General features: G+C 39.8%; 2 protein-coding genes, 1 long non-coding RNA gene and 1 pseudogene across 15 annotated transcripts; 2 read left to right on the forward strand and 2 right to left on the reverse strand.

The window, feature by feature from the left end:
* Positions 1-20821: 20821 nt before the first annotated feature.
* Positions 20822-21586, reverse strand: LOC148879747 (protein S40-4-like; annotated as a pseudogene).
* Positions 21587-23962: 2376 nt separating this feature from the next.
* On the forward strand, positions 23963-38136 carry LOC148879748 (uncharacterized). 13 transcript variants are annotated; one of them, XM_088961418.1, is made up of 18 exons: positions 23963-24264; positions 24755-25205; positions 25399-25620; positions 28547-28668; positions 28761-28849; positions 29084-29119; positions 29384-29474; positions 32499-32541; positions 32651-32754; positions 33554-33618; positions 33779-34275; positions 34358-34445; positions 34535-34678; positions 34938-35506; positions 35942-36080; positions 36163-36231; positions 36323-36451; positions 37648-38136. In XM_088961418.1, exons 3-18 carry the CDS (start codon positions 25601-25603, stop codon positions 37759-37761), a joined length of 2319 nt encoding a protein of 772 aa, XP_088817544.1. In that variant the 5' UTR covers positions 23963-24264; positions 24755-25205; positions 25399-25600; the 3' UTR covers positions 37762-38136. The 13 variants fall into 13 exon arrangements, with proteins under 13 accessions (XP_088817544.1, XP_088817533.1, XP_088817538.1 ...); XM_088961416.1 differs by having other exon boundaries at positions 24027-24455; XM_088961417.1 differs by having other exon boundaries at positions 24161-24300.
* A 2960-nt stretch (positions 38137-41096) lies between these two features.
* LOC148879749 (Plastid-lipid associated protein PAP / fibrillin family protein) lies at positions 41097-57714 on the reverse strand. The gene is made up of 5 exons (XM_088961420.1): positions 57425-57714; positions 52942-53353; positions 52053-52176; positions 42389-42568; positions 41097-41558 (listed from the first exon to the last, which is right to left on the reverse strand). The coding sequence occupies exons 2-5, from the start codon at positions 53155-53157 to the stop codon at positions 41368-41370; spliced, it is 711 nt and encodes a 236-aa protein (XP_088817546.1). The 5' UTR covers positions 53158-53353; positions 57425-57714; the 3' UTR covers positions 41097-41367.
* LOC148879750 (uncharacterized) lies at positions 56829-57977 on the forward strand. Its single transcript, XR_016104321.1, has 2 exons — positions 56829-57077; positions 57370-57977. It is a non-coding gene; the product is annotated as an uncharacterized LOC148879750 (long non-coding RNA).
* The last annotated feature ends 11277 nt before the right edge of the window (positions 57978-69254 follow it).

Raw genomic sequence — 69254 nt, forward strand, 5'->3', positions numbered from 1 at the left:
CCTCAGGAGGTGGCTGCCAGGAGGGAGGGCTAATTGTAGTGGGGGTGGGACAGGGGCCTACTGAAAGCTCCAACAGGGCAGAAGAAAGTTTGCAGATAATTGAGATCATAGACTCGGTCAAGTTCTTAAAAATAAGTAATTGTCTTCACCATAGAGGGAGGTTGAAGAAGTCTAGGAGGTGTCTAGTCTTTGAGATCAGAGGTGCAGAATTGGTCTAGTCTAGTTGGGAATAAGCCAATCATCCACACAGCTCTAGCAAAGGGACAAAGGACAAGGAGGTGATTTAAGTCCTCCGGGATCCCTAAGCACCAAGGATAGTGACCATCCAGAACGACACCTCTACGGGAGAGTTGGGTACCAGCAAGAAGACCGTTATTACAACATCTCCAAAGAAAAAACTTAACCTTTGGGGGAAGTTTCAGTTTCCAGATTGAGATCTAGACACTTGGTTGGGGAGAAGAAATGGGGAACTCCTCTTTATAAGCCAGAGCATATCCAGATTTGTTGGAATAGAGACTATCATCATTGTAACGCCAGATAAGGCAATCTTCCTCATCGTCATAGTAGAGGGGAATCCGTAAGATGCCACCGGTTCCAGCGATGATGAGAGCTTAACATGAGATTAGCCACCCTAGCAACACCTACATTTGGACGGGAAGGGGAAAAAGGTCGGCCTGCCGGGAGACCTAGAAACCAATTGTCTTCCTAGATTCTTATGGAGACTCCATTGCCCACTCTCTAAACCAGCCCCTTCTCAAGGAGATATTTGCCTACAATAATGCTATGCCAAGCCCACAATGCACAATGACCCATGGTCGCATTTTTAAAAGGCACATTGGGAAGTAGATACCTTCTTAAGAGCTTGGCCCAGGGGGAATCTAGATTGGAGAGAAGGCGCCAAGCCTTCTTCAGCAGGAGAGCCAAGTTGAAGAGGTGCATCAGTTTGAAGCCTAGACCTCCCAAGCCCTTATTTTCACACATCTTGATCCGAACTGACCCACTGAATTTTCCTATTTCTTTTGTCTCCTCCCCAAATGAATATAGCACAATGCTTGTCAATTTGATTACTCATCGAGACAGGGAGGAGGAAGTGACTCATTGCATAGGTGGGGCTCGCCGCAACCACTAACTTGACCAGAACCTCTTGAGCTGAGTAGCTAAGAAGCTTCCTTTTCCAACTTTCTTTTTGGGCATTGATATGGGAAGGGGGACCCAAATATTTGGAAGAAGCTTCAGCAACGGGGATTCACAAGAGACGGGAAATGATTCACTTGATTCGTCTTGGGGTGTTGGCCCTAAAATGGAGCTCAAATTTGTGGTGGTTTATGTCAAGGCCAAACAATTATCATTCCCTTATAAAGCAACATAAATTGTGTATTGTTAGTACTTAGAGCTGTTGCGTTATCTAGTTAGAGGAAACAATGGGACAAATGCCTGGCAAGATTTCTAGCAAGAGAAATTCCATTCTTATGAAAACTGAAAAATTAAGAAGGGTGAAAAAGAGAAATTTTAATGATTATATTAAATATAATTCTCAAAGGGGAGGTCTTAATCCATTTTGAAAATAGAGGTGAGATTTCAGTATTTATGAGAAACCTGAAGGGAGGTTTGTCTTTTACCTTAAGGCCCCATTTGCTTTTGAGTAAGTTACTTATTTAGGTAAATGCAATTAGCTGGGCAAGTTTTTCTTGAGAAACACTTACTTGGGTAATGAGTAAGTGCATTTGCCCATGTTCTTTTATTTTTTAGGTAAATAAGGTAATGACTATTTTAATCATAAAAATCCATTATTAAAAGGGGCATTTTTGTCTCTTTCAAGTGTTAGCAACTTCCCCCTAGGTGGGAAAGTTATTTACCCACCTAGGATACCCAGGAAAATAAACTTTCCCTGATCCCCACATAAATCTGAAAAATGAACATGAGATTCTTGGTCAATGGGAACCAAAATCCCATTAACCAACTTTCTCCCCTCTCAAAATCTAAAAAAAAAAACACCCCCTAAGAGCTAAGATAATCTCTTCTTAAAAAGGAAGGAAATAATGATAATTACTTATCAATAGATATGCTAGGAATAAAAGGTACTATAACGTTATCCATGCAATCCAAGGGTTGAATAAAAATTCAATTAGGTTGGGATTGATAATTTTGGATTTTGATATCAGTTTGGGACTAGCCGCCTAGGTAGACTCCATGTCTATTATTAGTTTTGGGTTGGCTTGGCCCTTAGCTTGACCCAACCCATTTAATGCATACACCTATTTCATTAAGAGATCAAAATATATCGAGAGAGGTTTAAGATAAATGAAGGGATTTAATGGGAATCTATCACAATCTATTACTTTCAAATTCTAAATTCTACTGTTCATTAAGACCATCAACAGGCACTCAAAGAGTCTCCGCCTTTCTCTCTCCCTATTTCTGAGAGGTTCCCTTTTTCTCTTCTCAGAGAGAGTTTTCGTTTCTGGGTTTCCATAGGTTCCTTCTCTCTCTCTCTCTCTCACTTTTCTTTGAGAGAGTCTTCATCTCGGGGTGTCATCGGGTTCTTTTCTTCTTTCCATTTAAGTTGTTTCTTTTCTTCCCATTCTTTCCCTTTTCTCTCTGTTTTCTTCTTCCCTTCTCCCTTTCCCTCACTCCTCTCTCTTCATCTTGATTAACTCGGTCAATTCTCTACTCTCTTTCATTTCTTCTCCTTTTTTTTCTTTTTCCTTGTTTTTTCTTTTGTTCTTTGAGAGAGTCTTCATCTCGGGGTGTCATCGGGTTCTTTTCTTCTTTCCATTTAAGTTGTTTCTTTTCTTCCCATTCTTTCCCTTTTCTCTCTGTTTTCTTCTTCCCTTCTCCCTTTCCCTCACTCCTCTCTCTTCATCTTGATTAACTCGGTCAATTCTCTACTCTCTTTCGTTTCTTCTCCTTTTTTTTTTCTTTTTCCTTGTTTTTTCTTTTGTTCTTTTTTTTGCAAGGATTTTAGTGCATGAAGCGGAGTGTTTGGCGGTGGCCTTAATCTCTACTTTGATTCACTGTTGGTGATTTTTTCCTTATTTTACTCCACCAGCACTTACAATTCCGGGTGGATCTAGTTCCAATGATAACAAATCCAATGATTACAATTCTGGGTGGTTAACGTTCTAGTTGGTTCTTATTTTGGAGACAACAATTCTGGTAGTTTCAGTTCTGGGTGGTTAAAGTTCCAATTGATTCCACTCCCGACGATAACAGTTCCGACAGTCTCAATTTCGGGTGATTACAATTCTAGCTGGTTCCACTTTCGGTGATAATAGTTCCGGTGGTTACTTTTATTGAGTGGTTAAACTTCCAGTTGGTTCCAGTTTCAACGTTAACAGTTCCAACAGTTATGGTTCTAGATTTTTAGAGTTATAGTTAATTCCAATTTGTTAAAGTTCCGACAATTATGATTCAAGATGGTTAAAGTTATGATGAATCACTACTGTATTTATCTCTCTCTTTCAATGGTTGGAGATGTATTCATTTATTTCTTTTGTTGGTGATTCTGCCTCACCTTTTGTCTATTACAAAAGTTTTATCATTTTCTCCTTTATCCACTGTGAATATTTTGTTTTTTCTAGAGACTTGTATTCTTGCTTGGTATTGTTACCACTTTTACGTTTTCATACAATGTTTATGTACTTTCTTGCTTGGTACTGTAACCATTACTTTGTATTTATACAAATTTCATAGTTGAATGAAATATGATGTTTTGTCTTAAAAAAAGGGGGATTTAATGGAAGAGGGGGTGTCACAAACATTAATTAAGAGAATGAAGGGGCTTAAAAAACCACTAACAAAATGATGGGTTTTATTTGAAAACTAACAGAGCTCCATGTGATGCACAAGAATACCTAACATCCAATATGTAAAAATTAAGACCTGTTTATTATGACTTCTTATAATTTTAATAATTTAATTCACAATTATATAACTACAATCTACAAGTAAAAGCAGGTCCCCGTAGTGAGCTTTTGTGGTGAGTGGACCCTTTGCTTTCCCTTTCCTCTTTCTAGTATAGATATAAATGCTGATAGTTTCGTGTAAAATCTATTCCATTCATTTTTCTTCTCTCCCCCACTCTAGGGTTCGAAATGCACCTTGATACGCTGGATGGGTGTATCAATACTTTAAACGTTTCGCTTTTATTTTTTATTTTATTTTTCAAAATTTCATAAGAAGGTGATATTTTATATACTTTATTTATTAAAAAAAAAACAGAACTCATCAAAACTCCCTTAAAATATATGTATCATTAGTCAGAAGAAACAATATAATGCACATCATATCGAAATTTCGAACTTTGCCACACTCGATTAATTCTTACCTTTGCATGTGCTACTAAATCAATCTATATAGCAGAAATTCAATAAACTAATTATGTGATAAGGGCTTAGAATGTAAAGGAGAGATGTTGGACCATAATTTAAGCTTATTTGCTAAGTGACGAGCTTTCATGGGCCAATCATGAAAATTACTATCGTTTGATCCTGATGTAGTAAGTGTTTCATGGTCTTCATGAGATCCCTCTTTGTCGCCCATTATCCACAGTTGAGAGCTTTTTTTGCTTTCGTTTTTAATTATGTGCCTTGAAATATTATAGGCACTTAGGCAGTATACTTAAGCTTCAATGGTCCCGATGTCAAGATTAGACCTGTTTACAGGCCGGATTTCAGCCCAGCCCATAAATACTTTACACTATTCTGGGCTCAGGCTTGGCTCAGGCTTCGGGTCAGGTCTATTCAAATTTTGGTAAAAATTAAGCTCGAGCCTAAGCCCCTAAACAGGTCTAGTCAAAAGATATTGAATTAATAAAATTAAGGGTAAAATGTAAAAACCTCCCCTGGATTATCTGATAATCATAAAATCCTCTCATGTGTTTTAATTAAATAAAAATCTCCCCTGTATTTTTGAATAAATTAACAGTTACCTCCCTTCCTTCACCTTATCAAACAGAAAATGCTGATGCTTCATACTTATTTTTTAAATGTCACTTTTACCCCTTACAACTATCCAGTAACTCAGTAAGATGTGGGTTTACCAAAAATCCCTCGAAATAACTTTAACTTGGCTCCACTTCCCACTCTTGAAGCTTCATCAAACTCTAGAAACCAAACAATATTCGTCCATAGTAGATCACATCAAGAACTTGGCCATCGAAAAGTTAAAAGAACACACAGATGACTGGAAACGTGAACACACTGTCCTTTTTAAAAGTCGAACAGTTCAACGGTGAGTGAACCGAACAATTTTGATTTGAAGCAATTAGTGTTGCATTTGTGAACCCATCCCCTCAAGCCAAACTATTGTTCTGATTGGAAACAAGTAGCGGTGAGTGAACCCATCCCTGAAACTTTAAGGCATGCTATATATTTATATATAATGCATTATAATGATATTAAATTTCATAATATATAATATTATATATATTAATTAAATTTGGCTTTTAACCAAAATTTTCCTTTTGGTTATTTTGGTTATATTGTAATTTGGTTTTCATTTTTTATTTCTGTTTTATAATTTTTTATTTATTCGGTTTGGTTTTTAACCGAATAACTCACCCATAGATGCAACTAATGAATTTTGTGTGTTTATTACTCAACTAGTTATCTTTTAGTTAATAAATTATTTATGATTAGTGAATGTTTTGAAAAATATAGGAAAATCCACAATTTCAAAGTATTATTGAAATAATGAAAAATAAATTTAAAAAATATTGGGAGAAAATTTATCTCCGTTATTGGTTAGTTACAATATATTATCCTAGGATTATGAAAGATGGTTTAGAAGTTTTATTTGAATCATATTGTTAAAATATGAATATTGAAATTGGATATTAAAAAAAAAATTAATAGTTTATTATTTGAAATGTATAGTTTATATGAATCTCAAGTGGTAGGGCATAGAAAATCTTGTACAGGTTGAAGTTCCACTTTTCAAAACATCTATTTCCAGTAGTTGAAAAAACAAAATTCGGTCTCCAATAAATAAGAGGCAGAAATCTACTAACATTTCATCGATAAGTTTATTTACTAAATTTAATTTTTATTTACAAGCAAGCTTTTCTATACTTTAATTGATTCCTACAACTCAGAGGAATGAAATAGTTTTGATAATTTAGCCTGGTGGAGAGGATATGAAAAAAAAAAAGTGAAAAACTATCCAGTCTTTGCTGTTATGGCACGTGATTTACTAACCCCTCCGGTGTCTATAATTCCATTGGAGTCTTGTTTTAGGGCAGGTACTAGGGTACTGGATAAAAAGAGAAGATACATGAATGATGAAAGTCTAGAAATGTGCATCTACCTTAAAGATTGGTTGGATGCTGAGGATAGCTTACAAGACAAAAGAGGACATGACATTACACATAATGTTTCACCTAAAGCAGATGATGAAAATCAAGGAGATGATTGGATGAAGATGCAGTTATAGGTGGAACCTAAAGAAAAATGATGAAGCAAATTTTTTTTGTATACTCAATATTTCAATTATTGTAATTTTTTTTTTCAGTTTTTAAGACTATTATAATTTTTTCAATTTATTTAAATTAGTTGCTATTTGTTCAACAATGTAATTTTTTTTATTTTCAATTTATAATTGTATTATATTCCATTCATCCTTTTATCATTGTATTGTTCAAATTCAAGAAATAAAATTCCTATTTTTTTTCAATTTATTGTCCATTTTATATTTTGTTAAGTATTAAAGTTTTTTTTCTCATTTCTTTGCTAGATTTTTTGTTTCTCCAATTTGTTCTCAAAGTTCAAAAGAGTTAAAGAAAGTAAAGCATTTTAGTTTTAATATTTACTTAATAAAAAAATAAAATATAAAAAAAAACTCAATTCCATTATCATCATTTGCAGCAATATTGATGGTTGAGACTTGAGACCACTCGACCAGCATGCATGTATGTAAGAAAGGCGGTTGATGGTGTTGCTCCCACGTTCATACGTCCCAATGACATACGTGTATTTAGCTGATTTAGCATTTTTGTTTTCGTGGGAATGAATTTCACGTAGAATTGACACATGTCCCCATCACTAAAAAGCAAAAGCAAAAAGTTTCAACAAAGCAGTTGCCCAGTTGGAGGGGACAAAGATAACTAGCTTGATTTAGGTAGAACAAATATTCATTAATTTACAGTCGTTCAAATAATTAATTAATTGTAACTTTATGAGAACCTTTTTTTTGTTTTTGTTTTTGTTTTTTTTTTTTTTTTTGGGGGGGGGGGGGGGATTTCTTGTATGCACAAAGCATTACGAGATTTAAGGAGCCTACCGGGACCAATAATGTACTCAAATGGTCCAAACATTCTCCGACTCTGCCATGAAATTATAAATGACAATTAGAAAGGCCATTAGTTATAGTAATCGCCAAAATGATAAATTTGTTAATTCCACACACATGAAGGAGCGAGAGATGAGATATATATTCTACCTCAAAAAGAAGCGTCCATGTGCATTCAGTCTTGGCGATATATTTCTTTAGAAATTTCTCAAAAGTTTCAATTGTGACTGGTTATACCTTACATTAGTGTTTCTTTTGACCAACTACCCTGTTGGCGCGGAACAAAACAAAGTCGCTTGGCACTTGGCATACGACAACTATATATATATAACAGAGTTTAGGATGGACTAGGCCCCATTGCGAGATATTGCGACTTATAATTGAAGGCGTCTTCTATAATTAACTTGAGGCCCATTTCTTCTTAACGTGCGATCCAAGAAAGAGGACAAAATTTTCTCCTTTTGAAAAGGAAATAGTTAGTGGACTCTGTAATAGCACAGCAGACTAGCGCATAATTAATTTGGTGGTCACTACAGACGTGGCTGAGAAATTGTTTATTAATGGTGCGACTACGACACAGAATAGGGTGGCAATTGGAGGCTGAGGTAAGCGGTAGGTAGATACCAAGTATTTTTTGTATATTGGGTATCTGTAAATAGCCCAGCCCAGGTGGGTTCATTGCGTCATCGGTGGAGTGGATTATCTGCTGCTTTCTGTCTACATAGATCTCGCTTTCTGAAATTCTAATGTACGTATCTGTATTTGTAAATTAAGTTGGCAAAGCAAACCAATTCATGCAGGAGAAAAGCAGGATGGAGTGACTAGTGACTAGTGAGCGATCGTAATTCGAGTATCTCACAAAGTGGAACTGCGTGTAACGTAACTCACATATCTTGTCGTTGAGCGACACTCACGCTGGGCTCCGGTCAACATTAGGCCAGGACCAGGGGCGGAGCTAGGTTTTCTTTGATTGTTGTAAGGGGCCGGAGCTAGTAAACATCGACAAATGGAACCAAAACCTAGTAGATATGGGACCATGGCTCCTCTCCGCCCCGCCCCTGGCTAGAACTTCTGACAATCACATCATGGATTGGGACCAGTCTCATAGGATGGACCCGTTAAAAAATAACCTACTTAATTAACATGCTTGTGTACCAATTTCAATTTTTGGTGGTGATAGGCTTACCCCATCCCAAGACAAAGACAAAGAGAAAAAAAAAAAAAGGAAATTCAAGAATAATGTAAGTAATGAAGAAATAACGCAGTTGAATCTGATCGACATCTGAATTAATAATGTATATATATATATATATATAGGTGGCGTTTGGTTATATACAAAAAGGCTTCCATTTTGCAAATTATAATACACGGTCTAGGTTCAGAGTTCTGGAGCTTTTTAGAACCTTTACTCTGTCTTCCAGTTGATGGGATAAAATCTCACCTGAAAAATCACTTGATGATCACGTGCTGCTTCTGGGTGTAATTAACAAACTCTTAATTAAAAATAGAGTGGCTTATATATTGACAAACTTTGGTGTCTCTATTTCACGTTGTATTGCGTGGGTCTCGTTCCCTGATTTTGTTATACCAGCTCTCTTAATTAAAAATGAGATTCTCTTTTTGTCCATTCCGAAAGGAAGTAGTGTGTGCTTTAAACAAATAAAAGACATTTCTAACAAGGACATGGTAATTGTAAGGCGTTTGCGTTCTAATCGATACGTCTGATATGCAACAACAGACATATCGGTTTTAGGCTTTCCTACCCCCTGAAATGGCCCAAACTCCAAAACACCCCTTATTTGAGATTCGTACGATATGTTGAAAGAGCCAGTGAGAGAAGAATCTACGAGCGGAGCCAAAGACGGTGAGCAATAATGGAATCAACCCCTAGAGAGGTAATATTAAATACACATTTAAACTGTATGAAAGTTATTTGGGGGAAGAACATCAACTGCTACTTTTACTGACGAAGCAGAATCATACGCTATTATTATGCAGGTGATGGTGGAACCATGGTTTTTAAAACCGACCCCGAGACCGAATCGGTCAGGGGTCTGGTTATCGTTCTAATTGAATGGTCAGTTCGTTATTAAAAAAAAAACAGTCAAAACCATTCAAATGATTAATCGTCTGGATCAACAGTTTATTAATCAAAATCAACAGTTTTTTGAGAAATTTTGGTTTTGAGAAAAAATGGAATCGATCATCTGATTCGTTCCTGGTTTTTTCAGTCCAATCTAATTTTGAAAACCATAGATAGAACTACAACATTAGAGACAAAAAGAAGTATATATTTGATCGGATGCAAAGCAGATAGTCCAAGTCTTACAAAATATGTCTACTCTTTCTTGGTTCTGCCATGGCTTTTAATACGAACCAAGAACTTAATTTCTACTCTAGACCTTAATATTACTTTTCGTTTTGTAAATAGGATGTTTAATGTTTCAGCTTATAAGGTCTCCTAGCAGCTACAACAACGGAGAGGGCTTTAATATTATATCTTGAAAACTAATCAAATCATAAATCATTGAAATAAAAATGAGTAATTTGGAGATTAAAAAATAAACAGCTGAATGATATCTGTTTTCGGAACTCTAATGGAGGTGGTATTTGTCATAAAGTGAAAATTTAAGGGGTCTTTGTTGCAAATGAAAGTTAGAGGGTAATTGTCATTAACCCCATAATACAGGGTCTTTATAATTTACCTTTATTAATTTTCCTTTTTTCCACGATGAGGGCTAAAATAAGTAAAAAGAAAAGGAAATTGAGAGAGAAAAGGAAAGGCAGAGTGAGTCGGTGTGTAATAGTGAGTCACATAATTGGTTCGGCTTGGCCACGATGGTTCATCCAATTCCTACTCACAAATCAATAATTGTGAGTCAGTGTGTAATGTCCTCTGTTAGAGTTTTAGGCCATGTTTGGTTTGAAGGCAAAAGGTAGGGAAAGGAAAGAAGAGATAGGAAAATCTATACAAGGTTTGTAAATGTTTCCTTCCCTTTCCTTTCTTTTCCCTACTTTTTCCTTCAAACCAAACATAGCCTTAAGGTAAAGCTACGATAGAGAAGTGGAGAAGGAAATCAACCGAGTAGTGGGTACAAATAGGGGTGGATTCAAATTGAATCGAGCCAAGTATTTGGCTATTCAAGATTGACTCACTAGAAAACCATAAGGCTCAAGTTTGAGTTCAGCTTGACTATGAGACAAACTTCCTATAAAATTAAAAAATTATACATATTATTTTTTTAAAATATTTTACATACAAAAAATTATTATTATACATATAAAAACTAAAAATATTAGGCTTGTGAGCCTTACAAGCCAAGTTATATTAAGCTTGAGCTTGACTCGATTAACAAACGAACCTATATATTGGGCTCAACTTCCGCTCGAAACTCAATTTAAACCAAGCCAAATCGAGCTTTTCAAAAGCTGAGCTAAAATAACTCATAAAAGCTACATTCTTTTCCACCCTTAACAACAAGTTCCTTTTCTTCTAGGTTTATCTTGTTTAAATCTTTTATTTATTTATTTTGGACATTGTCGTGTAATTGTGTGTCTTTTGTTATTGCTCATGAGGAATGTGTTTTAAGTAACTTGCTTTGTGGTTTTTTTGGAAGGAAATTTGCTTTGTGGTTGGAGAAAATAATAAACACAAACAGAAATATTTGTTAGCCTATTCAAGATAGTTCACATTTAAAAACTTCCCCTCTTTCATTAATTTTAACCACAATTAGACCTGTTCATGGGCCGGGTAGTTCGATGGCCCGGCCCACACCCCGGTCCGGCTTGGTCATGTAATTAGGCCCGCGGGCCTGACCTCGGGCCTGACCTCGGGCCTAACACAGTAAGCCCGACTGTGTCAAAGCCCGGCCTGGCCCGACAATATTATATATTTTATAAAATACATGATATGTATTTTATATATTATAAAAAATATATAAATAATATAATATCTAACCATAATAGATATGATTCATTTGATTTTAAACATTTGATAAATCTGATAAAAGATTTGAACAATTATAATGTAATACAACATAGACAATACATTAAGGCCCCATTTGGTTCATGGGAATAGGGTCTAGAATCAAAATTGGAATGGGCTATTCCAATTCCCACTGTTTGGTTGGGCGGAATTGAAATCCCATTCCTATTCCTGCTGGAATGGCATTCCCCCTTTTGAGGGAATGGCCATTCCATGCCCCTCTCTTAGGAATGAAATCCCATTCCTGCTAATTCTGATTCCCATTCCTATTCTTGTTTGAACCAAACAAACAATGGGAATAGACCATCCGGTTCAAATTTCAAAGGATTTCAATTTTGATTCCAATTTGAACTGCAAACGAAACGGATCCTAAACGCTAAAACCAAAACTGCTTGCAAAACTACTAGTTTTTGGAATATTTTGATGATTCCTAGTGGGTAATCTTTTCTTCTATACTTGAATTTATTATCCATGCTATATACCTAGAGCCTCTTGATCTTCTTTATTTCTTTGGTGCTGGTGTTTGTGTGTGCATTTGGACCTAAAATTGAACATCAAGTAAGGGGGTGTTCAACAATATAATTGTTTTTTTTTTTTCAAAAACTGTTGCATCAGCTGAAGGGGATTTAGTTAAAGCCCACCTCTAAATGCTTATCCCTTTTACAAATCTTTATTAGTTGAAATCTCATTAATTCTCACTCACCTCCTCTCTCATTTATATCTACTAGTAAGTGTGTAAGTGCAAATGGCAATATGATGATGATGATGATGATGATATAAAATAATACTTTTCAAAAAATATTCAATGAATATTATTGGGAATTAATACCTTAAATAAATAACTTAATGAGAGGGATTTCAATGAGGATAAAAGTGATTGTTCAAATTACATTTTTGTCTCTGCAATTAGTAGGGAGCAAATTCAAAAAAATGGGATACTTTAAGTCATACAAAATTTCCAACTATTATCATTCACACTTTTAATAGTAATATAAATTTAATCAACTAGATTCCATTTATATGAATATGATGACATATGTATTTATCTTTCTCTCGAATCTTAATTAGGGTATCATTTTGATTTTTGTTTTAATCATATGTTATTTTTTCCCATCATTTCTTCCTTTTGGACTTGTAAACTTTGATATTATTTATGATTTTTTTATTACGATTGGGACCTATTATTCTTTTATCTAAAAGCTTACGATTACATAACCTTTTTTTTTTTTTCTTCTATTGACTTATTCTGAGAAAAGGAATGCCACACCGATACTATCAAATCCTCACTAATTTTGGATTCTAATAAATTGTCATATTAATTTTCAAATGATCTAATTGTCAGATTTGAACAATTGTGTCGAATTCAAATCTACATCCGAATCTTGCTAACTCTTTCACAACCTCCCCTATCTTGGATTTAGGAGGCAAAGAATAAGATACAAGATAAATAATCCTTCTTTTGCCTACGGAATAAAGATAGTAATAGAGGCTCAATTTGGGAAGATTGTGAATACAAATATGTACATTGCAAAGCATACTAAATAATATATCCTTATGTTTTAATTAATTGACTAATTTATCCTTAGTGTTTACATACTGTCTTAAAATGCCCTTATTGTTCCTTATAATTGTCTAAAATCTCTATTGCTGTTCACACTCTATTTACATATGACATTATATGACTGATAATTTTTTAAAATTCCTAAAATGCCATTCCTGTGAACTGTTCATTGTCCTTAACCTTGAGACAAAATGCAGAGCGACGTGACAATAACCTCTTCTCCTTCCAATCCGAATTTGTTGCTTCAACTTTGAATCAGGATTCGGGAGGGAAGACAAACAAAAAAAATCAATAAATATATTTTACAACTTTTTTCAAAGAAAAAGAGAATTCGAGGTTGCAAGGGAAACGAGGGAGATGGGAATATGGGTAGTTCCTGATGAGGGCAGATTTGGCCCTCCAGTGGAATTGTGACACGTGGCTCCTCATGCCAACAAAGTTTGGCCTCTTGGCAGCTCGCCATAAGCGGCTTGCCACAGGCAACTCGCCATAAGCGGCTTGCCACAGGCAGCTCGCCATAAGCAGCTAGCCATACACAGCTCGCCACAGGCAGCGCGCCACAGGTAGCTTGCCATAGGCAGCTCGCCACAGGCAGCTGCCACAGGCAGCTTGCCTTAAGCAGTTTGCCACAGACAGCTCGCCACAGGCAGCTTGCCACAGGCAGCTCGCCATAGGTAGCTCGCCATAAGCAGCTAGCCACAGGCAGCTCGCCATAGGCAGCTCACCACAGCTCGCCATAAGCAGCTTGCCACAGGCAGCTCGCCATAGGCAGCTCGCCACAGGCAGCTCGCCACAGGCAGCTCGCCACAAGCAGCTTGCCACAGCTCACCATAAGCAGCTTGCCACAGGCAGCTCGTCACTTGTAGAGAAGCTCAGTACAGTAGTATCACATGAAGATCTCTTGCCTGACGACCTGGCCTAGACATCGACCCGCCGACTATCACGGGCACTGACTTGATGACCTGGCCTAGACACTAACCCACCGACTAACACAGACACCAACCTGACAACCTGGCCCAGACACTGACCCGCCGACACAGGTGCCGACCTAACAACCTAGCCCAGACACCGACTCGCCAACTGACGTAGGTGCCGCCCTAACAACCTGGCCCAGGCGCCGACCTGGCCGCCTGACACAAGCACCAGCCTGACGACCTCGAGGAGTTCACCACCGTACACCAGTTCTGACGGGATGTGACGAGTCTTACCGTTTGGAGGCTTTTCACCCACCTAACCCGCAAGGACTCCAGTATATAAAGACCTCACCCCCCCAAAGGAGAGGGGGTGGGAAAAATGGAGTAATCCCTGCCCTCTAGCTCTCTCGTTTCTCTAATATTATCTTCAAAGCTCTCTACAATCAGAGTGCTAACTTAAGCATCGGAGAGCCCCCGTTGGGAAAATACCCCCGGGTCCTCTGATTCAGTTCTCATAGGTCCTTAGCTCCCACCGCCTACAAAGAGAAGGAAAAGATGGAGTTCTCGCAGGTCCTTCAGCTCCCGCCACCTACAAAGAGGAGGAAAAGATGGAGTTCTCGTAGGTCCCTCAGCTCCCACTGCCTACAAAGGAAAGAAGACCACCTCATGCTGAGGGCAATCGGGTTGCGCTGCACCAGGGAGCTCCACCATTCTCTAAGTCACAGGCCACCTAGTAGGGAGTTCGCCACCAGGTAGCTCTCCACCAGGTAGTTCGCCACCAGGGAGCTCACTACTAGGCAGTTCGCCACCAGGCAATTCGCCACTAGGTAGCTCGCCACCAGGCAGTTCGCCTCCAGGGAGCTCGCCACTAGTGAGCTCGCCACTAGGGAGTTCGCCACTAGTGAGCTCGCCACCAGGGAGCTCGCCACTAGGGAGCTCACCACCAGACAGTTCGCCACCAGGCAGTTCGCCTCCAGGGAGCTCGCCACTAGTGAGCTCGCCACTAGGGAGCTCGCCACCAGGGAGCTCGCCACCAGGGAGCTCGCCACTAGGGAGCTCGCCACCAGGGAGCTCGCCACTAGGGAGCTCACCACCAGACAGTTCGCCACCAGGCAGTTCACCCCCAGGCAGTTCTCCACCAGCCAGTTCGCCACCAGGCAGTTCACCACCAAGTAGCTCATCACTAAGGCACGTCACCACCGGGTCAAATAACGAGGTGCTTAGCCAAAAAATTTTTACATCACAAAACATTGGTACGTGACCAGAAATGGCCACATCAATTGGCGTCGTCTGTGGGAAACACTACAAAAAGCTAAGTTCTCATCTTACAAAAGCTAAGTCCTCTTCTCCCAGAAAGCTAAATCCTCACTTTTTAGAAATCGAAGCTATCGCTTTATAGTTTACATCTTTTATGAACTCAAAGACCATGCAGGGAGCTAACAGACTAAGTAGCTCTACTAACCTTACTTTCAATCCAGATAATGCCTCATCAGTCCTCTCTACAAGGTCCCCCCTACAAAGATGAGCTCTTCGTGGCTTCCGCGGGAGTTGGCGGCCAACCGACTATATAGGCGTCCTTACCGGTTGAGCCTTCCAAGGCTCCCGTATGAGCTGGCGACCTAAAGTTGGTAGTGCTGCCCCCGAAGGTCAAGCTCCTAGTAGCTTCTTGTAGGAGTGGGTGACCGGCATTACGAAGCTGATACAACACAATCATAGCTCGACACCTCACAAGCAAAGCCTACGGGCCACATTACTACTTAAGACCCGGTTGCCTCTCCGGCACGGGAAAAGTAAAAAAAGAGTAGACTACGAGTCACTCCCAAAGTCTACGGGCCACATTACTGCTTAAGACCCTGTCGCCTCTCCGGCACGGGCAAAGTAAAAAAAGAGTAGACTACGAGTCACTCCAAAAGCATATAGGCCACATTACTGCTTAAGACCCTGTCGCCTCTCCAGCACGGGCAAAGTAAAAAAAGAGTAGACTACGAGTCACTCCTAAAGCCTACGGGCCACATTCCTGCTTAAGACACGGTCGCCTCTCCGGCACGGGCAAAAGTCAAAGAAGAGTAGACTACGAGTCACTCCCAAAGCCTACGAGCCACACTAGGAATTTGATCAGCACTTACTAGCTCGTCAACTTACGGGCCAAAAGAAATCTACTCCCTTCGCTGAGTTACTCTCAGCTCGAGAGTGGGGGGCAATTGATGAGGGCAGATTGGGCCCTCCAGTGGAATTGTGACACGTGGCACCTCATGCCAACTAAGTGTGGCCTCTTGGCAGCTCGCCATAAGCGGCTTGCCACAGGCAGCTCGCCATAAGCAGTTAGCCATACGCAGCTTGTCACAGGCAACTGCCACAGGCAGCTTGCCTTAAGTAGCTTGCCTTAAGCAGCTCGCCATAAGCAGCATGCCACAGGCAGCTCGCCATAGGCAGCTCATCACTTGTAGAGAAGCTCGGTACAATAGTATCGCAGGAAGATCTCCTTCCTGATGACCTGGCCTAGACACAGACCCGCCAACTGACACGGGCACTGACCTGATGACCTGGCCCAGACACTGACCCGCCGACTAACACAAGCACCGACCTAACAACTTGGCCCAGACACTGACCCGCCGACATAGGCGCCGACCTGACAACCTAGCCCAGACACCGACCCGCTGACTGACGCAAGCGCCGCCCTGACAACTTGGCCCAGGCGCCGACCTGGCCGCCTGACACAAGCGCCAGCCTGACGACTTCGAGGAGTTCACCACCGTACTCCGGTTCTGAAGGGATGTGATGAGTCTTACCGTTTGGAGGCTTTTCACCCACCTAACCAGCAAGGACTCCGGTATATAAAGACCTCACCCCCCAAAGGGGAGGGGGATGGGAAAAATGGAGTAATCCTTGCTCTCTAGCTCTCTCATTTCTCCAATATTATCTTCAAAGTTCTTTACAATCAGAGTGCTAACTTAAGTGTCGGAGAGCCCCGCCGAGAAAATACCCCCAGGTCCTCTAATTCAGTTCTCGTAGGTCCCTCAGCTCCCGCCACCTACAAAGAGGAGGAAAAGATGGAGTTCTCGCAGGTCCCTCAGCTCCCACTGCCTACAAAGGAAAGAAAACCACCTCATGCTGAGGGCAGTCGGGTTCCAATGCACCAGGGAGCTCCACCATTCTCTAAGTCACAGGCCGCCTAGTAGAGAGTTCACCACCAGGTAGCTCTCCACCAGGCAGTTCGCCACTAGGGAGCTCACCACTAGGCAGTTCGCCACCAGACAGTTCGCCACCAGGCAGTTCTGCACCAAACAGTTCGCCACCAGGCAGTTCACCACCAAGTAGCTCATCACTAAGGCACGTCACCACCAGGTCAAATAATGAGGTACTTAGCCAAAAAATTTTTACATCACAAAACATTGGTACATGGCCACAAACGGCTACATCAGTTCCTATTGTCGCAAGCAAGTGAAGGGAGACGTAGAGAAATTGCCATCACAGTTGTCCAGTCCAACCAGCGTGAGTGTAAATTGTTAGACTGTATCTCCATTTCTATGTATCTTGGGTCGGAACTCCAAAGCTTTGCAAACGAATCAGATATAATTCAGATAGGGTATATCTCATTCAATTTGATGAAAAATTATAGAGATTCAAATTCAAATGCGCTGGATATTTGAGATTTGGGTTGAATTCGATTGTAGTCACAATTGATGAGGGGTAATTTGGTCCTCCAATGACATCATGACACGTGGTATCGTAGAATATCTTAGTGACACCTCCGCACCATGTAAGCAGACCACTTCGAACACTTCACAACTGCATCAGTGACCTCGACACCACCCTGATAGGCCGAACTGCGAACAACTAGGCATGACCTCAAGTTGGTGTAAGAAGCGACCTGCTTCCACTGAATTGCCCTGGCCCCGGTTAGTGATCTGTTTGACGTGTCGAGTAACCTCCCCCTTAAGTGGCCAATCGCCTTCAAATTCCTCAGGATCACAACAACACAGAAGAACTGGTTATTACCCCACCCATTTCGGATTGAATTGGATAGACATTACCTGCTTGCATTGGAGTTCATCTCCAGGTGTGAAACCACCTCTGAACTAGATGGGTCGGAGATCCTAGATGCATTTCGTAAGGCTCATGGCAGCCCGCCTATATAAGGGCCTCGCCTCCAACCTCAAAAGGTACACACGATTTAGCTCTCAAGCACTCTAATTCTCTTGCATTCTTGCAATCACATCCCTAGTTCACTGACTTAAGCATAAAAGTTCCTACCCCTGGTAAAGCAACCCAGACACTTTGATATCTCTCTCTTGTAGCTCGACCAAGCAACCTACTTAATCTGGCATCCGAGCTTCCCGCCAGCAGGGAGCGCCACGCCGCGCACCATCAACAACCAATAGTGATTGATGAAGTCTATAACACAAGAGTTGGGCTGAGTCTATTCATTGTCTTCTACTAGGAGGTGGAGCAGACATTGTCGGTGGTCCAGTTAGTGAGGCGTTGTCGTTGGGTTCTATAACAGAATTTCTTGTGTGTGTGTGTGCGTGTGTGTGTGTGTGTGTGTGTGTGTGAGAGAGAGAGAGAGAGAGAGAGAGAGAGAGAGAGAGGACCCAATCCAGATGTTCTAATAGATTTGCTCTCTCCCATCTTGACATAACTTATAATCACACAGATAGAGATATTTCCAAGAGGAGGAGAATGAATTTTCGAATTAGGACACCTCCTCAAGGAAAACGAAGAAGAATCCACATGAAATTGTGATTTTTTAGGAACGATTATAATTAAACACCCAGAATCCTCACTTTCCGCTTTTCAGTGGTTGAGGGAAGTTGCTTTTGGTGTACTTTATCGTCAAGAAGTTTTTCCATCTCCGAAAATCCTTGTAGGAGTTGCAATGTGCTTCCTCATCTTCCTGATTTTTTTCATTAGTTGGGTTTTATTTTGAAAATTTGAGGAATAGTTAAGGAAGAATTTGACATTTTGTTTATTTCCATTAGCACTTAATGGTGATGTCAATTTTCAAAAACAGTAAGAACACTTTGGTTGTGTTTTGTTTGAAGGAAAAAATAGGGAAAATAAGGGAAATATAGGGAAACCTTTACAAGCTTTGTATAGGTTTCCCAATGTTTACTTTCCTTTTCCTACATTTTCCTTCGAACCAAACATAACTTTTAAGACAATATATAAATAGCATGAATAGAATGAATTTGCCCATAATACAAAATACAAGGTTTTGCAATCCTTCCAAACTGAGCTTGAAGAGAAAATGCCTTTTCTATTCCTTAATTATTGTCAATGATTTGTTATATGATTTTAGTAGTGTATAACAAGGGATAGAGAGTTAGATAGCATTATGTAGCATGAGTTGAAAATCATTGAGGTAATCATCATCCTCATCCTCATCATCATTAATGAGCGACAATCTTCTCCTCCAATTATATCCTGCCACATGGTGATGGAAACGTTTATGCACATGTGGCAGGGCCTCGCCAGATCAGCTTACAAAACCCAAGTGAACTTCAACCTCGCCAAATCGGCTTATAGGCTCGGAGCATACGTCATACCACACTTTCGACCTATTTATCCAACCTGGGCAGTCCATGACCTAAGGGACTTCTCTGGCCTCGGAATGCCTCTAACCTATGTGGCAAGTTCTCTTCTTTCTTTCTTTTTTTTCGTCCATACAGAACAATTGACCTGAAATGTACACGACCACGAAGCCCACTTGGCAATGATGAACCTATTCATCTTCGCTTTGCAAGGAAGTGGATAAAGACACCGACAATGTTGTATGAGTGTGTCCCAACAACAGCGGAGGTGTAGCCATCAATTGTCTGAACGTAACATACCATCAATTGTCCGAATGTGTCAGATACGTGGCCGCCAAGCCTCAAGGTCTATATAAGGGTAAACCTTCACCCTTTGAAAGTACACTTATACAATTCCTATTCACATATTTTTTCACCACCTTGGAGAAAAGAAGCATGGATTCCTTGCCCAAGATATCCCACCTGGGCCCTCTAGACATTATTTTCTCGCAATCTGCCATCAAAGTTTGCATCCGAGCTCCAGATCATCACTACCAGTAAAGATCGTGTCTTTTAATCTCCATCAATCATCACCGTCATCATCTAAGCCTCAGCCCTATTAGCTACATGAATTATACATGTTAGATATCAAATGTAATTTAGATATCTCTTATTTATATCAAATTGGATTGGGACACATCCCCATTTGAATTCCATCCTATTTACTTGCAACCCCATGGGATAAAATTGAGAAAGAAGCGGGGAAAATTGAGGAAGTAGTGTGTGTGTGTTTGAAGGGATTGGGAATCATTGATTTCTCGAGGATGTATTTGATAAAAATAATGATGATAATTTGCAATTTATCTAAAAAGAATGGTATTAATAGAATAATGATTTTGAAGAGTTGGGAAATCCTTAATTTGCACATTAATTGGCATTAGTGCAAACCGGGGGTGATCATGGGTCGGGCCTCGGAAGGGCTTTGCACTTATGATAAGGGCTAAAGCTTAGGCCCGGGCCTGGCTTGGCTCGGGGTTCTAGGCCTATAACATAAGCCCTAGCCCAAGTTTATACGGGCCCGGGCCGGGCCGGGTCTGATTCTAGGCCAATATCTTTCATATATAAAACATTATATATCTATAATATTTTATATTAAATGACATAACATGTATATAAAATTTTATTTTATATATTATATAATATAAAATATTACATATAATATAAATTATACATTTCATGTTATAATATTTATATATATATATAATATAATATAATGTAAAATAACATATATATATATATATATATATATATATATATATATATATATATAATGTGTAAATTTAAATATATGCAGGCCCAGGACAGACCGGGCCAAAATGATCACCCCTAGTGCAAACCGTAAATGCATGTGTTATACATAAAAAGTATAAAGATACAAGTATTAACCTTGTACGTATATAACAATGTCTTTTCTTGTGATATTTCACCTCGAAACCTTTTATGCATCAATCTATATGGATGAATGAATGGATGGTTCCGTTTACATACTACCTTTATTTAATTTTTATGATCTGCATAGAAACTGAGATTTATCCTCGAAACCTTGTGATTTCTTGTGATCTTCATAAACAAGTATCTGCATTATATATGCCAAATATGGTATTAGTGTAAGGTAGTGTTGTGCACATCTACAAGATAATAAAGCTATAAAAAAGGTAAAAAAAATGAAAATACAAAATTTAAAATTTTCATGTTGATTTTTTTTATCAAATTTCTTAAAGGATGTATTTGGTAGAGGTGTAAAATTGAACCGGGGTAAACTTTACACCCCAGTTCGATTTTGTAGGCATTTGGTAAACATGTAAAATTACATTTTCTAGTTTAATCACATCGATAATCGATGTAATAAATACATTGAAATTATCGATGTAATAAATACATCTCTCGTTAACCTTTTGCTTGTTCTTCTCCATCTAATGTCTTTAGAATCCTCGTCCTTGTAGTCAAAGTTGTCATCATTCTCTCTTCTCCGAGTGTCCTTGTAATCCTCCCTGAGGATATTCGACCAGTCGGGTATGTTAACTGACAATGATATTGAAGTTGCAGTTGCTCCACCACCCCGATTAGCATTCTCGACCCTTTTCTCAAATTTCTTCGCTACACGCACATTGGTCATCGGTTTCTTCAACTCAGGCGAGGTAGCGTGATTCAAATTCCACAAGTCGGGTTTGTCAAATTCGAACATGGTATTGGAACTAATCATTTTATCTTTATCCCTGCCGATAAATCAATAACTGGGTCTGGCAAGGTAGTTCTTCCTAGCTGCCATAGTGAAAATTGTTCAAGAACTAAATATGATGGCTCTATCTTTTGCCCCTTCTCTATTATGAGCCTTTGAGAATTTCTCTCTTTTCTCTATGCTCTTGATTTTGCTAATTTGCTCAACTTTTATAAAAGGTGTAAACGGATAAGGTTGTCCCATTGACTCCCTTCCGTCCTTCTCTCTTTCTCTGATAAATCTCCCACTGTAACAAACTAGAAAACATGGTAACCTCCATTTAAATTGATGTAACCAAATAGGACGAGTGTAAATGGACACAATGGCCGGTCCGTATTTTACACTCTCACCGAACGATTATGTCTCAACTCCATTGCTATAAAAATGCATTTACACCGAAAACAAATGCAGCCAAATGTTATATTATGTGATGACACTTTTATAATACACAAAAATTGAATACAAACATTTTATATAGAAGATAGATATAAATAAACATGTTACTAGCATGTCAAATAATCAATTTGAAAATTATTCCATGATTCTAATTAATCCATCTTCAAAAACTTCCCAAATTATATGAATGACAAAAATTCTGATTAACTTCTGTTATTTTGCAAGGTGCCAAGTGGCTGGTTGGTAATGTCTCCTACTAGTAGTAATATAGTAAAAGACTTGGAATCAAATCTCGCCTGTACTTAAATTGGAGGTTTTATGAGTTTGGGGAATGGGCTACCCCTATTGTGTATCCATTGGAGGAAAAAAAAAAGTCTCAATTGATTTTTGATGAATTAATCTTTAATAAAGGAGACTTTTCAGTTTTAAAAAATCAAATTCGACAATTTAATCCCTCCAATAAATTCACATGGACTCCCCACAAAGCATGCCAGACATGCACATCCAACCGTACATTAGAAATACCACTTGTACTTTGTCATGGGGTTGGGGATATATTCCCAATGCACGGTTGGATGGGCATATGGGGTGCCCTGTATCGGGAGTCCATCTCAACTCACCAAACATCTCCAAAGAAAAGATTAGAAGTGTTTGAATTTTTACTCTAAAATCCCCATAAAAAAATAAGAAAAAAAAGGAAAAAGGAGCAAATTACAAAGACTCTTATACAAAGAGGTCAGTGATAAATACCCCTTAATTTTTATTTATAACAAAACCCTCTTGAACTTTTACTTTGCTGTTTGCACTAAATACCCCCTAACCATTAAATCTGATGATACAGTGCGCCAAATTATCAGAAAATCCGGTAAATTTTTTATTATTTTTTGAAAAATTCTTGATTAGTACCATGTACTTTGGCTCGAGTAATAATTTGGTCCTCAAACTTTAAAATACAACAATCCAATACCCTAATTATTAAAACGCAACAATCTAGTACCTGTCATTAATGAACCATCAGTTATATATATATATCATGTGACCTCGTGTGTAATTTGAGACTTTTGAAAATATCAAAATTACCCTTAAAAATAAAATATATTGTTTATCATCTTGTTCCTCAAGAAGATGAAATAGAGCCTAAGCTCTCTGTCATAGACACCAAAACCCTTGCAAAAGAGCCTAAGTTCTTGACATTTCAAAAATTTGGGTACTGAATTGTCTTATTTTAAAGTTAGGAGACCAAATTATCACTCAAGCCAAAGTACATGATATGATCGAAAATTTTTCCTATTTTTTATTTTCTTGCACTTTTCTCCTAAATTTTAATTAACTCAAAACTACATCCATTTTCTCCAAACTAAACCAACTAAAATACAATCAATTCATTGACAAAGAAAAGGTGCCAACCGGCTGGTTGGTAAGGTCCGATCTCCCGCCTACACCTGGGTTGGGGGATGGATTATCCCCATAGCTAAGAAACAATAAGGTTTTCTTCTGAATTATTATTTCATTTCACTAACTTTAATTTATATCTTCATCTTAAATTAAAAAAAAAATTATCCACTCCTCTCTCTAATAATTTATCCCTGTCATCTGATTTGAATATTAAATCTAAACAAAAATCTACAACGATCTATTAAAGCAACCTAGAGGGCTTATTAAATTATAAATCATTAAAAATAAGAAAACGATAATTGGAGGATTTAAGAAATTGTAAACAGCTGAATGAAAATCTTTTCCAAAATTAGCTGATGGAAATCTAATGAAAAAGGATCTTTATTACAAAATTCAGAGGTATCTGTCACTGATACCATTCCTTCCGAAGAAAATTGTAAGAACTGGAACGTATTTTGTTCGCAGGAGATCCGGACTCCTTCCGATATAGGCACTGTAAAAAAAAAAGGTAGAAAATAAAAATGAGAGCGTCAATGAACGTCAAATTCCACCGTCAAAGTTGTGACACGTAGGAACCCGTTAAATGCCCACCGAACCATAGAAAACTCAAAAACCGAGGGGGAAGCCTGGAAAGGCGGGAACCGACTCAAGAAGGAGCCTCTCTCCGGCCATATAACGACCCTTCTTTTACCGGAAATGTGTTCCCGGCTGCCGGAAAGTCAAAAGCAAATAAAAAAAGCTTTGGCAACTGCTCCTTTTCCGGCTTCTTTTTTGGGTTCGAGATCCTTTAGTTTCGGTGGTTATAAATAGGTGGGAGAGCGTTCTCTGATGAAAACAAGACTAACCGAATATATTAACGACAGAGAAAGTAAAACGCAGAGAGAGAGAGAGACAGAGGGACAGACGGTCGACGTATGTCACACCGATTGCAGGTTTAGGTATTGTTGTCGGAACTAAGAGAACTGATCGTTCTGGTTCGTTTTTCTCCCTGTCTGGAACAAAAGGAGTGAGACAATTACCCGACCGATCGTTTTTCCACTGTTAGAAAGTTTGGACGTTAAACGTTCTCATTCGTTTTTCTATGATTCGGAAATGTTTCGGATATTCTGATGCGTTCAAACTACATCATGTTTGTTCCTCTGTTCTAATCGCCTACTCAAGTCCCTGAATTTGGTTTATCATTTAAGTACTTGTAGAGAGATTGATTTTTCTATCCATTATGGCCGATCATCTCTGTTTTTAGTTTGTTTATCGGTTCTAAAAATTATGAACTTCTGTATGTTTACTTGCACTGTAAACAATTTTTTTTTTCATAAATTTCTTTATCCGTTAGATTTTTGAATCCGTTGTTTTTTCAGTCCAATCAGGTTTTTTCCTGCTTCTTTTGTTATATAAACCTACAGGACCTTTGTTTCTTGGTTGGTGCAGAGTACTCAAAAGGAATTTAAACACAAACCCTGATTCATAGTCTCTGGTCGAGAAACGGTGGGGTTCCTTTCAGTTTCGAAATCGGTCGGGTTCTTTGTATGTTAAATATATGCCTGCTCGAGAAAAGGAGAGATTCATCTCGGTTTCGAAATTAGTCTGATTCTTTGTATTTCAAGGTTGGACAGGGGAAGTGCAGTTTGAACGAAGAGATATAGTGTTTCGGGAATTCAAACGCAATGGAGCAGAAGCACATTATCATGTCGGCCTTGAGCGTCGGTGTCGGTGTTGGTGTGGGGCTTGGTTTGGCCTCTAGACCGGCAGTAAGTAAATGGACGAATCCCAATTCACCCAATGCCATTACTGGAGAACAGATCGAGAATGAGCTCCAGAAACAGGTTATCGACGGCAAAGAAAGCAACATCACCTTTGATGAGTTTCCATATTACCTTAGGTAAGGGAAGCACAGTCTTTATCTCGCGCAATCCTGCTCTGGGTTTTCATTAATAAATTGTTTTCATGTATATAATCACGATGCCTCGGCAAAGCGAGTATGGTTTTCTATTTGATGATAGTTTATACTGTATGCCGCCCATTTGATTCTTTTCTACCATTATTTTAATTTTAATGTTATGTTTGGTTTGAAGGAAAAAGTAGGGAAAACAAAGGAAAGGGAGGAAAAGCTTGTGTAGATTTCTCTACCTTTTTTCCTCTTAAAACCAAGCATGGCAATGTAAGAGCATGATTCGTTCTTTTGAAGGCCTGAAGTTTTCCTGTGTGTCTATCTAATATTACGGTGAAGAGATACTAAATGGTTCTGCTCAGTCACGTATTCTCTCGTTGGCTTTCATGTGCCGGCTTGCTGGAGTGTTAGTCATTGCTGAACTTAATTATCTTCACATTTCTAATTTAGTACGTCTCATTTAATCTGATTAGATAATTGGAAAGCAGATCCTTATGTGGAACTGAATCAACCGACGGTCTATTATGTTTCATGCATTTGCCCATTCATGATTTTCCATATTTGATATTTTGATTGAAATCATGATGTTTAAGCCATGGGCTAGAATGAGCAAACATGCATGTACCATTGGTTTCAAGGGTTACTACTTAGTACTTACAAAACCGTCTACGATTCATTCTTATCATCTTCATTTAATTAGATGATAGTAGTAATAATATGTATATAAAAAGTGCATGCGTCAATTTTAGATGATGATAGTAATAATATATATCCCAAATTTTCTATATTTTTATATTTCTATGGATATGTATATGTATATAAAATTAATATTTATTTATCACACTTATTTAATCTAATAGTAGTGTGTATATAATAAATATGTTCAATTTTCAGTAATTTTTGCATTGCTATGTGTATAAAATTAATTCCTATTTATCACTTTATTTTGATGAATATATAATATTATAGATTTCCTCTTTTTTTTTTTTGCAAAATTTGTATATCTTTTCATTTTTTGTTGTGTTTTTATCTTTTTTTTTTTAATTTTTATTATGCAGCAAAGGTTGATAAATTTGACTTGATGATTGAACCATTGACCACCACCAAACAGGAAAACATTTCATTTTGGTTGGTTTTAAATTTTGTGTATTATTTCCATCATCAAAAAATTCTTGTTTCTTGCACTTGTTTTTCTTTAATATGATTAATAATAAAATATCAGAGATGCTTCCAATTTTTTTCTATATATTATTTTTGTATCTTTTAGTATTTATTTATATTTAAAAAAATTAGTATTTAAATATGACATCATGGACATTTGACCCATATGGTTGAATTACTTACCTATCACCTAGATGGATGAATTTTCATTTTCGGGTTTGGTTTAAAATACGGGATTTATGTTATTAGGGGTACTGGATATAGGACAGCCCAATGCAAGGTCTAGGGAGGTATTGAATATAGATCCAGTATAATTTACTAATGAGAAAAGTGACTTAAATATATTATTTAATGAGAGAGAATGTAAGCCAATACCTTAAATAAAAGACTGGATGAGAGGGAATTAAATTAACTAAGGTGAAAAGTGGTGTTTCAATTTACATTTTCAGTCCTAATGGTTAGAAAGGGGGCTGAATTCATAAATAGGGATATTTTAGTCAAGAAAAAAAAAATTTACATCTTCATTTGTACTTTTAATAGTAGTACAGATACAGATATAGATTAGATTTTCTAGCATGTAAAAGATTTTTAAAGAGAAAACCTAGATGTTAATATGGTACATGGTTAACTGTGGTGGATTTGCTCAATAAGTGGATATAAGTGGATTTTAGCACATATGATCTAGAACAAGAAAAGAGGTATCCATTAAATGACTTATTCATTTAGTAGTCTTCTAGTTCAGCTTTTAGGTTGCAGGGCTCTTGAGCTTTCCATGTTGACCATTGTTTGCCAATATAATAAGTGCATTATACATTTCCATCTCCTATATTTATTCACTTCATGTATACATATTCATTTTGAGGAGTATTATCAGATTGAACCGGACTAGATGGTTGAACTGGTGAGCTTTCTAGGTCCCAGTTATTTGATGATTCTCACAGACTGAACAATAATATTTTACATGTTTATATAATCAGATTGGGTTGGACCCTAGGAGATTGGATCAAGCAATATCTGAGTCTGAATAATAAACAGAACATATTTTTAGATCTAATTTGGTCTGACTATGACTAAACAGATATCCAAATCCAATTTAAATAAATTATATTAGCATTTGAATCGGGTTAAATATGATCCATTTGCAGTCCTATATGAGCTTGTAGGTACTGGAGCGGATATCTAAATCCAACTTAAATGGATTATAGTAGAATTTGAATTGGGTTAAATTTGACCCATTTGCGGTCCTATTTGAGCTTATGGGTACTAGAGTATTAAATAATATGCAAACTCTCAAGGGGAAAACATTGGACAATATCAAGATGGTTCCCCTTAGATCTGTGGATTAAAAAAAAAATTGTTAATTCTCTCAGGATTCAATCTAGTCTGCCAACGAAGTAGTCAAGATGGTCATTTGACGTCCCTCCATAAAAGAGGCATGGGATCAAACCTGAAAAACTGCAGGCTCTCTATGGTATGGCCTGTGGGCCTCATGTGTACCCTGCTCTGTTTCCACTCCTGAATCCCCTGTTATGTGTAGTATGTAAATAATTAAAAAAAAAAAAATCTGCCAAACAAAATGATGTGAATGGCTTGGATTCCCACTCAATTTGGTTGAGTCAACCAGATCTTCAGACAAACCTGGGCAACCCAGTTACCAGAACCTTAATTTAGATCCCAGGTGTGAGGTTAATAGAAGCATTAACTTGCTGAATAGGGGCCATTTAATGAAAGCTGCAAAAGGCTGAAGTGGATGATTTTAACACTTTTGTCTTTTAGCGCTGAACTAGATGATTTATCATTTTGTCTGTTGGCATACAAGTCTTTAGGAGATTTTGAGCTCCTTGATCGCTGAAGCTTGAATTGGATTGATAACAATACCCTTGAATAGTTTATTGTTTAAATATTTTTCCAATAAAAGAAAACAATGTCATTCACTTCAGCCACTAATATTTCCAATAAAAGAAAACAATAGTTTATTGTTTAAACATTCTGGTTTAAATATCTGAATTAAGTGAAATTTTTACTCTGTTCACTGCAGTAGATAATAAGTGCTGACCATAAATTCCTTCACTTTTATCAATGCATCCACAACGTGTTATACCTTGTGAAGTATTTTCTCTGTTCAGTTTATTTCTATTTTGACATCTTTGTCTTATTGGTCTGAATGGCAGTGAGCAGACACGGGTGTTACTGACAAGTGCTGCCTACGTTCATCTGAAACAAACCGATTTGTCTAAGTACACCAGAAATCTCTCTCCTGCAAGTAGGACCATTTTGCTCTCTGGACCTGCTGGTAGGTTTTCTTGCAAGTACCCATATTTAGGTTTACAGTACTTCACACGAATCTGTGCCAAAACTTAATTGTAAATTTCCATTTTTTTGAAGAGATGTACCACCAAATGCTTGCCAAGGCCTTAGCGCATTACTTCGAAGCCAAGTTGCTCTTGTTAGATGCTACTGACTTCTCACTAAAGGTGTGTAAGCATAATTGCAATTTTCTTTTCAAATTTTCACTTTTCTTCTTCCTTTTCTCTATTCGTAATCCTCATTCTTTTGGAGGGCCAGATTATTAACTTATTGGTGGCTATTTGGCTTAGTGAAGTGATTGTTTAGTTTATAAGGATTGGATTTGGGCCCAGTTATTAATTATCATTCTCATGTTGTTCTACCAATGAGACCTAATGCTTGCAATACTTGTCCTGCTACAGATACAGAACAAATATGGCAGTGGGAGCAAAGGATCTGTAAGACTTCTCTAATTCAACCCGAGCATGTTACCTCTTGGACAGTTAATGGATATTCATCCTGCAAATCCTCTCTAGCCATAATATATTGAAATCTCATAGTGGCATATACCAGAATCTATGCATGGATGTCAAATCCCTTTTACTCCTTTCCTGTATCACACGTGCAATTGGTCATGTGTTGTTCTCATATAGGAGAGAGTAACTAACCAAAATTTCAACTGGAGCATTTCCTTATTTACTTGTAATGCCCTTTTCTTGTAGTCCTTGAAGAGGTCCATCTCAGATGCAACACTGGAGAGAATGTCCGGTTTACTTGGTTCATTTTCAATCCTTCCACCAAAGGAGACAAAAGGTGACGATGCTTTTTATTTTCTTAAATCTAAGCGAATTATTCATGGACATCAACTCGACAGCTCTCCTGTAGCCACCTGAGCTCTTTCTGGCTCTTTTCTTTTCATAAATAGAAAAATCTACATATTTATATATTCCAGAGATATTCACCATTCTGTAACAGCTAACAATATAGTTGGGAGAAGGCTTTTGTTTAGTAATAAATAAAAATGAAATTTACTCATAGAAAAGAGAAAGGAGTACAAATAGAGGTGATAAAATATCACCCAAAAGGAAAAAAAAAAAAAAAAAAAACAAAAGAACAAGCTCACCACCCACCAAAACAACTTTCAAAGTACAAAATTGAGCCCTTGCCCAGAATTTTCGAAAAAAAAAAGTCTCCCCACAAGCCTCCCGTGACTACTCATTTATTCACACCCAACTCCCAGAAAACGAAGTTCCCCTATGCAGAAACAAATAAATATGAACTTCTTCGGTAATTAAGCAGTAAGCAAAGGATATTCCTTTTCCAGTTCCCTGAACAAGTTCCTTGGAACTTCCTCCCCTCCCAGAAAACGCAGCCCTAACAATATACTTGAATCTGTTTTAACAATTTTGTTCCAAATCATCATTCTTCTCTACCTCCTTCACTCCTATCAAAATTCACCCTGTCATCTTCTTCTTGGCTCTTATCATCCTTCTCCCCAACTTCGCTCTCTTTCTCCTCTTATTCCACATCCATACTCAAACCTTCATCTTGCGAAACAGAACTCGTTTCCACCTTACTCTTCTTAATCTTACTCTGAACTAAATCGACAAAAGTACTCTCCTCACTGCCTTGCTACATTTTTTTTTTACAGTTTCACCCGTTTCTTCTTATATACTATTTTGAATTAACTACAAGGGACCTGCCCCCAGGAAACCCTCCTTTGGGCCCTGCAATTAGTGAACTCTTGGCCCACTTGGTTGCTGCAGGTGGTCTAAAATCTTCTTTTTGTTTTAAAGATGCAGTGCCACATTGGTTAGCATCCTTCTTAACTAGTGATATGTCTGTTTCTGCTATAGGTAGGTCTGGTTTATCTGAGTCGTCTGTTAGTTTGTAGGTGTTTTGGGTGTTTTCTCCTGGCTTGGGGGGAGCACATCCATAAGTTGTGTCTTTTATTTTTGTTGCTTCTGGTTTATGTTCTCTTTGGTTTTTCTTTCAATGAATTTCTTCTTTTCTCACCTAAAAAGAAGGAAAAAAAAAAAGAATTCATGACCCATACATCTGTTTTTGCAACCCTTTTCTGCCCCAAGAGACGAACATCCTTTCTTGTATCAATCTAAATTCGGTTTAGGTCCATCTCAAGTTCTTTTTCATTTTTCAACACTTATTTGGTAGTGTTGATTTGAGATGTCTCAATTAAGTCGAGTTAGATGAGGATGATGCGTTATACAACCGGTGTTCTAGAGGGCACCTGTAGTTGGGATAAGAATTTCTTGAGTTGACTTGAATTGCTTTGAAAGTAAATGGGGCCTTTTTTTTTAATTTTTATGCTAGCTCTGAAGTTAGGTTAAGGAAAACGCCTCAGATAGGCTAAATTTTTTAGCTCTAAGCATCAGAGGTATAACCTTCATAACGTAAACATTCAGCATCAGATCCAAGGCATAAGAAATTTATGAATTTTTTAGCAGAAGGCTAAATTTTTGAATTCAGCATCATAGGTATAACCTTCAATGTGAGGTGGACAGCAGGTAACTACACAAAAAGTTTGAGATACTTGTTACCATTTTCCAATGAACTCAAAAAATATTGATGTCACTATCTATTTAAGAACCCAATAACCATATCCATTTCTGCTCCAATTCATCCATGTTTGTGAAGCCTAAAACTCCCTTCATGCAAGACCCCTGTCCACCTCATTGAATTGCTGTGCATGAGAAATTGAAAAAGATATGCACAGAGAAGGAACCTGGAAGGTACCACTAGCATGCTGACCCAAATATTGAAAACACCAATGTAAGGCTTCCCTCCCAAAGCTCCTCAGCACAAGGAGGTAAGCTTGATTATATTCTCGGAACTCCAGAATCTGGACAATTGTTGTAGGGGACTTAAATCTGTCTCATTTAGACTCTCCAGATTGATGAGGAATTTCAGAGCAATATGAAATTCAGAAATACATGAAACTTATGATGAAATTATCAAATAGTAAAGGATGGATTGGAAATGGTGGGGAAATTACACAATTGAAGGCCAAGCTTTACCAGGTCAAAGCGGGAGTGACCAAAAGGGCAGCCCAGTGCACGAGGCTCCCCCCCAATGTGGGGTCTTCAGAGGGACAGATGTTTGCAGCCTTACCCTGACAGACACAGAGACTGTTTCCAAGATTTTTGAACCCTGGTCACCCTGGTTACAATATGACTTAAGCCTGTTTTTGTATAAATGAAAGTACATTTTTTGTTTTCAACTGAAGTTTTCACTTTCACTTTGATCAATATTATCTTGCGATCTGGAATTGAGCAAGGTTTTCTTGTGATCTGGAAGTATATTTTGAGTATAAGAAACTAAGATCTGGTTTCATTTGTTGAGAAGTGTGCCAAATATTCTGTGATCACAAGAAAATGGTACACCATTATTGCTATGATTACTGCAGCAATTACAATTTCATCTACAGTTTTGAATTGTATAGATACTTCTTTTCTGCAAGAGACTTTGTTTCATTATTATATTTTTATGTTCCTTTGGCATTAACTTATGTAATTTTTGAAAGAGAGTCAACTTTGTTCCTAAGCAAGTCCTGTTCTTTACTCATCTCTAGATTATGGATCTGATACTTTTGTTGATCTGATTCAGCATTTTTTCTATTTTTACTTCGTATTTGGAAATTTATGATTTATTATCAGGAGATTGCTTTTCAGGGTGATATCTTCATTAAAAGTAATAAAAATTACATGCATAAAGTTTTGTTTTAGAGTTTTTCACAGGTTTCAGTAATTGTTTTTAGTTATCTACTCGTTTTTCATTTCTTTCTACTATTATAATATGTGTGTTGCCTATTTGCCTTAGGTACATTACGGAGACAAAATAGTGTTATGGAGATCAGATCGAGGTATATAACACACTAGAGGTTGTTGATTGATCACAAAAGAGGGGTTTAATAGCAACTAGAGATTGATTGTCTATTTATTCTTCTTTTTTCACTTGTCTTCTTCCTTCAGGGCAACAGAAGGTTCTAATAATGCTCCAAAGCATCGTAGAAATGCGTCTGCTGCAGCAGCTGACATCAATAGCTTTGCATTGCAATGCAGTCCTGTAAATCCAGGTTGGCACCCGAATTTTTATTTGCTAGAAGGACCTATTATTAATTAATTATAGCATGCTGAGAATAGTAATTGCAATTATATTACATATACCAACATTTGTATGTGGTGACACTGGAATATTTTATTAACGGTCTTTGTAGGTTAACAATGAGGATAAGGAGTTTCTGGTTGTTCTTGTAGAAACACTGAAGGTTCCCCTTTTGGGCTTATTATAACAGTTTTCTGGGTTTAGGATCAGTACCCACTCTTGATCATTCTAAAGAATTTGCAATTCTATTCTGGATTCAGACTTGAAATGTACAGTGCACATTGGGCTCAGTTTGGAAAAAATACAAATATGTAAGGTGCAAATACAAGGTTTAGAAATACAGTATACAAGTTTTCCACTGTACATATTTGAATTTGTACTCTTCCCAAACTGAGCCTCGAGAAGTGATATTTAGGAATTAGGATGCCATTTGGGCTTTATTTTTCAGGAAGTTTCAATTGATTGCAATGAAATTATTGTTTGAGTTCCTAATGACACAACTAGATTGGTTGATATGATAGTTGTTTTCCTTGGGGATCCTATTTTTTGTTCTTATGGGTTCTGAAAAGTTAGTAATTAGTTGGCATTTTCTTATTTTATGATACCAGTGGAGTAAACTTGTTTCACGCCACAATGCCCACCTTTGAACAGTATTATTATAGACCTTAGAATTGTTTGCAAATTCTTACCAGATGAGTTTCATAGTGTTTCTTGATTGATATAATGATTTTCTTATTGTTGTCACTTCTAATGGTCCTTGTATTCTTTAGCTCCTCTGAAGCGCACCAGCAGTTGGGCATTTGATGAGAAACTTCTTGTACAGTCACTTTACAAGGTAATGTTACTCTGAAATGATTGGGATTATGATGAAGTTGGAATTCCTTTCATGTGATGATATCCTACCTGGTCTAAACAATTACTGTTGATACGGTCAAAGTTATTTTCTCAAAGATATTTAGTGGTATTAATTGAATTGTTTTTACTTCTCTTTACAGGTTTTGGTTTCAGTGTCGAAAACCAGTCCTATTGTTCTCTACCTCAGGGATGTGGAGAAACTTATTTTTCGATCACAAAGGATATACACTTTGTTCCAGACAATGCTGAAAAAATTGCCAGGATCAGTTCTGATCCTTGGTTCACGGATATCAGATCCAGGTAATGACTATAATGAAGTGGATGAGAGGCTCGCCCTTCTGTTCCCATACAATATTGAGACCAAGCCACCTGAAGATGAGAACCACCTTATTAGCTGGAGAGCCCAATTGGAAGAGGACATGAAAATGATCCAATATCAGGATAACAGGAACCATATTACTGAAGTTCTTGCAGCAAATGATCTTGACTGTGATGATCTGGGTTCGATCTGCCTTGCAGACACAATTGTCCTCAGTAATTACATAGAAGAGATCATTGTATCAGCAGTTTCCTATCATTTGATGAATAACAAAAATCCTGAATTTAGAAATGGAAGGCTCATTATTTCATCTAGGAGGTTAGATTAACAGATTCTGTGGTTGTTTTCTAGTTAGCTTTCTTTAAGCTTTAGTTGTTCTGACCGTTTGGTCATGGAACAGTTTGTCCCATGGATTGAGCATATTCCAGGAAGGCAAGCGTGGTGGTAAAGATACTTTGAAGCTGGGAGCAAATTCTGAACCTGCTAAGGTATGCTTCACTTATCTCCATTTACTTCTTGAACAGTCTAAGTGTAATGACCTGATCAGATAATTATTCTTTTCTTTTATTGGTTGTAGGAATCTGAAGGGGATGGGATTATTGGTGTAAAGCCTGAATTAAAATCTGGGACTCCTGCACCTGAAAACAAAAGTGAACCTGAGAAACCAGTTCCTCTGGTGAAGAAGGAGGATGAGAATCCACCTGCTCCTGTAAAAGTACCGGTAAGTCTTTTTCCTCAAAGATGCACCTGAAAACAATCATAGTTCATGCCCCTATGAAAATGTGCATGATTTTAGTGAATGTGTTCTATGACTTTTTGGTATTTTAAAATGGTTTTGAACTTTGGTTTGCTCAACAAAGTTGTGAAAACATATCTGAGAGGGGGTTGACAAACCTTTTTCCAAAAATGTTGAAATATATGTGAACATGATCACTCTCAATCAAATGCTGCATTGTGCTAATGTAGTTTTTTCGTGATAGGAGATTCCTCCTGACAATGAATTTGAGAAGCGCATTAGGCCAGAGGTTATCCCAGCAAATGAGATTGGTGTTACATTTGCCGATATTGGAGCACTAGATGAGATTAAGGAATCTCTCCAGGAGCTTGTCATGCTTCCTCTTCGAAGACCAGACCTATTCAAGGGAGGCCTTTTGAAGCCTTGCAGAGGAATATTGTTATTTGGACCTCCAGGTACTGGGAAGACAATGTTGGCCAAAGCAATAGCCAATGAGGCTGGTGCTAGCTTCATCAATGTTTCCATGTCAACCATCACATCAAAATGGTTTGGGGAAGATGAGAAGAATGTAAGAGCTCTTTTCACCCTGGCAGCAAAGGTCTCCCCAACTATTATTTTTGTGGATGAGGTGGATAGTATGCTTGGGCAGCGCACCAGGGTTGGGGAGCATGAGGCCATGCGTAAGATTAAGAATGAGTTCATGACACATTGGGATGGACTAATGACAAAACCTGGTGAGCGGATCCTTGTTCTTGCTGCAACAAACAGGCCATTTGATCTTGATGAAGCAATTATTAGGCGATTTGAGCGCAGGTATATTGCATATTATTTGACTCTAAAATATGACAGTTATCTAACTATCATCAGTTAACATTCGTTTATCTCAACAACTTGTACAGTGTGTCTAGGCTAAAAACTTCATATAATAAGGAGCAAGTATTTATTGCTTTCCTACTACAATTAATGAACTGAAAATGTTGAGATTACAGAAGTGGTTGGGAATGTTAATATGAGCTGATCTTGTGATGTTCATAGATGAAGCTTCAACCATGAACTCTTTTAGAAATATCTAGATAGGAACCTTCGCCTCTAGTGTCTTGATAGTTATGATTTAAGCTATTTTATGAATATCTTGTTAAAGACTTTCCTATGAAAGTCTATAAAAGTAATTACTCCTATGGACATTCAGTGATTTAGTGCTATGAAGCCACATGTGTGCTGATTAGTAATTATTACGATGATGAACAGAATTATGGTGGGCCTACCTTCTATAGAGAATCGGGAGAAGATTTTGAGAACGCTTTTGGCCAAAGAGAAGGTTGAGGAAGGACTAGATTTTAAGGAGCTTGCAACCATGACAGAGGGATATAGTGGAAGTGATTTGAAGGTCAGTATCTTCCTAAATATCATTCGTGAGTTGATTTATGGTAAGCTATACCTAACTGTGGACAAATAAACATTGAAAACAGAACTTATGTACAATGGCAGCTTATCGGCCAGTTAGAGAGCTGATCCAGCGAGAGAGACTTAAGGATCTGGTAGGTACCCACTTTTTAAGACCCCGTATAATTGTTATTTATAATTGTAGTCTTGTATGATAAGTTACCTTCTTTGTACTAAACTTTGCAGGAAAGAAAACGTAGAGAGGACGAAGGGCTGAACTTGGAAGAGGCATCAAATGCAAAAGAAGATAACGAGGATAAAGTAATTACTCTCAGGCCGCTGAATATGCAAGACATGAAACTGGCAAAGAATCAGGTAAATCTATGTGAAGTCATCCTTCATTGTGAATGCTGCTTCGAACTTTCATGATTCTGGTTATCGAATGATGGAAATCGCATGCAACCATTTTGTGATTGGCAAGACTGGTTTAGTGCCCTTCTAGATAAGTCAGGGGTTTATCAATAATGATAATATCATGCTTTGTGATTTCCAGTGTGTGTGCTCAAGGGAGAGCTCTAAAGGGAGAATGACGTTCAGCCCAGGGTCACAATTTTTAGGTCCAAAGTACAGTTGGGATAGGTGCCAGCTTGGAATTGATGTTAATTCATGGACGGCATTAGTGTATAGAGTGGGGGTATTTAATATTTTGAATGCTTATAGGTCTGCAGTGGAATTCAGAAAATCTCATTAGACATTATGATCCCGATCTTACTATAGAGAGTTGGCTTTACAAGCATTTATCTATAAATCATTTGTTTTAAAAACATTTCTTATCATCACATCATCAAGTTTTTTATGCCATTATATGGGTTATTTGTTTTAATCCATATGGCAATTTTATTAATTTACGCATTCCTTGTCCTCACCAGTCAAGAATGTTGCCTTAATATCCATTTGGTGAATAATTAATTAATTGAGGTTATAGTCATTAAGACTAATATTAGTGATACTAGTTATTGCAGCATAGGTGTCAAAATAATATATTCCCTCACATCTGCCTAATATCCTTTAGCTACCAAAATCCTTCTGGGCTGAACTTCAGATACATTATTATGGGGGTTTTCACATGTGGAAACGTATTTTAAATGTACCAGTTGAGAGTGTATGGCTTCCCTCCAACATGTTTAGGGTTAACCTTTAACCAACCAACATGGCATTAACTATTCACTTAAAAGGCGTTAGTTTTTCTTATCAGCAACCTTAACTCACCGCATCTCGATCTAAGTCCAGATCTCCTGCCTATAAAATACGTTCAACACCTTTCCAACATGATCTGACACCACACGTGTGTAGCCAAAGCCAAATATGCCAATAATTATAAATTATAGCCTCAGGAGTTGGATTTAAGGTGACCAAATATGCCAATTTCAACTCGGAATAATTTTCTGTATTCACTTTGTGACTGATGGTTTGTGAGTCCATCAGTTAACCGGGCAATGAAACAAAGAAGCTGCCTTCTCTTGAAACTTCACCAAGATTTTTCCTGAATGCAAGTAATTCCTTAATTGCAGGTAGCAGCCAGTTATGCGGCTGAAGGAGCCAGTATGGCCGAGCTGAAGCAGTGGAACGAGTTATATGGGGAAGGAGGTTCAAGGAAAAAGCAGCAGTTATCATACTTCCTTTAGAGGCATGGTGTGAAATGAGGTAATTTTTTTTCCTCGAGTCACCAATACCATTCTGTTTGAAGAGGAGTGATAGTTGAAGGCCTTTCACATGAAACCCATGGGTGCTGACGGTGTCTTGGTACTAAGAAAAATGCTCACAGTTGTTGCAGTTTCATGGTAAACTGGAACTGTACCATGTTATATTTTTCATCTATTATATATTTGGTTTGGGTATATCATGCTTTCCTGTTCTGTTGGTTGGCTATTACTGGCAAATTAGCTTCCCAGTTGCCGCTATGTGTTTGAATACGTAAGGCTGTTTCATCCACATTTATTATTGTAATCTTGTGGGCAACAAGCTGGTCTAAGTTTATACAGCTTTTTTGTTTTGGTTCCCTTCTGCTGTTAAGGACTAAAATCCCTTGAGCTATGTTTGCTTTGAAGGAAAAGGAAGGGAAAGGTATGAAAACCTATACAAAATTTGTAAAAATTTCCCTGCCTTTCCTTTCCCTTCTCTACTTTTTCCTTAAAACCAAACATAAACCTTATGTAATGTAAAATGGACCTTTAATCTCATTCGATGGCGCAATTATATGATTAACCTTATTTATTTGTGTAATAGTGAATTAGTGATGCAGTTGCCAGAGGAAATTTGCAGAACGCCATAATTAAAGCCGGGTTTTGTTAACTTACGATGATTCATCTAACGCATGTGAAGAAACGAGAATAGCCTATAAAATGTCTGAATGTCTTATTATCTCACTGTTATAGGGAAAAGTCTGCCTTCTGATTTCGGAGGATATTAGTGAAGTATCAAGTAACTCAGTGGCGTTAATGTAATATGAATCTTTCATTAAACCTAGCATTTTTGTTTCTTCAACAAAAATAGGTAGCAGGTTAGAGATTCAACCATTAGTCAAATGGGTAAATTCTTAATGTTATATGGTAAAATAAAAATTAATAAAAAGATAAAATAAAAAAATTTGTATAAAAAAATTTGGTCACATTTTAAATATATTTTTAGGGAAAATCTATGATATGGTATCAAAAGAGTTTTAACCAATCAAAACCCACCCATGAATTTTGATAAATAATACCATATTCTCTACCACATTTATGATTTTGGTTTATTTGTCAGTTATTTTCCCGGATACCATATCTTTTCCATATCATAGTCGAACCCTTATTTCTATTATACAAAAATGTGACAAAAAAACTATTTTAATTATTTTCATTAATAGAATGCAAAATTTAAAATTGATTACTGATTTGGCCCAGGTTGCATGTTAACAATTCAATCATCCAAGACAAATAGGCCAACTAATTATGTCAGCTAAATAATAAAACAGGAGATAAATATAAAAAATATATTTTTTGTGAACAATTTTGACACATCTCTAATTTTATATTAGCCATATTTGACAAAATGAGTATGATAAAAAATACATTATTGATGATGGAAATGAAATATAAATTTTAAAAAGTAACTTAGAAACAAAATTATTTTTCCATTCAAGTGAAGGTTTAGCAACCCATGATGTCAATAATTAAATAATAAACATTTAAAAGTAGATAGATATACATGAATTTAAAAATATAGGAAACTTAAGAAAAAGCCAGGCATATTCCCAATGCCATACATTCATAATATTACACAAAAATAAGTATCATGCACAAAAAGTTGATGTTGTTATCGTTATTAAGGTTTAAAATTTTGTCACGTATCGATCAATACATATCGTTCCAACAAGTTTTCGGCACGGTACATAGTACCAAATTGAATGTGTCATATTTATTCGTCGTATCGAGGCTGTATCGTAGAGTATCGGTGCGTTTATCAGTAGCGTATTGGTTGATACAATACGATTTTACTGTGGCATAAACGCAAATAAAACTCCCTTCGAAAGAGGGTTTTCTAAACCCATTTCAGAAACCTCTTTCTTTCCCAAACCCTTCAAAAAGTTTTTTAACCTTTTTAAAGACTCAAATCTTGTAAAAATTTTCCTTAACATCTATAAATTTGCAAGATTCAACAAGTTTTTCAATGTTGTGTAAAAAAGAGTGAAACTAAATATGTTTTTTCAAATTTCTTTTACATTTTCAGCAAATGTTAGAAAAGATAAGGGGAAAGAAAGTGGTTTGCCCCCTACCCCTTCGGCTGGGGGGCTTCGACAAGACCCCCCTTTTAACAACTATTATGCATTTTTTTCTTAATATAAAAGTTTTTTATTAAAGATAAAGAAAAAAAAAAAGAAATCCCCCCTTCCTCCTCTTAAGGAAGTTTACGTCTCTTGCATTTTGAACCATGCTTCACGCCTAGGTAGTGGAATGTCTCTGTGTTTTAAAACATTTATATTTATTTTTTATTTTTTATTTTTAATTTTTAGAATAAAATATGCAAAATAATTATTTCATCTATTATGTCTATAAATCCATTTAATTTTTTGTTACATATTTACTTTTCTTAATTTTAATTTTATTTTTAGAATAAAACATGCAAAATAATTATTTGAACAAAAATAAATAATTATTTAGTTTTTAGAAAATTAGAATAAAACATGCAAAATAATTACTTGATCTATTATATCCATAATTAGATAGTATGTTTCTATTCCCAATTTCCCGTTTATTGATTATAATATTTTTTTTTCATAAAACCTACTAAAATGTGTTATTTTTATGCATAAATAGCTCATTTATGTCTTATATTTAGTGCTATTGATGTTTATTTATGATTTATTATAGTATTTATAGCATTTCCATGTGTTTCCATTCGTATTTTAATTTTTTGTCTGTATCCATGCGTATCCTGATAAGTCTTAAATTTGCCTTTCTGATACGCATAGCGTTTCCGATACTTTAAACCTTGATCATTATTACTGTTATTGATAGAAATGGAATACAAAACTTAAATCAACAAAAAATGGAACCATTTTCCCATCTGAGTTAAACGGGTCAACCTATAATATCTTAATCAAATAATAAAAATAAATAAAACAATGTAGAAATACAAAAAACTCACATGAATCATATTAAAAAGACAAGTGTGATAAATATAAGAAAATACAAAATTATAGAAATTCAACTTATAAAAATTATGTAAAAATGTTTAGTCAAGTCTAGTATTATCTATTCATCATATTGAATAAAAATAAATATGATAAATAAGAAGTATCCTATAAATAATGAAAATGGTATACAAAAATTTTAAAATTGATCAAAAAATGAAATCGTTTCCCATCTAGGTGGCAGGCTGGTAGTTAATTGTCCAAGTCCAATGGGTCAATCCATGATGTGATAATTTGGACCATTTCTCAATTTGTGCATTTCATCCATGACTCAATGGTTCAACCATATAGGTCAAATGGATCAACCTAGGATGTCGTAATTAAATAATAAAAATAAAAACAGATAGGAATAGAAATAGAATGTAAAAAATTTTGGACACATATCGTCCATCATCATCCAAAATTGCCCTATTCAATGCACATACAGATTTACTAGTAGGTCTACGTGACCAAGACATCAGAACATCAGCAACTGGAAGAAGCTCATGACATATATATATATATATATATATATATATATATATATATATAACAACATGTTGATTGGAAGACTCTCAACTTATATGCATCTTTGGAAGACAAATAGAGAGCCCCGGGAACCAACTCCCAACCTTACATTCTCATCTATGTAGGTTATTTCTAGCTTGACCTCACTCTGACCACCATACTGGAACTCCAATGCCCCTACCTTCAGTTGAGGAGGTTCAAATACAACTTGAATCCATTTATCATCCAATGCTCTCAGTTTACCTAAATCACACGACAGAAAAAACATAAATGTGATAGCATGTACAGGGAAAATCTTGGGACATTAGTATGGTCACTAACATGGAGATGTACTGTCCTTGGCACTGTGCAAATAGTACATACTGACTGTCAGGAGGTTCAGGTAAGGTTGGGCATTGAACCAGTAGGAATGGCAACGGGGCAGGTTTGGGGCGGGGATCATATTTTCCCTCCCCGACTCCGATTCTGAAATTAACCCCATTGCCGTCCCCGATCCCCACCAGGGATAAAATTCCCTCCATGTCAGGGTCGGGGTGGGGTGGGGTGGGGTGGGGACCTCAATCCCCATCCCCGACCCCATCAGGTCGGGGAAGTCGGGTCCCCATTGGGGATGAGGAAAATTGCCATCCCTATGAAGCAGGCCAGCCTGAGAAGTAAACTATAAACCAACCTCAGTTCTTGATAAGGTGCAGACTGCAGGCCTAACATATGATTGAAAATAAATTTTCCTTCAATGGTTTTGTGATAGTTCTAAGTTTTGGTTTACGTCTGGGCCAGTTTGACCCTGGCCTGAGGCCCAAAATATGAGTTTGGGCTAGGTATCTTCAGTTAAGCTTGATCTCAAGCCTCGCTTGAGACCAAAGTTTGAGTTCAGGCCTCAGGATGAGCCAAGTTTTACTTGAAAGGGCCCAGCCTAATGCCCAACCCTAGGTTCAGGAATCATTGGGAAAGTTCTGTCGAGTAACCAATAATAATGCCCAAATGTCAATTATAAAGCGTGTATGCCCCACAGTCAAAGATTTTAGTTTTAGTCACAAAAGGAAAATTAATCGCTAGTTAATAAAGGAGTCTACCTTTCAAGGAAACTTCCCCATCAAGAAAGCCGAATGCAGAAAAGGACACCTTATTTCTCACAATGTCTGGAGCTTCGACAACCTGAATCATTTCATTAGTTTTGAACACAAGACGACCCAATGCACTCCGGTAGCCACCTCCAGGTGATGTTGGCACCGAACAGTAAAGCACATCCCATTCTGAATATCACCCAATTGGATGAATCATAAACCATAAAGCATTTCATGCAAGGTACATTCTCTTCTATTTTTAGGATAAACATAACATGAAAAAACATTCCATATATATCTACATGAATTTACAAAGATGGATGAACAAGAAGATTTGATATGGTGTATTGCATAAGGTTGCCTGTTTCTACAAACTATTGTCTAAATTATCTGTTAAACAAATGAAACTACAGGGCAACAGTTGAAAACATAGACCTTGATACCTCGACAAAACCAAGTAGACAAGAGTCACACGACTTCATTAAATACTTATATAAAAGCGGTTGATATGTGGCAGATTGCCATCTTATGTAAGGGCTACAATCAGAGAAAATATTCTTATCAGCTATTATGAAAGCTTGTATTTCTCCATAGAACTTTACAAGCAATGGCCATCTCTATGAGTTATATTGTGCAGCTAGTCTTAACACAGAAGACTAGGCATGTTTTGATGGGTGATCATCCTTCCGGACTTTGCACAAGTAGCTAGAGCAAATTTTGGGGAAGGATTTTGGGAAGTGCTTGTGTTGCAAAATTTATTTCTGATTGTATCTAATAAGTAATCATGCTATTTCTAAGAAGTTGATGCCTTGACACCTTTATAGATTGTAATCATTTTCCTTTTTATTTTAACGAAATTCCTTTTTCTTTTACTATCAAAAAATAAGGGTGGTAAAATACAAAAACCTCCCCTGTAGTTTTACTTTAACAAAAGCCTCCCCTAAACTTTTAAAAAATTCGATAGAAATCTCCGTTACTGACCCAGACGAAAAACGTTTCATAATTTTTTTCCAAATACGTACTGAAATAACTAACCGAGGTTAACTTCCTGGACATTCCTTGGTCAAATTTTAACTCAGTGCTAAATACCTTCGAGGGTGTAAGATTCCAAATGACAGTTAAAAGGGAAGGCTCACCGACGATAACTGCAGAACCCTGAAGTGATGATATCCATAGTACTTGAAGCCATATGGATCCAGCGGTTAAACTTATCACGATTCTCAGTAGGAATGGAGTCTTTGTATTTATCACTAATTCACTATTTCCAGAACTAGGTCACTGAGAAACTGAGAATGACAACAATTCATCGAAGAGTTGTGCTCTAGTCCCATCAACCTTGAGAGACAATGGACATTCTGCTCATATGAACATATAAATGCTTTAAAAGATAATGGAGATTTTGTGTGTAGTGGGTTTATCGTTCGAGGCCTGAAAATTGGTCATTTTGGTTCTGGAAATTGGATTGTGTGGTCAAATGCTTCTACAAGCTCTCACAATTCAGAAACCGCCATTAATCTCTCCCTCTGTTCTTTTTAAGCTGAAGGTGATACCCTCTATTTCGTTATTTCATCATGGGGATTAGAATTTCAAGAACAGAGGAGAAATTCATCTCTGCATGCTGTGGAAAAGGAACTGAAAAAACTCGATGAGCAACTCCAAACCCTCTCTCATAAAGAAATAACTCTTCTTCTTCTTCTTGCCTGGTCTCCGCCCCTGGGATAACACCCGGGGCTTCTGACGTGTGCTTTTATCCTTTTACAGATCGGACCTGTCGGTCTCGAATACTAGTGAAACCACCTTGTTGCCCTCGGCCTCATATTTGGCAGCAACAATTGGCATCGTCTGTGGGAACGTTTTCAAGACTTCCCTCTAAAAACAACATCATTTAATCCATCAAGTTTCCGATATGGCTGATAAGCAAGACAACACTCTTAACGCTTAGAACCTAGTCATGATGAACCAATTCAAGCTGGTCCTAAACAGGTTGGACAACCTAGCCCAACGGTTGGATGAGGTAGGGCATCCGTCCGATAGGAGGCCACCAATAGGGTGGCCACCCCGTCGGAAGCCAAGGGCAATACAGTGGACGATCCACCCATGCACCACCGGGCCAACGCCTAATTGGCCAGGGGAAGCCAACCCCTCAACATTCAACAGTAGCAGCCAACAGGCTAGCAAGCCCCCGCCAAAGACCTCTTGGCTCCCCAGCTGGAGAGGCGAACCCATGGGGCCCTACAACAACCATAGGGACCACGATTGTCGGCATCGCCATGCGGAGAGCAACCGAGATGATGGTGGGTGCTCCGGCCACTACAGTCCTCCTCCAAGGGCCAGAGGCCGACACTACGCCTCTCCCCCACCAGTGTCTGACCTTTGCGATCTCCTCAATGATCGCCAAGCTCGCAAGGCTCAGGATGTCCTAGCATTTGAACACTCCAGGAACAAGGCCAACCCGTTCCACGTGAAAGAGAACCTAGACGAGGTCGAGGCCCCGGTTGACTGATGTCTCGATGACCTTCAGGCATAGATAGGCGCTATCCAAGATCAGATCCGACAGGTGAAGAAGAGCCGAGGTGATGCCTCCACCAATCAGAACCTTTCATCTAACCGGATGGAGGCCTTCACCGACTCCATCACCTGGAAGCCGCTCCCACCCTGGAGACCTATGATGGGAGCACAAATCTGGATGACCACTTGGAAAGCTTCAGAGCCCTCATTCTCCTCTACGGGTACTCAGATGCCTTGATGTGCCGAGCCTTCCAAGCAACCTTCAAGGAAGCAGCATGAAGATGGTTCTCCACACTCCCCCCCGATCCGTCAACTCTTGGGACTAGTTTGTGGACCTCTTCCTCTCCCACTTCGTCGGCATCCAATGGTGCCAAAAGACCGTCGTTTCCCTAATGTCCATCAAGAAGAAGCGCGGGGAAAGCCTTTGGACATACATGGACTGATTCAAATTGGGAAGAGCTTGAAGTAAGGGATCTTGACCCCTCAGTCTCTATGCATGTGGCCATCAGTGACCTCCGGCCCGGACCCCTCAGCTGATCCATCTCCAAGACTCCGCCCAGGAACAAGGCCGAGTTCTTGAAGAAAGTCCAAAAGTACATTACTGCCGAGGAGGCCGAAGCCAACAAGCGCCTCTAGGAACCAGAGGCTGAGAGGCTGAGGCCAGCCGAGGGGCCACTGACAAGAAGAGGAAGGAAAGGGATGGCCATGGCCACAGCCACGACCACACCAGAAAAGACGTTGGCCCCTTCCTTTAACAAATATACGCCACCGAACTCCACCCGAACACATATACTAATACAAGTAGGGAAGGAGGAAAACATGAAGTGGCCGACCAAGCTAAAGAGGAACCTTAAAAGAAGTAACCCCAAGAAGTACTGCAAGTACCACCGTGGCACCGACCACGATACGAAGGACTACTATGAACTCAAGAATGAGATCGAGTCCCTCATCCACCGCAGGCACTTGAAGGAGTGTCGAGGGCGACGCTAGCGCCTCAACCTTGTAGCAACAGCAACAGGTTGGGCCCAAGCCCATCACCCCCTAACTAGAGTTATTGAAGTCATCGTTGGGGGCTCGGCCTTGGGTGAAGCATCTGCCTTGGCCCGAAAGGCATACGCCAGACACTACAACATCCAGAGCCCGACACCTAAAAGGCCAAGGCCAGAAGACACCATCTTCTTCTCCGACGACGACCTACAAGGGGTCTCGTTGCCCCATGACGATGCATTGGTGGTGTCTATGACTATCTCCAACTACATGGTGAAGAGAATCCTCATGGACAGCAGCTCCTCGGCCGACATCTTGTTCTACGACACATTCGAGAAGATGTAGTTGATGCTAGTTCGGTTGCAACTTGTGGACGTGCCACTAGTCAGGTTCTTCGGAGCAGTTGTCAAGCCCGAAGGAAAGATCATCCTACCAGTCACATTAGGGGCCGAGCCTCGACAAGTAACTCGGATGACTGATTCTTGGTCGTGAAGATTGGCTCCCATATAATGCCATCATAGGGAGACCAACCCTTCATGCACTCAAGGCGGCCATCTCGTCTTGTCACCTCGCCATGAAGTTCCCCACTGAGCATGGCGTGGGAGTAGTTAGGGGGAACCAACAAGCTGCCAGATAGTGCTACGTTACAACACTAGAAGGCAAGAACAAAGAAGCCTTACACTGTAAGGGCTCGACCTTGGGGACAAATCAACGAGCCAAGGCTAGCCGACCGAGAAGATGGTACGAGTCGGGTCACCCCTCCCTTAGGAAACTTTTCGAATTGGTAAGCTTCCCCAAAACCAATGCCTACGTCTTTGCTTGGTCTGTCGCTGATATGCCAGGAATTGTCCCCTTGATAATTGCTCACAGGCTAAGTGTGGACCCGAGCTATAGGCCAGTTTGGCAAAAGAAAAGGAACTTTGCACCAGAGTGTTGGAAAGCCATCGGAGAGGAGGTGGATAAGCTACTCGATGTCGGCTCCATCCGAGAGGTACACTACCCTAAATGGTTGTCTAACATGGTCATGGTTAAGCTAATGGGAAATGGTGCATTTGTATTGACTTCACAGATATCAACAAAGCCTGCTCCAAAGACAACTTTTTCCTTTGTCGAGGATTGATCATCTCGTCGATGCCACCACAGGGTACAAGTTGTTAAGCTTTATGGATGCTTTCTCTAGGTACAACCAGATCAAGATGCACCCCGTCGATGAAGAGAAGACCTCGTTCATCATGGAGCACAACACCTACTGCTACAAAGTAATGCCTTTTGAACTGAAGAACGACGAGGCCACCTACCAACAGCTAGTGAACAAGATATTCAAGGACTAGATGGGGAGGAACGTCAAGGCCTACGTCGACGACATGGTGGTGAAAAGCCTAAAGGCAAGCCAACACACCTTGGACCTCAATGAGACCTTTGGGGTATTAAGGAAGTATAACATGAAGTTGAACCCCAGCAAATGTGCCTTCGGCATCACCTCGAGCAAGTTTCTGGGCTTTGTGGTCACTCAACGAGGTATGTGCCTTCTGCAAACCTTTCTTCCGAGCTATCAAGAAGCTGAAGGACTTCTAGTGGACTGAAAAGTGCTAGAAAGCCTTTGAAGAATTGAAGTCCTAACTCATGTCGCCTCCTCTGCTCACGCGACCCCTCCCGAGAGAGACCTTGTTCTTATACCTCTCGACCGGGGACGAGGCCGTTAGCTCAGCTTTGGTATGAGAAGACAAAGGAATTTAGAGGCCGCTCTATTATGTCAGCAAGGTCCTTTGGGAAGTGGAGACCAGGTACCCAGAAGTGGAAAAGATAGCCTTCGTGTTGGTAGGCTTGGCCAGGAAACTGAGGCCCTACTTCCAAGCTCACAGCATATCAGTACTGATCAACCAGCCCCTCAAGTCAATATTGTCCAAACCAGAGACCTCGGGTCGGCTAACCAAGTGGGCCATCGAGCTATCAGAGTTTGACTTACACGACCAGTCGAGGCTCGTAATAAAAACACAAGCGCTGGCAGACTTCTTGGTTGAATGCACTTTCAGTCGCACCTTCGACCAGGCCCCCAAAGACGATGAGAGGCCTAGGTCCACCTGGACTTTGTTCGTGGATGGATCCTCCAACGCCAAAGGAAGCGGACCCGGCCTCATACTTCTCACCCCAAATGACAAGTTGGAGTATGCATTGTGGTTCAGCTTCCCTACCTCCAACAATGAAGCCAAGTACGAGGCCCTCCTCGCCGGCCTACAACTTGCCAAAGACCTCGATGCTAGGCACATTGAGGTCTTCAGTGACTCAAAGCTGGTTGTGAACCAAGTGAATGGGGGAATATGAAGCTAGGTAACCAAATATGGCTAAGTACTTGGCTAAAGTCCAAGAACTGATCAACCACTTCCAACGCTTCGCCCTGCATTAGGTCCCATGGGCCGAGAACACAAGAGTCAGCACCTTGTCCAAACTTGCAAGCTATACGGAATCGGCCCTTGACCGCACAATACATGTTGAGAACTTAGCATGGCCCAGCATTGAAGAGAAGCAAGTGTATCCCGTCTAAGCCAAGCTTTGTTGGATGGACCCCATCATCACCTACCTACAACGCGAGAAGCTTTCGTCCGACAAGAATGAAACAAGGAAGGTCCTACGATAGTTAGCCTACTACGCCCTGCTTGAAGACAAGCTATACAAAAGATCCTTCACTTTGCCTTACCTCAGATGCCTCTACTAAGAGGAGGGCGAGTATGTGCTCTGAGAAATCTACAAAGGCATCTGCGACAACCACCTGGGAGCAGAACTCTAGCACAAAAGGCACTCGGGCAAGGATACTTTTGGCCAACCATTCAGAAGGAAGTTATTGAGCTGGTACAGAAGTGTGACTGATGCCAAAGGCACTCTAACATCTTCTATGGGCCTGCAACGACCCTCTCGACTCTTAGTAACCCCTGGTCCTTTGCAAAATGGGGAATGGACCTCCTCAGACCATTCCCCCCGGCCACCGAGAATAGGAAACACCTCGTTGTTGCAGCAGATTACTTCACCAAGTGGGTCAAAGTCGAGCCCTTGGCAACCATCACGGCTAAGATAATCCAAAATTTCTTCTGGAAGAATATCATTTGTCGTTTTGGCATCCCCCACATGCTCGTCACAAGCAACGACCGACAGTTCACTAACAGAACCATCCTGGACAGGCTAAAGGTGAGGCTAGACAGAGCCAAGGGACTTTGGGAAAATGAGCTATATAGCATTATGTGGGCCTACCGGATGACACCTCGGACTGTCACGAGTGAAACTCCCTTCAACTTGACATATGGAACAGAGGTTGTCATCCCGGCAGAGATCGGCCAGTAGATGCCTCAAACCGAGGCGTTCCAAGAAGCTGAGAATGATGAACAGTTAAGGAATAACCTTGATCTGTTGGAAGGTGTCCGAGAGCAAGCTCAAATCAAGGTTGCGGCCTATTAGCGAAGAGTTGCTAGATATTACAACTTCTAGGTTAGGGAGCATTACTTCAAGGAAGGTGACCTCATCCTCAGGAAGGTTATGGTTCTTGATCCTGGCGTCAGAAAGCTTGGCCCTAACTGGGAAGGGCCCTATAGGATCAAGCAAGTGGTCGGCCTCGACACCTTTCGATTGGAGTCCTTGAGTGGAAGACAAGTACCTCATACCTAGAACTCTAAGAACCTCCGAATGCATTATCAGTGATGTAAACATGGCTAGTGAAAACTTTGTGAAAAAAGTGTGCAAATTCCTCTCACCTCGGCTTGATTTGCCCTAGTGCAAATGTTCTCGTTTTCTCCAATCGCCAAGACTCCTCGGCCGAACGATTGGTCGTAGCACACAATGTACATGACTCTTTGAGAGTCATATACCTAGTCACCTTTTTAGCTAAGGCAAGAACTTCCAAGACCTTGGCCATTGTTAATAAGCGGCTTACGACATTGGCCTCAGCCTTAAAGACCCTAAAATAAGCGAGTCTTTGTGTAGGCCAAAGAGACAACATCGGCCCATTACTTAACACAAACCACAATGAACAACACACAAAGCAAATAACGCTACTCCATCAAGGTAAAGGCACTCTGCGACCTCAGTCGCGTACCATTCGTTGGGCCTTAGCCACGCATGAGTCCGGTCTCTAAGTCCCTAAGGAAGAACATGCCAGGCAGGCTAAGGCAATCACCTCCCTTCCTTTTCGCTAAGGAAGAGGGTCCCGAGACCTCAGCGAAAAGAGTCAGCCTCAGACTAAAAGCCTTAAGGTGAAACACCTTGACAAGTAGCTAAGTCAGAAGTTACGAGTTTCTTTGCAAAATATGCCCCTTGCGTAAGACAAAAGAAAGATGGAAGAAAAAAGAAACGACATATTTTTACAAGAAACTTGATGTGGCAAAAAATTTGTATATTCATTCAATTTCCTTTACAAAAAGAGGCCTTTGATGGGGGAGGTCAAGCCCCTTACAAAAAATATATCAAAAATAAGAAAAAGAAACAAAACTATGTCCAAAGGTCGTTGCAGAAGGGAGCCTTTGCCCTACGCAAGCATCCTCACTCGGCCTCAATGTCAACATGCTCATTAGTCGCCACCTCCTGCTGCGTGCATTGTTGAGTGCCGCCTTGGCCCTCGACCACCCGCCATCTTGGCTGCCTGCTAGCTCGAAAGGCGAGGACCCAGCGAGTCAACATCAAAGTCGGGGAAGAAGGCCAACACTTGAGCTCGGGTATCCTCGATCCCCTCCAAATATGAAGAGGCACCGAACTCGGCCAGCTCCTCGTGAGCCTCCAAGGCCTTGTACTCATCCACAACTTAGGTGGACGCCTCCTGAAGCCTCTGCTCCGCCTCAGCCAGTGAGGCCCTGGCGGCCCTCAGCTGCACCCTCTTGGCCGCCACGTCAGCTTCAAGCTTCTTGCGGCACTTGTGTTCCCCACGAGCCATCTCGGCTGGCCCGCTCCTCGGCCAACAGGAAGCATGTTGGGGATCAAGGTGCGATCGATGCATGCGTTGCTCAAAGAGTCGCCCTCCCTAACTATCGAGACCCCCCAGCAGCACCCTCGGCTTGGTGGTCCCTCACCACAACCTTATTCGTCCTTAGATCTTGAGGGACCTCGCCTAGCCTCTTTGGTGTGGCCACCTTTCTCTTCTCAGCCTAGGCATTCCCCTTTGGTCGAGGCTATTCCCTCTCACTCGGCTTCCATGAAATCCCCTCGGTTGGGTACTTCTTGGACTTTTCCATCGCAGCTTGCAACAGTCTCTCCTTCAAGCCATCGTCCATCTCTACAACCAAGAAAGACGACCAATGTTAGAAGAACGACAATGAACACTGAACATGTAACACAACTAGCTGACAACATGAGTGCCCAACACCTCCTCCGCCACTAAGGGTCTAGCACGAATCGTCCCAGTCAGCCGAATCCGATTCATCACGACTGACTCCTCGCCGTTGTACGACCTGATCCTCTTGGCCAAAGAGTTCGGCGTTCCCCAATCAGACCGAAAGGACCATCCTTGAGGATAGCTAATGAAGAAAAACTTCTTTCAGTTATGGAAGGCCACAGGTTGTCCACTACCCTACCCCATCGGCCTTGGAAGTACCACAAACTTTCCCCGTCAGGATGCTTCCTCAATGCAAATAGACCCCGGAAGATTTTCATGGTCACGGACACATCTCTGAGGCAAGGCATCACCAACACGGCCACTATGGTCCTAATGGCGTTTGGAGCAAGCTGGCAGAGGGAAATATTATAGTAATTAAGGATTTCTAGGACGAGGGGAGGCAAGGGAAAACGAAGGCCGAAGTGGAGGTAGTGCTTGTGCACAAACACCTCCCCCTTGAGGGCTGCCACGGCCGGTCACCAACACAGGGGACTCTAACCCTATAGCCCCCTGGGATATGGTACATCTCGGACAGAGCCCTCACTTGCTCTTTGCCGAGCTCACTATCAAAATCGGAGCGAGGGTGACACACCAATGTCACGCCTCAACGATCGGCCTCGGCCCGCTCCTTGGGTGTAGGTTCGAGCAAATGGTGAAGACTCACTCAACCAACTAGGTGAGGTTTTTGGTATTTTACCCGAAAAATAATAAAATTGATTTATGAAGATGCACTGTTTTCCAATAAAATGCTTTTGTAGGCATTTCCCATAGTGAAAATTTTTTATGCGGTACTTAATCATATGTCAGTAAGGCATTATTAGGGTTTACCTCCAAAAATAAGTGGGCATTTTACAGGCTCGTCAACACAATACTTCTGCAATTGCTGAGCCACTTCTGCTACTCCTAAGTGTCCTTCCTTGGTTAACAGAACTCCTCGATCTGTTCCTCTCACCTAATTAAGCAAACAACACAGTTCCTTCTATTACCAGCTCATAAAATGATAATAAAACAAGAAAAGGAAAATTTCACATAAGCAGTTTCAGAGGGAAAACTTCTATATCATTTTTACCCAAAAGGAAGTACCTAAGCAAAATCCACTGGTATCCAACCATTGGCAGCTGCGCAGTAATTAGTAGTACCCCTGTAGCACCTCTCTGACATGCAAAAATCTCAACCAGAAGTTCATGATGGGCCACTCTCATTCCCCCTAAGGACTTCGGAAAACAAATTATTGAGCTTTCACTACTTTGGGAGGTGGATTTATCTTTAATACAATTTGTTTCCTTTCAGGATCTGATAAAATTAATGCAACTTAAACATTCGTTACAAGGAAACTACAGGTCTTCATTCTAGTCATGGTTAGTCTGCAATCCAAATTCATCTAAAACTTCTTAATTTCGTATTGCAAACACTAATAATCCCATATCCCATTTATCCACTATCGTTCTATACAAGTATAGATTCACTAAAATCCATCTCTTGGATCTAATTTTCAACGTTCGGAAAATTTTAGGAACTTTTTTCACAGTCATTACATCCAATATTTAGCCCAAGTATCATATAAATTGCAATGTACTTATAAAGTTATATTTCAGCACAACTGAGACACAATGCCGACTAAAAACAAGCGAAACAGGAAAGCAGAACCGAAATAACAATCAACGAGATGAACTTGATGCGAAACAGTAAAGCCAATGAATCCGGAAAATCATCAAACCTTGGAGAGAATTGACACGACGAGTTCATCGGGACTGGTTCGAACCTCCTGCGTCGAGATCGAAGCAGAGATTCTCAATACTCTCCGCTGCCACCGAAGAGGAAAATACAGGATAGATGAAGGGTTTGAGGATTTTGAAACAGAAGTTAGGATTTTTGATTTGTGTATTTCGGGGCCAGTGAAGGTGGAGAAGAGAGCCAGAGAGGAAGCCATCATCGACTCGTACGCAGGCAGAGACTAGAGCAACGGAGCGTGAGTTCTTGTGATTATGACATCCGCCAATTCAAGCGCGTAATACACACCCTTAGTTTTAATGGTGCCACGTAGGCGCGAGAATCGACGTTCAGTTGATGGATCATCGAACAGTTCCGTCTACTGGTTATCTTTACTCCACGTAAGCAAGAGTGTATCCCTACGATAAATTGTGATAAACGATAAGGTCGGCTCATTAATAAGATGAAAAAAGAAGATAAAATTTCTTAAGCTATCCATAAGTTTTAGAAAATTTATTATTTATACCTCTAATGTTTACATATTGATTTAACGCACCTTCAAGTTTTTTAATAATTGTCTAAAACCTCTGTATTAATTTTTCGTCATACTCCGTGATATTACGTGACAGATATATATTTTAAAATTTTTAAAATACCCTTTTAGGTTCTATCTCATTCTCCGTCAGTTTCCGTCTCTCTTTGATTTTGATTCCGTTTCTGATTTTATCTCTGATTCTGATTTTGATTCGTCGTCGTGTATATCTTCGGTTTCGACTCCGACTTTGTCTCTAATTCTGATTTTGATTCCATTTTCATCTATGCCTTCGGCTCTGACTCCAACTTTGTCTTTAATTTCAATTCCCATTTCGATTATGACTTTGTCTACGTCTCCAGCTCCAACTGTAACTCTATTCTGAATCCTATTCCATCATCTTCTAAGTCTCCGGCTCCAATTTCTTCTTCGTTTACTAACTCCGATTCCAACTTCGACTCAGCAATTTCTATAAGAGCCCTTCTTTGAAAGATTTTGCCAACAACATCACACAAGCCATTAAGCCATTAAGCTTACTAGCATCAATGACTAAAGAACATATAATCCATTGTCACTATTATTAGTGTTCTTCATGCTCCCATCCTTTGTAAAACCATTGTCACTATTATCAGTGCCAATATGTATCGTTTCGAGACCCTCTTATACATTCCTACAGTGGGTGTATCAGGGGTCTGATCGATTCAGGGTGTGGAGGAGGCCTAAACCGGTTTTCCAGACCAGTTGTAAAAAATAAAAAATAAAAAATACTAAAAAGCTATATCGATTCCTCAGATACACCTATACCGTCATATCGGTTGTATCCATATTTTGAACCTTCCACAGATCAACACTATCGTCACTACCCACAAGTCCCACTTCACTCTATGTAATTAACTAAGAGGCACTTCGCAAATTCTTGAAGCGGCAACGGCTGTAGATGGGAGGGTTAGAGGTAGTTGCAGCGGCAACGGTTAGGTATCGGTAAAGTTAACGGGGAGGAAGGAGCGACCAATTTGATTAAGTTGAAGAGTTTTTTTGAATAACAATTGTATGGTTGTATCATACAAAGCTTCATCATCTCTGTCTTCCATTAACATACTTGTCAGTATTTTATAACTTTGAATAGTTTCAGCGACAACGTCTCACCCCCTCCTATCAGAGAGAGCGGTGGTTTCAGTGGCGATTCCAATGGCGGTGGAGATTCGGGCACTCGTGGTGGTGGTTCGGGCATTTGTAGAGGTACTTCGGGCGGTGGAGATTTGCAGTGGCGACGATGTGGTATTACACTGAAACAGGGGAGGTGAGGTCCGGGGGGGAGAAGAATAAGAATAAGAATGGGAAGAGAGGAAGAGGAAGAAGAGAAACGAAAAGAAATCAAGTTGGTTTTGAGGCTTTTCGTCGATTGGAAAAGATGAACCACTCATCAAGTTGGGCTCAAGGCTCCTGATCGTTGGTGCCACCTGTCGTTTCTGAGATATAGATTGAGCGTGGGATAGTGTTTTTTTACAGACTCATTTTAAAATAGTCTTTTTGAAGTAGTAGAGATACTCTAAGACAATATTGAATTTAAGATAATACTGAAACAGTAGAAATATGATTGATCAATTTTTTAAATTTTAAGGATAGTTTAAGAAATTTGCCCTTATCATTTATTGGATACTTGTTTTATGAAAACAATGAAAAGAAATTAGGTAAATTTTTTAAAATACTCCTATAATTTAGAAAACTGGTTAATTATACCTCTATTATTTCAGTATTATATTAAAGCATTCTTATAAATCTTCCTTATCATTATTGTCCCTTAATGAAAGAATTAAAAGGATTATTTTTCTATCATTCTTATTTGAATTTTCAAAATGGGGCATATCATAGAACACTACCCGATGCTCAATCTGGATTTTGGAAACGACATGTGGCATCTACCGCTGATTCGAAGTAACGACATGGAATATCTCTTGGGTAATGGTGGGGTCCATTTCTACAACACCCTGCTGCAAGTATTGAATTCGCTCCCTTACAAGCTAGCAAAGCAATTAGAAGTGTCCGTGGTGGTGGGAGGAGGGTATTTCCATGTTATTTTTTTTATGAAGGAGAGGTGTAGGAGGTGGGATTTTGAAGAATAATAAATAGAGAAAAAGTGTCGTGAATTGGAGAGAGAGAGGTCATTTGAAGTGATTCACATGCAATTGTTGTGGACATTGAAATGGGACTTGTGGGCGGTGTTGTTGATAGAAGGAATCGGAGATGGAGAATGGAGTGAGACTTGCAAAGGTTTTCTGTAAGGGAAATCCCAACTCCGAAAATCAACAACCCTATCCAGCTTTCCCCAACAATTGTACCCAAGGCTTTAAATATTGTTAGAGGTCGGGTGTATTGGTCTGTATCCGTGTACCTTCTGAACCATGGCCTGACTTGATACATCCTTTGTAGGGGTATATCGAGAAGGCCCCGATACGATACGTATCGGTCAATATGAATTAATACATAATGATAATTTGAACATTGCTTGTGCTTTCACCTCTTCAAATTAATGGTGACAAAAGATTATTTGTTCTTTTGTTGTCGATGCCACATAGGAATGGCAAGGGAGCAGGTTCGAAGCGGGGATTACATTCCCTATCCCGACCTTGACCCCCAAATCACCCTCCATCCCCATTAGGGAAAGGAATCCTCCTCCATCCCCGACCCCAACGGGGATGAATTCCCTGTCAGAGACTCGAATCCCCGAGGGTCACTGCAAAATCTAGACTCCTAGTCTTAAAACAGCTGGAGCAAATACAAAGAATCAACAAAGGCTCCAAAAGATACGAATAGCTACCAACTCCTACACCAAAAAAAAAAAAGGAAAAAAATAAAGAATCAACATAAACCCATGTCAGAAAATCAATAACTCACCAAAACACTACCATTTGTCGATAAAAATCAATGAACCCACCCGCTCGAACTCCAGAAGCAGCTGCAGCACGTCTAAGACCTTTCATTTTAATTACAAAACTAGCCTGCCCCTATAAACCCACTTGAGAGAAGAGCCAAGACAAATCCTTTCAGATTATCTACAGTGAAACTCATTCAGAATTTCAAATCTTCTCTCCTTTTACTTCTCCTCCACCTCCTCATCGAGTGGTAGACTGGTAGTCGACGACGTCTGATGTCCGATGGGCGAGTGGCGACAATGACGATGATTGGCGACGAAGATGAAAGAAGAAGACTAGAGTTCACACTTCAAAGTTCTCCACTTCTATCTATTGAAGACTCGAAGTGTCCTGTGTCGAATTTTTTTAAGTTTTAATATTTAAAAAAAATGAATAATAATATAATATATAATATTATAATATAAATATTATATAAATCAGGCCCGAAGCGGGGATTGCATTCCCCATCCTCGACCTTGACCCTATCAAAGTATCCCCCATACTCGAATTGGAGAGTTCGGGTATGCGGGGTTCCTATAGAAATTGCAGAGTCGAAGCCGGAATTGGAGTCGGAGACGAAGACAAAGACGGAGTTGGAGCCAGAGACGTAGATGAAGACATAATTAGAATCGGAATCAGAATTAGAGACAGAGTTGGAGACAAAGTTAGAATCGGAATCGGAGATGAAGAAGGAGATTGGTAAATGGATAATTTAGAAAATTTTAAAATATATATCAATCACATAATGTCACATGAAATGACATGGAGTGTGATGAAAAATTAACAGTAAAAAAGGTTTTAAACAATTACTAAAAAACTTGGGATTTCAAGTAAAAAAAAAAAATCCTTGTGTATTTATCTATATGAATAAGCTCCTTTGTAAGTTTATTAATCTCCCCAAATTATTAAATTTTGGACCTAGCTTATGTTGCTTTGTGCAAGATTCCTAGTTATTTATCTATATGAATAAGCTCTATAAATCCTTGTGTAGGTTCTGACATGAGGAAAATTCTCATGGCAACAGTAGTTTCAAGAATGGAGCTTACAGGCCAGAGCAGAGCTTCCCTTGGAAAAGGAGCAGTTGAACCCCTAGTCAAAATGTTTAGTTCAGCGAAGCTTGAAGCCAATCTACCTGCTTTGGGGGCACTAGAGAATCTGTCCAGCTCAACTCCAAAAGTTTGTGCTAGCAGTTCAAACGCGATATAACTAGAAGGTTCCAGCAGGGGACCTCATTCTGGAAAACATGTTTGGGGAAGCAGCAGCAGTAGCAAAAGAAGAAGAGACCACGCGATGTAGAGTGAGGATGCCGATGGTTTCTGTTGGGCTAGGGTTTGGTGGAGGAGAATCTCAAAAGAATGGGAGGGACTGAGAAATGAGGAGCCGCAGAATTCGGGTTTTTTGTCCTTTTGCGGCCGGTTCAACCATACACCTCCAGATAATGGCCGAAATCCTGTTAATGTTTCAATCTCCTTGCACCATCGGCGTGTCATTTCTGATTGGTGGATTCACACATTCTGTGAACCCACGGGTTCACAACCTGGCCTGAAATGTTTAGTGGTTTATAATTATCATTAATTTTTTTGGTAATCATTATCACTAGTGATTCTCATGAGTCATCTAATTCTTTGTTGCCTTTTTTTTTTTTTTTTGAGTTGGAAAGGCCTGAAGCCAATTATTCACCTATAAAATATTGGTTTACATTATTCTCCCCAAGAGACAAATCGGAATTAAGCAGAAGAGAAATAGATATTCACGTGTGTTCTTCTTTTTGGGCTAAAATGTCTTGAGATTTTAATAAACAATTAAAAACACTTTTGTCCTTTAGGCTCAGTTTGAAAGGAGTATAATTATAAATTTGTAAAGTGTAAAATCTTGTATTTTCTATTATTTTGTTTATATTTGTATTTATATTTTTAAGCTCAGTTTGGAAGAGTATAAATATAAATATATACAATGCAAATATAGAACAGGTTTAAGAATGTAAAATACAATATTTTGCAATGTATATATTTATATTTGTACTCTTCCCAAACAACTTTATGTTTTATCCATTAGATGGTTCGCAAGAATAGGGGTCTGGAATCAAAATAAGAATAACTCATCCCAATTCCAATCACTTGGTTGGGTGGAATCAGAATTCAATTCCCATTCATAGTGTAATAGAATTCCCCCATCCCTCCCCTCACTTAGGAATGAGAATCTCGTTTTAGTCGATTTTAATTTCTGTCTAAACCAAGTATGTTGGGGGAATAGACCATTTTAATTCCGATTCCAACGGATTTCAATTCCTAATTTGACTACAAACCAAAGATATCCTTACTATTTGAAAGATCAACAAGGTATACGTAACTCTATAAATAGTTTTTGAAACTTTATGATATATATAACCTTACAAGTAGTTTTCTCAAACCTCATGGTATAAACAAAATAATTAACACAAAAAAGGCAATGATATTATGTTAAGTTCTCTGGACCTTCTTGATGAAGGAAGATTTGGCCCGACCTTGTTATTACGCAACACGTGGCAAAGGCAACAGCTCGGCACAATAGTGCGCCTAAGGCGCAAGCACCAAAGGGAGGAACCAACGGTCCGAACTCTCTACCAGTAGTCCGAACTCCCTATTGGGAGCCCGAACTCTCCCTTAGGCCCTGAGCCAAACCCGAAGGGCAGTAACCCGAACTGGCCTACCCTATGGTAGTTCGGGACACACCTCTCCTAACTAGCCTGTCCTATGGCAGTTCGGGACACACCTCTCCGAACTGGCCTGCCCTATGGCAATTCGGGACACACCTCTCCGAACTGGCCTGCCCTATGGCAGTTCGGGACACACCTCCGAACTCAAGATTTCGCCTCGCTCACCACTCCAGCACTTCGCCTCCAAGACGCCAAACTGAACAACCGTACCATGCCTAACACCGAGGAAGTTCGTTTCCAGGGGCGGCACACCAGACTGACTTGGGATATGATACTTGACAGCCGCACTTCAAACGGCCACCTGCCACCACCATCTCCTGTTATAGAGACGGCTCCGACAAGGAGCAATGGCAGTTCTGTCCCAGCAGAAAGGATGACACCCGAATTGGCAGAAACACAGAAGTAATCATACCCGACCTGACAGATGCCTCGGAGTGAGTGCGTGAAGTGGTTATAAAAGGCCCCTACCCCCAACAACAAGGTATGCAAACTTTGTGCCATTTGGTTTTATCTTGCCTTTGAGAGAATACTAACTTGAGCTTCGGAGCAATCTCATCGGGTTTCCCTCGGAGTTTTCTCATCTTCTCCGTTTCAGGCTCCCCATTGCCATAGTCAGAGGCAAGGTCATTGACAGCTAGGACCGGTCGGATTGTGCACCATCAATTGGCGCCATCTGTGGGAAACGCTTCTAAAAGCCTCCCTCTAAAACTCTCTTAACCTCCTATTCTTCCAAAAAACTCCAACACCCATGGCATTTTCCAGCAATGCCGGACGTGGCACAGAAACAAACACCACCGGGGAACAACTCCAAGTTCCCGTGGTGTGCACCGGGCAGTTCACCATCCCCCTTTCAGTGGATGGGATCCCCAGCTTGATTGCGCCACAAGCATTGGCGCCCCTGAACCTTCCTGCCTTGAACGTCCCTCTTCCACTCCCTATCGAAACAACCTTCGCTGAACCAACTGCTGTCCCACTGGCGACCCGCCAGAACTAGCTGGACGACCTAATGCAATGCATGCGGGCAATGCAAGCCCAAATGCAACAATTCCAGCAACACTAGGTACTACACCACCTCTCTCAACACCATTATCAGCAGCAGTTCCCTCAGCTACCCCTGAACCAGTCATTGCTTCCACCCTGGCACCTTGTTCCGAAGCCGGTTAAGGCCTCCCCTCAGGATGGGCGCCCTCACCGAGGAGAAGCTTCCCAACTCCAAAACCCTCCTAATAGTCAGGCCTCATCCCCAGGCCGAAAGGAAAGAAAAATTACCCCTGCCTCGCAGCTCGTAGGTGGGTCGGGAACCTCGCCCACAAAGTCAGCACCTCGGCGGTCCAAGCCTGAGTTTTCCCTCATGGAGAACCGGTTCAGCGCCCTAGCAGCAGACCAACATTCCGGGCCCATCGAGCTCAGCAACATAGAGGCCAACAGCGCCAGTACCAGGCCCGCTCAACAACGCAGGCGCCGACGAAGTCGCCGAACTGCCACCCGTGTCCTGCCCGAGCTCAGAGGTAAGGAAGAGAAGAGCTCGGACGAGATAAAAGTTGCCCCAATTCTCTCAGTTCCTTCCCCCCTCGCATCAGAACTCCTGGTAGTCCCCATGCCTAGAGACTTCAAGCTCCTGCCTTTGGACAAGTATGATGGATCCTTTGACCCCAACGACCACGTTGATGCTTTCCAGTCCCAAATGCACCTCTCTAGGGCCAGTGAATCATGCAAGCAGTGTAGAGCTCGGACGAGATAAAAGTTGCCCCAATTCTCTCAGTTCCTTCCCCCCTCGCATCAGAACTCCTGGTAGTCCCCATGCCTAGAGACTTCAAGCTCCTGCCTTTGGACAAGTATGATGGATCCTTTGACCCCAACGACCACGTTGATGCTTTCCAGTCCCAAATGCACCTCTCTAGGGCCAGTGAATCATGCAGGCAGTGTGGTACACACTGGCTCTGCATAACGTCTCTCAGCCGACATGACCGTACACTGTGACGGATACCTGCCCCAATCAAATCAACATGGTGAATAACAACTGTAGCAGAGGATCAAAGGCGGTTACACCCGATTTGACTGACCATCAGTATATAAAGGTTCCAATTTCCAAGGGGCAAGGAAACTTCTGCGAATTGATTTCGCACTACCTGCACTCTTAGCTCAAACTCTTTTACTACTCTCTAAGTTTCCCACCGAGTTCTAACTTAAGCATCGGAGTGTTCCCGCCGGGCGAACTCCTCGAGAATCCTTCACTATCTTCTCCATTTCAGGTGTTGTCTGTCACCAGTTAGGAGTGACCAGATCGCGCTACATCATTTGGCACTGTCTTTCGCCACCTATTAGATGTTGGCAAGTTGGCTATTAACAAGTTTATTGTTGATTGGCTAACTCACACCTTGGACCTAGGGGGCAAGGTCTTGGACCATCTTCATGAGCTAGTTGAACTACTCATGCATCATTATGGTTTACTGGAGTGGTTGCTCACAGGAGCAAAGCCATTTTGCAACCTTTGTGATTATCTTGGTGTTTGGTGTCCCTTGTTTTGTTCATCATGAATTCAAAGATAGTGTCAATTGCTACTTTTGGAATTTTCAACAAGGGAATAATTAGAAAGACCCATAGATACTAATAACTCACAATAAAATATGTTGAAGTCTTTGAAGTTTGATATGGCCAGTACCGGCCACTAGTTAGAAACCGCCAAGTGGCAACATGTTAGGAGCAAAGTTGTCAATTGACAAGCTGACTTGGTCCTAACAAGCTACGATCTGGGCTGGTTGTGATGAGCTACGAGCTGATCTAGTCGTGACGAGCTACAAGCTGACCTGGTCTTGACGAGCTGATCTGACACCAACTCAGAACATGCACAAGCAACACATGGTTGAGCTGATTAGAACATCAATGCCAGCGCACTCCATGCAGGTCCATTGCCTACCACATGCACACAACATGTCAACAAAGGGCACGACAAGTGGACTGAGCTTCGACCACATGTGAGAGACGTGTAGGTTCTTGGATGAAGCCCCTCTCCTATAAATAGGTGAGTTTTCCATTCATTTGGACACAACTGAACATGGTAGTACGCTACTATGAACAAGGCATGCTGAACACCTAGCACATGGAGCGCTCAAGCTCCCCCTATGAGCTCTTCAGCTCATCACATGAAGCTCTTCAGTTCATCACGTCGAGATCACCAGCTCCCCCTACGAACTCTTTTAGCTCATTGCATATAGCTCTCCAGTTCTCCTCATGAGCTCTCCAGCTCACTTTGTTTTCCCTTAATGATTATTGACTTAATCGTCAGAATTCACACCCTTGGGATCACCCGGGGCTTTTGACATCTATTATGGTTGCAGGTCTCTCTTAGTAGTTGAGGTGACACCTTACTTTAACAACTTTTCATCCTTGCCCTTATAGTCAATTTTGATCCTCATCAAAACTCTTTCCCTAGGTGGAGTCTTCAACACTCAGGCTATGCACTAAGGTCGAGGGAGTAATTGGCACATGTCCATCGCCTAAGATGATTGCCATAACTCTCCCATTTCCTTGGTTGTTGGCTCCACCATTAATGTATGGCCATTACAGACCTTGTACGCCTTGGTTGGTACATTGGTAAAATGTCCATTTTGCCCTTGATGTAAGCTATGTGGCACCTTCTGGGCTAGTCATTGTTATTTGGACATATTAGACCCTAAAAGCGGAGAAAATGGTAGATATTACATGTACCATCATTGTCCTTTATAAAATTTAAATTATAACCTTACAATTTCAGACTATATTTGGTTTTATAGAAAATAAGAGATAATTAGAAATTTATGTGAGTTTTCTAAAGTAGTGTTGTGAAATTTCTTAAAAACTTTTATCAATTTTCTTTTTCTTTTATCTTTTTAAAGGAACTTGGAATTCCTACAAGCAAAAACTCAACATCCAGCTATACATTGGAATACAACTCATACATAAACACGGAGTTGAGGGGGGGGGGGGGGTTGAGTTTACCTTAATTTTTAGTTTAATAGGATTAATAAATAAATGTGTCAATTTCAGCTTAATCCATTTATGACCCGTAGTTTCAAGTATTAGATTATATACGCATATTTGGATGAACTACAATTATAATAGATACGTATCACATTTAATGGTTTTTATGAATTTGTTTAGGAAACAAATGATTAAATGTTTATTTTATTATTTGTATCCATTTATTGGTTAATTTAAACAAATTAATCGTGTTGATGACATGTTAATTCGAGTTATACATGTCATTTAGTAAAGGATTAAATAGGTTAATCGTATTAATTTGGGTTACACGGATCGACCCATATATTAAAATACTCATTCCTCGATGAGATGCAAAAACGACACTATAACACAAATTGCCACCCCCTATGTGCAACTTGATTCTCATGCTTTTAGAATGTGTGTTGAGTTGTGTTTGTGTGTAGGAATCTAGAAATACCGTCGCTTTTGATAAACCAAATATAGCCTTAACATTGCATATGAAATCTACAATGTTGGGTATTTGGTTAGTGACGTTAATTTTCCCTGTCCCTTGGGTACTTGGCTTCTCCGACTCCATTAGATCATCGGTGGAGATTGTCTTGGTCGGGATGGGGGCAAGGTGAGGATCGATAGTGAGGACGACTGGGGACGGAGACGGAGACGGGGATAGGGGTTAAATTCCTTGCCTCGCCCTAACCCTGATTATATATTAAATATATACATATATAATATTATTTATATTATTTGTGATATTATTTATATCAAAATATATTTAAAATATTTGTATATTTTAAAAATCTTCTTGATTTTTAAATAAATTTATTTTTATAAATAAGTTTAGTTTAAAAATTTTAGGGATTTGGTTTCCTGATAGAAAACTAGTATCCATTGGGGATTGGGGGTTGAGGATTTGTTTCAAGATTGGGTTTGGAAACAAGAATATGATCCCCCACCCATTGCCATTCTTAACTCACTCGATTATGTGTCACTACAAGGAGTGTTCATTGTATGATTCAATCTGCAAAGCCAAATTGAATTTGCATTTTGGTTTGATTTATGCTTAAAAATTGTTGGATTCAGTTTGACATTTTCTAAGGGGGTGTTCTGTAGTGTGAATGAGAAATTGGTGGATGTACATCCTGTGGTAGGGACCAATGTACACTACACCACAGTCCACAGCCGTTCTGAACTGTGGACAAACTATGTGGACTAAACCGGTTCACACCCACAGTGACATTCTGTAGTATGGTGTGGACCAATTCAGACTACACTTTTTTAATTTTATGTATTTCATGTATATATTATGAATGATATACATAGTTAACCATAAAAATCTAATTTTTGCATTTTGTATGATAAATATTTTAAAAAATGCATCAATGAATTAATATTAACAATAAATATTATTTTTTTTATAAAATAGTAGTAAAATAATTATAAAATTATAAAACATATATTAAATATTTAAAAAATATTATTTCATTGATAAAAACATTAAAAAAATATAAAAATTAAAAAATTAAGTAAATAGATAACACCAAATAGAACCCAAAGCAAACATATAATAGCAAGCACAAGCGGTGAAGGTTCTTATCCAACTCCACCAAATAAATAACAACAGTATTATTAGAGAGGGGTTAAAACAAGAAGGTTTCTGGTTCTTGTTTGCAAAAATATAAAGTAAAAAGAAATCATCTTGGACAGTAACCTTCAATGAAAATTTTCTTCGTAAATAAAATCAAAAAGCTTTAATGCAGGATCAAAACAAATGGTCTAGGCGTAAAGCCTCTAACATCTATATATGTACATAATTCAGTTAATTATAATATTATAATATTAAAATACAAGGATAAATAGGCTCAAAACCATGTAAAAGATTTGAATATTAATGCCTAGAACTACTATCAAGTTTAATTGCTACTACCGGCAAGCAAAGCAGTAAGGAAAGGAATAAGAATGAGAGTGAGAACAGTTTGATTTTGATTTGATCATTGATGAACCACCCCTATTAATCACTGCATGTTTCATATATATACATGGCTGACATCGATCTTCGTCTTCCCCCCAACAGTCAATCTTTTTCTGTAAATATTATTGTAAACGTACAGTATTATACACCAAAGAGAAACCAAAGCAAACAGATCGAGTCCCAATCGTACAGTACTATACACCAAAGCAGAACCAAACCAAACCCACTGTTCTTCTTCTTATTATTATTATCAGTATTTTGTTTTCGATCTGCACCAAACCCACTGTTATTGTTTATCAATAGAAATCAAACCCACATAAATGCTTTTTTGCAGTAAAAGGATTTTTGAAAGCTGAGCTAACATTCATTTCGATGCGAAACAAAGAGAAACAATATTGTTTGACAACTTGAAGAATGACCAGCAAAGAAATAGAGAAACGGTGAGTGGAGTCTTATGGTCCTGTTAGAGTGTGAAACAGAGAAATAGAGAAACGGTGAGCGACGGAGAGGCTTTCAACGGTAATGTGAAACAGAGTATGATTTCAGAAAGATTTGTGAAGCATAGGATAAAAAATCTATCGTGGAAGGGACCAAACCATGATATTTTACCGTTTATGCTATTTTGGGGTGTGGACGGGACTGGTCCATACTATATTGGGGTGTGGCGTGGACTGGTCCCGTCCACACCCAACCGAACGCAACCAACTCCTGTGGTTTCAGTCCCATCTACGAGATATAAGTGGTTCCGAATGCCACCTAAATTTGTGGTTTATGGTTTCAGTTTGGTTTATTAGATTTTACAAATCAAACCAAACCAAATCATAAATTGTAAACCATAGTTTTTATAACATATATATATATATATATATAAGCAAAGTGTATAAGATTATAAATATATAATAAATTCTTTAATTTTATAAAATAATAGCAACATACAAGTTTTAACTTTTAACTTTTGAGGACTGTTAGCCTTCTAATTGGATTAACTCCAATAGAATGACCCAAAATTATCAAGCTGCATTGGGAACCGCACTAAATCATAATAAAGTGGTTTGGTATGGTTGATTTCCATGCCAAAATGGTTTATTTGGTCTAGAAATTTCTAAAACCATAGTTTACTAGTTTGTTGTAAGCACTCTAAACACCCCTCGAGAGGAATTCGGATTACCTGAATGCTTTGTTTGTTCAGTGAACTAATGATGAGGTTCTACGCCAATAATAAATTCATGGGCCCACTATGAAAGGTGTAGGCCCCATGTATTTTTATTATGGGATAAGTAGATTGCACTCCACCTCAGAATTTTGAATTCCATTGCAAACCTACAACAATACAAAATTTCAAACACCTCCACCCTAAACACCAATACGTGTATTGACATCAATTGCGAGTTGGCACCTACCCCAACTATACGGTGGAGCTAAGAATTCTGAGGGTGGACTGAATAGTAAAAACCCTTATATTATTGGTGTGGAACCTTATCATTGGTTTCATAGCCTGTTAAACAACCAAAGAGTTCAGCTAAACCTTGTTCGCTGCGAACGTCAGACGGTGTAGTGGTGTACGTGTTTAATTTTTAAAGTTAAACTTGCCTTTGAGTTCTGAATCATGTTAGTTAGGAAATCTGTCCCCCCACCAGCTTGCGCTCCAAAAGTCTCACAGCCTTAGAATTGGTCGTGTGTCCTCCCCCATGGGATGAAAACGAGTTTCACTTCCCTCTTTCCCGCTCATAATCGATCTCTCATTCCCCTGCCCTCTAAAACTCAGTCCTTCCCACCTCTTCCCTTGCATGAGATTGTCGAGAAATCTGACGAACGATCATTCTGACAGATAAACCAAAGGTACGTACTCTTCGTCCCTCTTATCTCATCTACTCTTGAATATGTTCCTCTAAATTTTTTTAACTTATTATTTTTTTTGCAATGAAAAAACGCAAAACGGGAAGAATCACTAACAGATACAGGTATCGACTTTTTCTAAGACAATGTGTTTGGGTTTTGGTTGAGCTGGCTACGGGTGCCACATGACAAACTCTATGGCCGCCTTATCCCTTTAGCCACGTTGACACCACGTAGGACAGATAAGCACGACCAAGGAGAGTTATGCACAAACACGGTAGACAACTCCGCCAGGGATGCAGACTTATCCCAAAGACCTAAACAGGTAACTTCATCTCGACAACCCCGGAAACCTCATCTGAGTTGGACACGGATCTTCAGCTATAAATAGGTAACATCCGCTCAAGGTAAGGGACTTTTAACTTTTCATACTACTACTTTGTCTCTTCACCTCGAACCAACATTATTCTCAACTGCTTGGCCCAACCACCTACCTTTCATACCACTGACTTAAGCGTCAAAGTATCTACCTAGGGAGTAACTCCTCAAAACTCTGATCCTTTTTCTTGATTTCAGATCTTGGTGTGCAGCTTTGTCCTTCCACCTTGGTTTCACCAATTGGTAGGACTATCTATCTGACTGCGATCTTGATTCGAGACACCTTGGATCGAACAACATCGGATTGGCATCATCTGCGGGAAGCGTACGAAAATCCATTCCTAAATATCTTTTCGCACAATCAAGAACCATGCCAAGAAACGCATCTGACCACTCTAGAGCTTGATCCCCATTTCGGGGATCTCGTTCCCACCACAGCTCTCCACCTTAGAAGCCCCAGCAACAAGCCACAGTCGACCCCACACAGTTCCAGGCAATGCGGTAGAAGGTCGACCGGATTCTTGCAATGATAGAAACGCCGTGATAGCTAACACAGGCCCCCTAGACCATTCCCCCTTTCACACAGGCGCTTACTACGGTTGTTCCTCACTTCAAGGGCCCCAAAAAGCGTCACCCAAAAAGGCATAGGGTTCGGTCTGACCAAGAAAGACAATAGTTGTCAAGAAGACTAGACTCTCCAGTACGGCCCCACGCACGTGATGACCACAACAAATTGCACCGTTCCACCTGGGTTCTGACAAAGAACGGCTTGGTCAATGTTTACCACAACAATTGATCTCGATCGCTGAATCCAGATCAGTTAGAGACTGGCCTGCTGCAATACCAAAGGGAGAAAGGTCCTTAGATGCGGCCCTAGCCAATAGAGACTCCGAGATCAAAGAACTAAAAGAGCACCTGGCTGAACTAGAACGCAACCAGGTGGACAAAAGCACGGCTCCTCCAACGGCCCGGCCTGTAGAACACAACAGCCAGTTAGCAAAGGAACTGGTCTTGGTCCAAGAGATTGTATATGAACTCCCACCAACTGGTTGGTGACCTCCATAGTTCAAGAAGTACGGCAGAGCCTCAAACCTCAACGACCACGTCAAAGGGTTCAAGGCCGTAATGATGTTGCACGGCTCATCCAAGGGGTTGATGTGTAAGGCTTTTGTCGCCACCCTCCATGGAGTCGCCAAGACATGGTATGCTTCCCTTCCTTCGCGGTCCATATCTTCTTGGGAACAACTAGAGACCCATTTCTTGGCGTAATTCATGGCCAGCCAAAGACACTGAAAGACTTTGGCTAGTCTCATGCAGGTGCAAAAGAGGAAGGGGGAAACCTTAAGAGAGTACTTGGTGAGATTCAATGCCGAGGCCCTACAAGTCTGAGCTTTGGACCAGTCTATTGCGGTGACAGCCATCATGAGCGGCCTACGATCTTCCGCATTCAGCCTTTCCTTGCAGAAGAACCCTCCTTCCAACCTAACAGTGCTCATGAAGCATGCAACAAAATACATGAACGTTGAGGAAACCCAGGCACTGTAGATGAGTGAGGAAGAGCAACACGACCAAAAGAGGAGAAATCATGATGAGCACAGGCCGGACTGAGACAGTAAGAGACAGGACCGGTGATCTGATTGAAGCTCGATAACCCCACCTCCGACATACAAAAACTTCACTCCTCTGGACACACCTCGGTCTAAGATACTAATGCAGATCCATGCTCCCAGCTTCGTCAGATGGCTCGAGAAGATGAAGTCGCAAAATAACAAAAGAAGTTGAGACGAATACTGCGACTTCCATCGAGACCACCACCACGAGACAGAGAATTGCCGCGATTTGCGTCACCACCTCGAAGACCTTGTCAAGCGTGAGTACCTTGGTGGGTTCGTGGACATTAAAGAGCATAAGCCGAAGGAGGAACCACGTCGGCCCGATAGACCTCCAGCCCGAGCTTCCCACGCAAGAGTCATTGCGGTAACCTCATGTGGAATGGCCTCTGGGGGGGAGAGTAGCT

This window comes from Nelumbo lutea, chromosome 1 (assembly GCF_056320005.1).
Source record: "Nelumbo lutea isolate HS-2025 chromosome 1, American lotus-T2T, whole genome shotgun sequence".
NCBI lineage: Eukaryota > Viridiplantae > Streptophyta > Magnoliopsida > Proteales > Nelumbonaceae > Nelumbo > Nelumbo lutea.

Coding starts and splice junctions, on each gene's coding strand:
- LOC148879748 (XM_088961407.1), top strand. CDS start 24,991: ATGGAGCAGAAGCACATTATCATGTCGGCCTTGAGCGTCGGTGTCGGT. Junction 35,507..35,941: donor ATTAGGCGATTTGAGCGCAG/GTATATTGCATA, acceptor GATGATGAACAG/AATTATGGTGGGCCTACCTT. Junction 36,452..37,647: donor TGAAACTGGCAAAGAATCAG/GTAAATCTATGT, acceptor CCTTAATTGCAG/GTAGCAGCCAGTTATGCGGC.
- LOC148879749 (XM_088961420.1), bottom strand. CDS start 53,157: ATGATGGCTTCCTCTCTGGCTCTCTTCTCCACCTTCACTGGCCCCGAA. Junction 52,177..52,941: donor TCGTGTCAATTCTCTCCAAG/GTTTGATGATTT, acceptor TTGCTTAATTAG/GTGAGAGGAACAGATCGAGG. Junction 42,569..52,052: donor ATGCCCACTTATTTTTGGAG/GTAAACCCTAAT, acceptor GGTGATATTCAG/AATGGGATGTGCTTTACTGT.